Consider the following 64,352-nt stretch of genomic DNA (forward strand, 5'->3'; position numbering starts at 1 on the left):
CCTCCCTGTGCCACTCCTCAATGGCTTCCCGTTTCCTGCCGAGGTTCTCCCCTCCTCGGTGAGCAGGGCACGGGGACTGCTCCTTCCACAGACAGGCCTTGGTTTGGCCCCCACGTGCCCCGTTTGGGGGGTGTCCATCTCAGGCCCCCCCAGCCCAGGCAGCCGTTTTCTGTGAGCGCCGCAGGGTCCGGGAGAGAAGTGGGCCCCATCCCTGTGGGCTTCCACGTTCCCAGAAGCCATGGGAGAATTGCGTTTGAGCTGCCAGCCACAAGAGGTCAGTGGTGATGATGTGAACAGGGAAATCAAAGGGGGTCAGAGGGATTATTCACTTGCTTTCCTCTGGGCTTTCTGAGGCTAACCTGGGTGTTGTGGTTAAGACCAGTGGCTTCCACCCTGGCGACTCAGGTTTGATTCCCTGCTCCTCCACCGGCAGCTCATCACGACCCTGATAGAGCTGTTCTCACCAAGCAGTTCTCACAGAGTTCTCTCTGCCCCACCTCCCTCACAGTGTGCCTGTTGCAGGAAGAGGAAGGGAAGGTGATTGAAAACTGCTCTGAGGCACCGCTGGGCAGTGAACCGCAGGGCATACAATGTGGCCTGTGTTCCAGGAAGGCCGGTTCCACGTGGGGCTTGGGGCTGCCTGGTAGGTCCTACGAACAGAAGAAAAGAAGAGCCCTGCTGGGTTCAGAACGGCTGACCAATCGCCTTGAGGGAGCCAGATGAAAGCAACACCTCATGGCCTCTGATAGCCCCCTTTGAAAGCCTTCCAAGCCCATAGAATCCTAGAGTAGGAAGGGACCTCCAGGATCATCTAGTCCAACCCCCTGCACAATGCTGGAACTCACAACTGCCGGCCCACCCATGGTGAGCCCAATTTCATGCCTACGTGATCCCCCCTCCTACCAAAAATCCACTGCTGAACTAGACTCCTAGAATCAGGATCAGGATCAGCCTCAAGCATCCAGGAGAAGGATCTGTCCAGCCGCTGCTTGAAGATGGCCAGTGAGGGGGAGCTCCCCACCTCCTTAGGCAGCCCCTTCCCCTGCTGAACTAGACTCCCAGAATCCTAGAGTGTGAAGGGGCCATGGAGGCCATCCAGTCCCACCCCCTGCTCAGTGCAGGATCAGCCTCAAGCATCCAGGAGAAGGATCTGTCCAGCCGCGGCTTGAAGACCCCCAGTGAGGGGGAGCTCCCCACCTCCTTAGGCAGCCCCTTCCCCTGCTGAACTAGACTCCCAAAATCCTAGAGTGGGACGGGGCCATGGAGGCCATCCAGTCCCACCCCCTGCTCAGTGCAGGATCAGCCTCAAGCATCCAGGAGAAGGATCTGTCCAGCCGCTGCTTGAAGACCCCCAGTGAGGGGGAGCTCCCCACCTCCTTAGGCAGCCCCTTCCCCTGCTGAACTAGACTCCCAGAATCCTAGAGTGGGAAGGGGCCATGGAGGCCATCTAGTCCCACCCCCTGCTCAGGGCAGGATCAGCCTCAAGCATCCAGGAGAAGGATCTGTCCAGCCGCTGCTTGAAGACGGCCAGTGAGGGGGAGCTCCCCACCCCCTTAGGCAGCCCCTTCCACTGCTGAACTAGACTCACAGAATCCTAGAGTGGGAAGGGGCCATGCAGGCCATCTAGTCCCACCCCCTGCTCAGTGCAGGATCAGCCTCCAGCATCCAGGAGAAGGATCTGTCCAGCCGCTGCTTGAAGACCCCCAGTGAGGGGGAGCTCCCCACCTCCTTAGGCAGCCCCTTCCACTGCTGAACTAGACTCCTAGAATCCTAGAGTGGGAAGGGGCTATGCAGGCCATCTAGTCCCACCCCCTGCTCAGTGCAGGATCAGCCTCCAGCATCCAGGAGAAGGATCTGTCCAGCCGCTGCTTGAAGACGGCCAGTGAGGGGGAGCTCCCCACCTCCTTAGGCAGCCCCTTCCCCTGCTGAACTAGACTCCTAGAATCCTAGAGTGGCAAGGGGCCATGGAGGCCATCTAGTCCCACCCCCTGCTCAGTGCATGATCAGCCTCCAGCATCCAGGAGAAGGATCTGTCCAGCCGCTGCTTGAAGACGGCCAGTGAGGGGGAGCTCCCCACCTCCTTAGGCAGCCCCTTCCCCTGCTGAACTAGACTCCTAGAATCCTAGAGTGGGAAGGGGCCATACAGGCCATCTAGTCCACCCCCTGCTCAGTGCATGATCAGCCTCCAGCATCCAGGAGAAGGATCTGTCCAGCCGCTGCTTGAAGACCCCCAGTGAGGGGGAGCTCCCCACCTCCTTAGGCAGCCCCTTCCACGGCTGAACTAGACTCCTAGAATCCTAGAGGGGGAAGGGGCCATGCAGGCCATCTAGTCCCACCCCCTGCTCAGTGCAGGATCAGCCTCCAGCATCCAGGAGAAGGATCTGTCCAGCCGCTGCTTGAAGATGGCCAGTGAGGGGGAGCTCCCCACCTCCTTAGGCAGCCCCTTCCCCTGCTGAACTAGACACCTAGAATCCTAGAGTGGGAAGGGGCCATAGAGGCCATCTAGTCCCACCCCCTGCTCAGTGCATGATCAGCCTCCAGCATCCAGGAGAAGGATCTGTCCAGCCGCTGCTTGAAGACCCCCAGTGAGGGGGAGCTCCCCACCTCCTTAGGCAGCCCCTTCCACTGCTGAACTAGACTCCTAGAATCCTAGAGTGGGAAGGGGCCATGGAGGCCATCCAGTCCCACCCCCTGCTCAGTGCAGGATCAGCCTCCAGCATCCAGGAGAAGGATCTGTCCAGCCGCTGCTTGAAGATGGCCAGTGAGGGGGAGCTCCCCACCTCCTTAGGCAGCCCCTTCCACTGCTGAACTAGACTCCTAGAATCCTAGAGTGGGAAGGGGCTATGCAGGCCATCTAGTCCCACCCCCTGCTCAGTGCAGGATCAGCCTCCAGCATCCAGGAGAAGGATCTGTCCAGCCGCTGCTTGAAGACGGCCAGTGAGGGGGAGCTCCCCACCTCCTTAGGCAGCCCCTTCCCCTGCTGAACTAGACTCCTAGAATCCTAGAGTGGCAAGGGGCCATGGAGGCCATCTAGTCCCACCCCCTGCTCAGTGCATGATCAGCCTCCAGCATCCAGGAGAAGGATCTGTCCAGCCGCTGCTTGAAGACGGCCAGTGAGGGGGAGCTCCCCACCTCCTTAGGCAGCCCCTTCCCCTGCTGAACTAGACTCCTAGAATCCTAGAGTGGGAAGGGGCCATACAGGCCATCTAGTCCACCCCCTGCTCAGTGCATGATCAGCCTCCAGCATCCAGGAGAAGGATCTGTCCAGCCGCTGCTTGAAGACCCCCAGTGAGGGGGAGCTCCCCACCTCCTTAGGCAGCCCCTTCCACGGCTGAACTAGACTCCTAGAATCCTAGAGGGGGAAGGGGCCATGCAGGCCATCTAGTCCACCCCCTGCTCAGTGCAGGATCAGCCTCCAGCATCCAGGAGAAGGATCTGTCCAGCCGCTGCTTGAAGACGGCCAGTGAGGGGGAGCTCCCCACCTCCTTAGGCAGCCCCTTCCACTGCTGAACTAGACCCCAGAGTGGGAAGGGGCCATGCAGGCCATCTAGTCCCACCCCCTGCTCAGTGCAGGATCAGCCTCCAGCACCCAGGAGAAGGATCTGTCCAGCCGCTGCTTGAAGACGGCCAGTGAGGGGGAGCTCCCCACCTCCTTAGGCAGCCTCTTCCACTGCTGAACTAGACTCCTGGAATCCTAGAGTGGGAAGGGGCCATGCAGGCCATCCAGTCCCACCCCCTGCTCAGTGCAGGATCAGCCTCCAGCACCCAGGAGAAGGATCTGTCCAGCCGCTGCTTGAAGACGGCCAGTGAGGGGGAGCTCCCCACCGCCTTAGGCAGCCCCTTCCACTGCTGAACTCAGATTCACAGCTGTATTTGTTTCCTTTTCCATCACTTATTTAGAAGCCAGATAATTTAAGAAAATAGATTGGGAGTGGGGAGGGTGGGGGGTGTAAAGGTAACGCAAAGTTCCTTCCTTCTTCAATCTTCTCTTGCCCGAATCAGCCCGTGAAAGGACAGTGTGGACACCAGGGGGCGCCAGAGCTCTCTCTGGGAGCGGGGGGGGGGGGGGGCTGAGACTTGAAGAAGGGTTCCTGCTGGGAGCCAGAATGAAAGGGCAGGGGGCACTGGGATTTCAGTTGTGGATTCCCTGACATGCCTGGGGTTTTGCTCTTTGCCCCACCTCACCCCCCAGTGGGTGTGTCCCTAATCTCTTTCTCCCACCAGCCTCTGCTCCAAGGCCCAGTAGGGATGCCAACCTCCAGGTGGGGTCTGGGGATCCCCTGGCATTCCAGCTCCTCTGCAAATGACAGAGCTCAGCTCCCGCAGGGGAAATGGCTGGATGGGGGACTGTGGGGCACTGCACCCACTGAGGTCCCCATCTTCTCCAGACTGCACCCCCAAACCTCCAGTAATTTCCCACTCTGGTTCTGGTAACGCAAGCCCCTTCACCTGCCCCTGCTCAGGGGGGACGGCAATCACGGGGGAGGGGGAGGCATTCTTGCCTTCCATCTCCCCCCCCCCTCCTCCACTGAAAGTCCACACACAGCCTGGCCCCGATTGTTTCTGATCTTTACTAGAAACCCCCCTGAGGAGTGCTAGTGTCCTTTTTTCGGTGCTGTTGGGATCACTTGTGCATGAAATTGGGGTCACCGTGGGTGGGCAGGTAGTTGTGAGTGTCCTGCATTGCGCAGGGGGTTGGACTAGATGACCCTGGAGGTCCCTTCCCACTCTGGGATTCTATGAAAGCTGGAAGAGAATGTTATAATGCAAAACTATATGCTGAGTCCAGCTGTCTCGTTTGGACCATCAGTGAGACAGGACGATGAAAGGACAGGCAGGAGGAAGGTACTGCTGGATCCCCCACCCACCCACCCCCCAGAGGGGCCACCCGAACTCTTGCTTGCCGCCTTCTGGGGACCTGCTCCTGCCCCTCCCTGGCTCTCTTGGTGCGGCTGCCTGGAGCCCTTGTGCTGCCTTGCAGGGCTGGCGTGTCATGAGAGTTTCTTGTGCTTCTGATCCGTAGGGCTGGATACCTTGGACTTTGGTGGGAATTAGCCTCAGAGCCCCCCCCCCCTCTCCTCCTCCTCCTCCTCCTGCCCCAGGGTTGCCACAGGGGGTTCCCTCCCCTTTCGGCAGGACTATAGGGCCAAGTGGGAGCAGAAAGGAGGGGGACAAGGATTCTGAGGGGCTCTAGGAGGACCCTGGCAGTTTTCTCTTCCCATTTCCTTCTTTCCAGCAGAAGGTGCCCTGCCCCACTTTGCATATTTCAACTCTGCCCATTTGCAGTTGTGAATTTCCTGCGTTCTGCAGGGGGCTGGACCAGGGGACCCTAAAGCGAATCATTGTATTGATATTCACATTCATGAACCGCCACTCCTGGCCCCTGCCAGCTCGGGATGGTTTACAAGGAAAATGTTAAGAACCCACAGAATGCATGAAACAGCAATGCAGTGCTGGCAGCGGCAAGACCCCCCCCCTCTGCAGCCCTCCCCTCTCCCGCCCACCCAGGCCCCCCCCCCACAGTCTGCACACTGCACTTCCTTTGACGCAGCCCCAAATCCCGTTTGCCCTTTTAGCCCCGAGGCACACTGCTGACTCACGTTCAGCGCCCCCCCTACTAAGACCCCCAGCCCCCCCACCTCCCTTTTGGCCCTACAGCTGCCCCGGTCCTGGCCCTCCCGTGCCTCCTGGAGGGAAGAGCTCTTTTGCCAAGCCGCTGGTCATTCGTTCCGGCGAAGCAAGAGACCCTCCCCGTGAACGGAGCCCCCGGGGTGCGGGTGGTCCGCCTGCTGCTCTGCCGGCCGCGCAGTCCTTCTGCCCCCCCCCTGCCTGCTCCTAGGGCAGCTCGGGACACAGCCTGGGACCCCTCTGCCTGCCTCCGCCGTGCGCCGCTGGAGCGCGTTCTGCAGAGATGCTGGACCCTCCGGCAACACTGGGCGAGTCCCAGGCCGGAGCCCCCCCCCCCCCCCGCCCCAGGCCAGCGCTGCCACACTCTGAGCTCCACACCCAGGCCTGCAACCAGGGGCTGCACCGGGGGGAACAAAGCCCACACTCAAGGGGGCCATTCAGTACTCAAGCTCCTGGGAGTCTGGTTTGTGTGTCTTTCTTTCCTTTCCCCGCTTCTTTCTCTGGCCCCGCACAGCCTCCTCCGCCTCCTCCTGTCTTGGAAGCAGCTGGGTCATCTGCAGGCCCCCGTGGGCAGGCAGGGAGGTCCCGCTGGACCGGAGGGACCGAGGAGGTAAGCAGCCGGAAGCCTGGCTGGGTTCTCTTCTGGGCTCTCCAGGGAAACAAAACCGGAGGTCCGTCCTCTCTGCTGGGATTTCCTTCCCAGAAATGGCGAACTTTGCCTGGGGAAGAGGAAGAGAACACAGAAAGGACGGGAGGCTGAAAGGGCCCCTTCCCCCCCCCCCCCCGCCGCCCCATTTCCCCCTGGCGCTGCGTCATTATTAAACTCCTCGGCAAAATACGCCCGGTTTTTGCTTCAGATTGATTCAGGTTTGGGCCGTGTAGAGGAGAGTTTGGGAGCCGCCCGCAGACGCTTCTGGGGCCCCGGGTTGGTCTGCGGTCGGACAGACACACTGGAGACCCCGATATGTCCTCTGTACTTTTCCCTGTTTCCTGTAAACTGCCCCGAGCCTTCCTGTATATAAATATAATAATACTAAGTAGAATAAATAAATAAGAGACCCACAAGGTTTGGGGGGCCGGAGCCCTCGAGAGGCACCGCTCCTTCCCTCGGGGGCAGAGGGGCTGGCTCAGGGTCCTTCATGAAAGGCCAAAATTGCAGGGCGGAGTCACAAGAGGAGGAGGAGGACTCAGAGCCAGGCCGCCAGCCACGGTGAACCGTTTTGGGGAGCATGTGTCTTTCTGCACATGCAAATGCGATCTTTTGTATGGACTGGGTTTTTTTAAATGTGAGTCTCACGATTCTCCCAGACATCGGGCTCCTCTGCCCGTTCACAGAAACAGCAGGAGCATTTTGGTGGGGCTCATTTATTGTGTTTGTGGCCTGCCTATTTCACAGAGGCTCAGGTTGGAGTGCTAAACCCACAGAGAGAGAGAGCGATGCAGCCGGGCAAGACCAGACAACCACTCCTGAGGCAGCGGGGCCTGGATCGTGGGCATAAGGGAGGACAGAGAGCCGTCTTGTCCCCGAAAGAACGAAGAGGGTGGGCCGCTAAGGTGCCAGACCACCGGGCAGAGAAAGCAGAGAGACGCACACCCCCGTTGCTTGCACCGTCTCACCTCTGCTGCAGGGCATCCTTGGCCCCTTGCAGCCCATTGTCGGCACTGTCCCTGGTGTATCGCTGGTGAACAGGGCTTCTCTCCAGGGTTCGTGAACATTTCTTTAGGCTGGTTTGGAAACCACCGTGGAAGTCCTGGGTTCGGTTTTGGGCACCCCAGTTGAAGAGGGATGTAGACAAACTGGAGCGTGTCCAGGGGAGAGCAACAAAGATGCTGAGGGGTTGGGAGACTTAATACGTAGGGGGAAAGATTGGGGGAGCTTGGTCTGTTTAGCCTGGAGAGGAGACGACTGACAGGGGATCTGATACCATCTTGAAGTATTTAAAAGGCTGCCATATGGAGGATGGAGCAGAGTAGTTCTCTCTTGCCTCAGAGGGACGGAGCAGAATGAATGGGATGAAATTAATTCAAAAGAAATTCCGTCTACACCTCCGGAACAGGCTTTCTTGGGAGGTGGTGGGTTCTCCATCTTTGGAAAAGTTTAAGCAGAGGCTGGATTTCCATCTGATGGAGAGGCTGATTCTGAGAAGGTTCAAGGGGGTGGCAGGTGGCAGTGGAAGAGCGAGAGGGTTGTGAGTGTCCTGCACACTGCAGGGGGTTGGACTAGATGACCCAGGAGGTCCCTTCCAATTCTGTGATTCTAGGATTCTCTGACTGAGCTGGCAGGCAGAAGGGACTGCTTGGCCTTGATGATGTTCAGATGTTCCTCTATATCCTCCACCTGCCTGGGTGGCCTCTGACAAGGAGGATCTGCCTTCATAATTATCAGCGGACTGGGCCCCATGCGAGACCTGAGCTGCATTTGCTGGCTTTTGGTGGCACAGCCCAATTTCAACACAGATCAGGGGAGGGTGGTATACAAATATAAATGAAAATAAATGAAACAAAATGTACAGAATAATTTGCCTGCCGCTCTAGGAGTCCTGAGCTGTGATTTTGAATTCTGTTCTTTTTAAATGTATTTTGCTTTGCATAATTTACCTACACCATAAGCCGCTTTGTGTTCCGTAAGAAATGAAGGCAGAATTCAGGCCCCCGGCTGATGCCTCCCGCCATACACCGAACCTCGAGGCGCTCTGCTGGCGGCCCTGTTCTCCAGCCGCTTCTCCCCTTTTCCTCTACTTCTCTTCCCGGAACATGCAATTGTTTCTGCTCTGAGTTTACGTGTTCATTTCAGGAAATAGCACTTTGTTTACTGAGGATTTAGGGACGCCTGCTGTGGTTTCCCACCCCTTCTTTGTAAACGGTCTCTGCTTATGGCTGTATGTCGCTTTATGCAGTATTATGGAATCGCCTTCGATCTGTCTGTATTTACGGGGCTCCTTGGTCTTCTGCATACTCGTGTTGGTGTTTAGATCTGTACTCAGCAGCTTCTCACGGTCCCAAATCCCCTGTCTCACCTTCTTCTTCTTCTTCTTCTTCTTCTTCTTCTTCTTCTTCTTCTTCTTCTCTGAGACAGAAAAGGTGCAGAATCCGAACCACCACCACCATTTTGCCTAAAAAGAAATGCAACATTTATTTCCCCAGGCAGAAGTCAGAGGGATTTATTTTGGAATTTTTTTTCATTTTATTGATGAATTGATTCATATTGATTGATGAATTAACAGGAAAAAAAACAGCTAACAACTAAATTAACACTACAAAGAATATCGTTGCACAATACAGAAATATAGAATAATTGGTCCTCCTCACTCTTACCTATTCCATATAAGATATTTAATACACCTGACTTCCTTTCTTGAGAGAGTCCACAAAATAAAACTGCGTTGTCGTCATAGTCTTCTGATCTTGTTGATCATACGAGTGAGTCTCACCTTTCTTGCTAGTTCTGTTACTGTTCCCAGCCACTGGGCTTTAAGTCAGAGGGATTTTCAAGGAAGCCAAGAAAGGCACGGGGGGGGGGGGGGGGATAAGACAGGTTTTCTCTGTTTCCTCCTCTTTACATGTCCCTGTCAGGAATGGACCCAAGGGTCATGTGAGCCTTGCACCGGAAATACAGAACACAGATGAAAGTGACATCTTTTGGAGATTTTTTTTCTGGTTTATTTTCACTGCATTTTGTTACTTCCAAACAGGTTGCAATGCATATAATTTTGTCTACTAGAGTCTTCACTCCTGACTTCCTGTTGCCAAATGCCACCCCACCTCCAACTTGGCTCTCCTGCTCCACACCAAGGGCAATCGGGCAGCAGACCGAGGGGGGGGGGGAGGAAGCCCCTGCCCAGGCACGGCCCAGACCCGGCTGCAGGAAGCTGGCCTGGCTTGAGAGTCCCTGCAGGGGTCAGGGGTCACCTTCCCGGGCTGTGTACAGGTGCCATAATTCTAGAGAACCCCTAATGCTCTGTGGCCACAGTTTTACATGCTAAACCACATCTCCCATCCCAGTTGCATAGCAATACCTCCACCACCCCCCCCTTTGCCCCCTTGCAAATCCTGGAGTCCATGAATTTTGGACCCGGTGCAACCTCTTGCGTGTATCCGATGCAATTTATTACCCGAGCGCCTGCATGGTGTGGCAGTGAAGAGTGGCAGCTTCTCATCTGGTGAGCCGGTTTGATTCCCCCTTCCGGCTTCTCATGCAGCCAGCTGGGTGGCCCTGGCCTAGTCACAGCCCTGACCGTTCTGTTCTCATAGAGTAGCCCTGTCAGAGCTCTCTCAGCCTCCCCTCCCTCACCGGGGGTCTGTTGTGGGGAGAGGAAAGGGAAGGCGAAACGAAGCCTCTCTGAGAGACCCCCTATAGGCTATAAAAACCAGCTCTTCTTCTTCTGTGCTATTGTTGTTCTACATATATCTGGGGACTCAATGCAGCCGGCCCTTTCCTCCTGTCACTCCCCTCTGTGTAGATTGAGGCGTTTCCCCAGATATCACAGACCACGAGGTCAGTGGGCTTTGGGGGGCCTAACTCTGCCGGGGTGCTCGTGTGGGTAGGGGGGCGGCAGGAGAGAGGGGTGCGCCCAGGGGACCCCTTTCGGGGCAGCTAGCGGCCACCCAAGGGGCGAGATTTCCTGCAGGCACACCAGGCGGGGGGGGGGGGGGCGCTGCCCTCCCGTCCGTCGGGTCCGCCCGGTGGGTCGGTGTCGGGGGGGGGGGGGGGAGGGGACGCAACCGAGCGGCCTGTCGGGGCTCAGGAGGGCCGGAAAGCTTCGGCGGGGTTCGGCCTGTTCCGACGGGGCGGGGGCTGGACGGGGCTGGATGCCCATGCCGCGCCTGGGGCGCCCCTCGACGGCCGGGACGGCTCCTTCGGCAGGAGAGGGACCGGGTGCGGGCAGGGTTTCGATGGCGGCCCCCCGTGGCCGAGACAGGCGGCGGCCGCCCACCGCCGAGCCCTCGGAGCCCTGGCACTGCCCGAGGCCGTCGGAGAGCCGCTGCCACCCCTGCGCCCTAACGCGGGGCCCCGATCATAGAAACAGCCCAGACCGGCTTCGCCCCCAGGCTCAGCCTTGCCCCGAGCCAGCGAGCGCCCGCGCCCGTGCCCGGAGTCTGGACGTGGCGCCCGCGGCTGGCGGGGAGGCTCTCTTCGCCGAGCCGCGCCTACTCTGCCGGGGCGTTGTGGGTGGGCCCGCCGGGCAGGACGACTCGCCCCCGCCGCCCCCCCCCCTCACTGGTACTCAGCGCCTTCTCGGCAGAGCCGTCGGGGCGAAGCGCGATTTCCCAGGGGTCGCCCCTCGGGGAGGAGTGCCGCGGGCCGGGAAACCGGGCGATGCTCCGGGGACAGGATCCACACACACAAACACAGACACGCAACTCAGGCCGGGAGGCCATTACTATGAAAGATGTACGTGGGGCGGGTAGGACCGACAGGAGGCCACCGCCAAGTAGCCTCAGGAAATCCGCCGAGATGGGTTCAGAAATTCATTTCTGGTCGCACAAGGGTCTGTCTCAGACACGCGTCTCCGCCCCTCTGAGCGAACGAACAAGACTCGCCGCTTCTCAGAAACAAACGCCCAGGCCCGCTGTTCCCCCTGGCCCCTAATTTCTGCCCCTTCCTTCGGAGAGTACGGGGGGGGGGCATTTGTGCAGATTTTGCCCCCACAACAGCCTTGCAAGGTAGAGCACAGCACCCACTTTGTTTTCCTGTGGGCCGGCCAAGGGAGGATGCAAGGGGGTCTCCTCCTGGGCAGGGGGGGGGGGCGAGAGAGAGGCTGGCAGAGCACCCAAGAGCCCCGGGTGCAGCAGAGAGCCTCCTTTTGGTTGTAGGCCCTCATTCTATGCATTGATTGTTTAAATATTTATTTAAATAACATTTATTATTTAAATTATCTATTGATAGTATTTATATTATTTATTATTATTTAAATTGTTTGTTAAACACTCCCGAACTGGCTTGTGGAGGGTCACGATCTGTCCATATAAAAACCCAGTAAAACCCCATTAAAACAATTGCGGACCCACAGAGACATAGAGGAAAAACAGACTCCTAAGAAAACATGGTGGTCTTCAACCACACCAACCCACCCCCCCAAAAAAAATCTGTATAGGGGAGAGGAGTGGGAAGAGGGAGCGTGGATGACACGGCTAATGCTGGCCCTCTTAGCTGGGGGGGGGGCGGGGGGCATCAGATCTTCCTCTCCACGCCGGCCTCACCCATAATGAGGAACCCTTAGCCCTGACCCCTTTCAACTCCCAGCTCCCGATGTAAGGAGATGGGAATCCCATGAAAAGTGGGTGGGGAGGAGGTCTTTCTTATTTCCCCCCCCCACATGCGCAGGGGGTCTGCACAGGCGAAGGTGGACGCAGCAATGCTTCTCCAGGACCTCCCGGGTGCCGTCTGAAGGGAATGGGACCGCTGGGGGGGTGGCCAGAGGTGGCCCCGGACTCCCTGCGCACCAGAGCACCCTGAAATTCCCCGCCGGGCCCTGTGCCCCCTCCCCAGCCGAGCAGCTCTTTGGGGCCTCTCAGCCCAGAGGGTGTTGTCTCCCCTCCAAAGGGCCAGCAGCCCCATGGGCATCGTCCCTCGGGCCCCGGAAGGGGCAGGGGGATCTTGTCCGGCCCTTCCACTGTCCAATATCATTTTTTGTATTTTTAGAAAACAAAGTAGAGGGTATAAAGGGGATGCAGAAAAGAAAAGGGGATTGTGTTATTCTCTCTCTCTCTCTCAGCCCGGCCTCAACCGGTGCCTGGTGGAAGAGCTCCCCTTGACGGGCCCTGCAGAACTGTGGAGGTTCTTCCTACCAAAATCTTATTTGTGTATTTTAACCCTTTGTAATCTGCCCTGAGCCTCTGCGGAAGGGCAGGGTATAAATGTAATTAATAATTATTATTATACTATTAAACCTGTGCGGCTTGCGTTTCTGTAATAAGAACCACCACTCTGGTTTTCTGGCCCCGTTCCCTGGTAGGCCCAGGGGGGGTAAGAGCGGTCCCACAATCAAGTACATTTCCAAGGGGAAAGAGACACCCCCACCCACCCACCACCCACTGCCATACATCAGCTGGCCCTCTTAGCAGGGGGGGGTCGCCTGCCTGTCGGCCTCTTTCTCCCTCGGCCTCCCAAAGGGCTGCAGGCCTCAAAACCGAGGGCCGAGGTGGCCCTTCTGGGGTCTCCTTGGCTTCCCTTTGCTTTGGGTTCTTCTCTCCGCTGCTGAGGGGGCTGCTTGGGGCTGGCCTTGGGAGAAAGAGCCCTGTGAGCCCAGGAGACCCTGCCTCCCTCTCCCACCCTGACTCCCCTTGTCCTTCCTTCCTCCTCTGCTGGGAAAGGGATGCCCCAGCCGTATATTCTGCCCAGGGGGTTGACCAGGCGCAAAGAGGAGGCCAAGCCCCAGCAGGAGCTGCCCTTCATGGCTGCCGCCTGCCCTCCACCACGGCCCCGCCCCGCCCTGCCCCGCCCCCCTCTTTGGGCCTTTGCATCCACCATGACCCTGACCTTGAGGGCAGGGATGAGAAGGGGGTGAGGGGCTGGCAGAAGGGGGTTTCCGAGGTGGGATGGAGGAGCTGGGCCAGGAGCTGGGCAAGGAGGGCATCGCCCCCATCTGGGAGGACGGATCCTGGGGGCCTGCAATTAAGGTGACCTTTGCTAATGGGAAAGAGCTCGGCTGGAGTCTGAGGGCCTTGACTTGACTTGAGGGGAAGGGGAAAGAGATGCATGCCCCACCCCATAGCTTAGCAAAGAGCTGGCTGCCCTCGCAAGCAGAGATACCTGCAGTGATGACAGCCAGAGATGTTTCAGAGTGGTTTGGCCACGCCTGCCTCTGCCCAGCAGCCCCGGCCGAGCACAGGGCAGGACAAGAAGGTCAGAACATGGAACGACTCAAAGGAGCAGCCGTGTTGGTCTGAAGGGCACAATAAAATCGCCAGACTGTCATGTAATATTATCATGTCATGTAAGAAGATCGTAGTCTGAGGAAGGGTGCTTGCACTCGAAAGCTCACGCCTTGAATAAATCTTTGTTGGTCTTAAAGGTGCCCGACTGGACTCTGGTTTTATAGAACATGAAACGTCATGGAAGCCGCATTGGGTGAATGCTCAAACCTGGACTATAACTGAGAGGAAAAGGCTTCCAGTCTTCTGGAATGAGGGCTCCCGGTAGGGATGCCAGCCTCCAGGTGGTGCCTGGGGATTCCACAGAGGAAGAAAACAGATGCTTTTGGAAGCAGGCATCTGTGGCCCTGGACTCCACCGAGGTCCCTGCTCTCCCAGGGCTTCATCCCCAAATCTGGCTACGACCCCCAACCCATGCCAGTGACCCAGGGAACCTGGCAAACCTACCTCAGGGGTACAGTTGGCTCAAGGATTCTCCCCTCACTTCCAAATTGACTCTTAGGGGAGGTATTATCTGGCTGGCAGAAGAGCATAAGAGAAGCCATGCTGGACCTGGCCAAGGGCCCCTCCAGGCCAATGCTCCGGATCACACAGGGACCCAAACCCAGGGGCCCTCCAGAGGTCCACCAGCGGGGCCAGACCTCCAGAAGCCCTCCCTGGTGGCCCCCCAAACAACTTCTTTCTTAAATGAGAGCCAGGATCCAACAGGAGAGGAAGCATTTGAATTCGGGGTGCTGAACCGTTGGGGTTCAGACAATACCTGCCACCTCTTTTCTCCGTCTGCGGGATGGAAACCTGCTGGGGCGGGCTGGAGTCCCTCTCCCCGAGGCTAGTCATGACCCACACCTTGGGAAGGGTTAAGGGGCTAGAGAGAGAAAGGGGAACGTGAGAGGCTGGGGGGGGGCACTAGAAAAGAAATCCAAACACGGCACTTTTAATTGCGTTCCATTAAAACTCGCTTTTGGGGCCGGAGTGGGGCTGCACATTCTCATGGTAATGACGGGAGAGCTGCACAGAGGGGCCTTTCTCGTCAAAGGTGGGGCTCCCAAAGGCCCTCCTGGGAAACCCTTCACCTTTGATCCTGGGGTCGGCCCCGGCACACGGCTCTATAGTTGGCACGCCTGTAAAGCTGTCATGGCCGCTTCCCCCGCAGAACTGGACCCGGCTTCTAGGAGTAGCGGGTGCGAGTCCCCCCCCTTCTCTGTGAATGGAGCCCTGCTGGGGGGGGGAGACTGGTGTGTGGAGCAGCTGCCCAAGGAACACTCCCTTGCCAACCACCACACAGACACACACTCACACACACACACACACACACACACACACCATTTTTAAAAAACAAATGGCCCACTGGATCCCCCGCTGTCTTCTGCTAACACCAGCGTGTTCTCCGGGCACAAAAAATAAGGTTGCCAACCTCCAGGTGATAAGAGCCAAAATTGCAAAATGGGGCACACGGTGTATGGAAGAAAACTCTCCAGGCAGGGGCTGGATATCTCCCGGGATGAGGACTCACTTCCAGGCCGCAGAGAGGAGACTCCCCCAGGAGCAAAGGGCTGCTTGGGCAGGAGAACTCTGCGCCATGATCCCCCTCTGGGGTCTCTCTTCTCCCCAAGCGTTCCCTCCTCGGAGTGGGCATGGGGAAGACCTTTCTCTGCCTGAGACCCTGGAGAGCCCTGGGGAGGGGCCAGAGCTCAGGGGCAGAGCCTCTGCTGGGCAGGCAGGAGGTCCCCGGTTCAATCCCAGGCAGCATCTCCAGCTGAAAGGACCAGGCAGGAGGGGGTGGGGAAGACCTTTCTCTGCCTGAGACCCTGGAGAGCCCTGGGGAGGGGCCAGAGCTCAGGGGCAGAGCCTCTGCTGGGCAGGCAGGAGGTCCCCGGTTCAATCCCAGGCAGCATCTCCAGCTGAAAGGACCAGGCAGGAGGGGATGGGGAAGACCTTTCTCCGCCTGAGACCCTGGAGAGCCCTGGGGAGGGGCCAGAGCTCAGGGGCAGAGCCTCTGCTGGGCAGGCAGGAGGTCCCCGGTTCAATCCCAGGCAGCATCTCCAGCTGAAAGGACCAGGCAGGAGGGGGTGGGGAAGACCTTTCTCTGCCTGAGACCCTGGAGAGCCCTGGGGAGGGGCCAGAGCTCAGGGGCAGAGCCTCTGCTGGGCAGGCAGGAGGTCCCCGGTTCAATCCCAGGCAGCATCTCCAGCTGAAAGGACCAGGCAGGAGGGGATGGGGAAGACCTTTCTCTGCCTGAGACCCTGGAGAGCCCTGGGGAGGGGCCAGAGCTCAGGGGCAGAGCCTCTGCTGGGCAGGCAGGAGGTCCCCGGTTCAATCCCAGGCAGCATCTCCAGCTGAAAGGACCAGGCAGGAGGGGATGGGGAAGACCTTTCTCTGCCTGAGACCCTGGAGAGCCCTGGGGAGGGGCCAGAGCTCAGGGGCAGAGCCTCTGCTGGGCAGGCAGGAGGTCCCCGGTTCAATCCCAGGCAGCATCTCCAGCTGAAAGGACCAGGCAGGAGGGGATGGGGAAGACCTTTCTCTGCCTGAGACCCTGGAGAGCCCTGGGGAGGGGCCAGAGCTCAGGGGCAGAGCCTCTGCTGGGCAGGCAGGAGGTCCCCGGTTCGATCCCAGGCAGCATCTCCAGCTGAAAGGACCAGGCAGGAGGGGATGGGGAAGACCTTTCTCTGCCTGAGACCCTGGAGAGCCCTGGGGAGGGGCCAGAGCTCAGGGGCAGAGCCTCTGCTGGGCAGGCAGGAGGTCCCTGGTTCAATCCCAGGCAGCATCTCCAGCTGAAAGGACCAGGAGTTGTCCATCCAGAGAAAAGGGAGGGCAGGATCCTGGAGTGGGGGGGGGTGACAAGGCTGTCTCCTCAGCTGCCATTGTGATGTGGGGCAGTGAAGTCATCAGGAGGTTGGGAGGCTGGGTGGAGGGCCTTGCAGGCAGGGGAGCCCCAACCGCCCAGCTGGAGGCGAGGGTGAAGAAGCCATGGTCCCCGGAAGAGACCGGCGGCCGGCAGCCTTGAGCTAGGAGGGAGAGAGAGAGGGCCTGACCCGACTCTCATGGGCGCATTGGCATCCTCCCAGATCCCAGCTAACCCACACGGCGATCAGCGTCACCATGCCCAAGCGAAACCCCCTGGCCATCGGGATCGACCTGGGGACCACCTACTCCTGCGTGGCCGTGTGCCAGCAAGGCAAAGTGGAGATCCTGGCCAATGACCAGGGACACCGGACACTGCCCAGCTACGTGGCCTTCACCCAGACCGAGCACCTGGTGGGGGGTCCGGCCAAGAGCCAGGCCTCCCTCAACCCCCACAACACCGTCTTCGATGCCAAGCGCTTGCTGGGCAGGACGTACGAAGACGCCTCTGTGCAGGAGGACATGAGGCACTGGCCGTTCGCCGTGGTCAGCCTCGAGGGGAAGCTCAAGGTGCAGGTCAGCCACAAAGGGAAGCAGCGGGCCTTCTACCCCGAAGAGATCTCGGCCATGGTGCTGGCCAAGATGAAGCAGACCGCCGAGTCCTACCTGGGCTGCCCGGTTTCCCAAGCTGTGGTCACGGTGCCAGCCTACTTCAACGATGCCCAGCGCCAGGCCACCATCGACGCAGGGGCGATCGCCGGCCTCCAGATCCTGAAGATCCTCAATGAGCCGACGGCAGCCGCCATCGCCTACGGGCTGAACACCAAGAGCCCCGAGGAGAAGAGCCGGAACATCCTCATTTTTGACCTAGGCGGGGGCACTTTTGACGTTTCCATCCTCTCGGCCGAGGACGGCATCTTCGAGGTCAAGGCTACCGCGGGAGACACCCACCTGGGCGGGGAGGACTTCGACAAGCGGCTGGTGGATTATCTTGCCGAAGAGTTCAAGAAGAAGCACAAGGAGGACCTCCTCCAGGACAAGAAGGCCATGCAGAGGCTGAAGATGGCTTGTGAGCACGCCAAATGCACCTTGAGCTCCTGCACCAGCGCAAGCGTCTCCATCGACTCCCTCCACCGAGGGGTCGACTTCCACGCCACCGTCACCCGGGCACGGTTCGAGGACCTCTGCTCGGACCTCTTCCGCGCCACCCTGAAGCCCTTGGAGCGGGCCCTCAAAGACGCCAAGATGAAGAAGGGCGACATCAGGGACATTGTGCTCATTGGCGGCTCGACGCGCATCCCCAAGATCCAGAGGCTGCTCAAGGACTTCTTCCACGGCAAGGAGCTGTGCAAGGGCATCAACCCCGACGAGGCCGTGGCCTACGGAGCGGCCATCCAGGCAGCCATCTTGACGGGCAACCAGACCCCCTCCATGCAGAACATGTTCCTCCTGGACGTCACCCCACTCTCCTTGGGGATCAACACTCAGGGGGGAGTCATGGCGACCATAATAAAGCGCAACTCTCCTCTCCCCACCAAGGAAACCATGGAGTTCACCACGACAGAAGACGACCAGGACACCATCTTGTTCATGGTGTACGAAGGGGAAAGAGCGCTGACGAAGCACAACCACCTGCTGGGCACGTTCACCTTGAAGGGCATCCCCCCTGCCCCCTGCGGGGTCCCGGTCATCGCAGTGACGTTTGCCATTGATGAAAACAATATCCTGATGGTCTCGGCCAAGGACGTGGAGACCGGGAACACCAGCCAACTGGCCATTTCGGACACCAGGGGCCGGCTGGGCCGGGAGGAGATCGAGAGCATCGTGCAGAAGGCGGAGGAGTTCCGCGCCCACGACGTGTCCCAGCAGGGGAAGATCGAAGCCATTAATTCCCTGGAGTCCTGCACCCTGGAGCTCAAGAGAGCGGCAGAAGAAGAAGAGGTCCTGGACGTGGCGGCCAAGAGGAGAATGCTGGACCTCTGTGAGAGCACCACCTCCTGGCTGGAGGGCAACCCCCTGGCGGAGAAGGAAGAGTGCGAGCAGAGGCAGAAAGACCTGGAGGAGACCTGGGAGTCCATCTGCAGTGCCACTGTCCTCGACGAGAAGGCAGCAGCCGAAGGGACGCCCGGAGAAGACCCCGCAGAGGCAGCGGCGGAGAGGGAAGACCCCTCGGAGGGAATGGAATGAACCACCCCATGACCACAACACCTATCTCCACCTAGGGGGCATATTAAATATCTGGGTAGAAATCCACCCTGTATCTCCGTATAGACGGGAGTCCGGCTGTGTCTGCTTTGCTGTTCACCGTGTGGGTTCAGGGCGGTGTCAGTCAGGGTGAGGCAGGGGGTCCAGCCCACAGGTCCCCCAGAAAGGGGCTGTGTGGCTTTGGCTCTGGGGCCAGGGAGCCCGCCAGGCAAGAGGGGCCCGACCCACTCGTGTGACGCAGGGATGGTTGTATCGGATGCACAATGCTGATTGTCCACTTTCCTTCTCTGTCATTTTCCTTGCTGGTGGGACTCCAGGTGGCTTCCAAATTGGGTTGCCAGATCTGGGTTGGGACATACCTGGAGATTGGGGGATGGAGCCCAGGAAGGGTGGGCTTTGGGGAGGGGGGTCTTCAGTAGGGTGTTGTTGTTGTTGCTGTTGCTGTTAGGTGCAAAGTCGTGTCCGACCCATCGCGACCCCATGGACAATGATCCTCCAGGCTTTGGGTACAGTGCCATAAAGTCCCCCTTCCAAAAGGGCCATTTCCTCCAGGGGAACGATTCTCTGTCACCTGGAGCTCAGGTGGAATCCCAGGAGATCTCCAGCCCCCACCTGCACGTTGGCAACCTGGCTGGCAACGCACATGGCCACACGATTCTGCCTTCCACAGGATGTGACCCTGGGTGCATCAAAGTCCGTCTTGTCTGCTCTTCTCCAGGCTGACCCTTCCCCGCAGCCTTTCCTCTTTGGGCTTGGCCCCCCGGCGGCCCCGGATCATCCCCCCTCCCCATGTTGTACTGGACCCAGTCCCAAGGCCTGTGGCCCCCCACAGCTCCCCTCCCTCCACTCTGATAAAATACTACTGACATCCACTTGGCCATTTAGCCAGTTCCCCATCCACCTAACCAGCCGAAACTCCAGCCTGCCCCCCTCCAGTTTACCCATCAGAACATCACGGGAAACCGTGTCAAAAACCAGACAGAAATCCAGGAAAATAATATCAGCTGAGTTTTCACGATCTAGTAAGCCCCTCACTCAGTCTAGAGGGAAACCAGTTTGGTCTGGCAGGACCTGTTGGAGACACATCTGTGCTGACTTTCCTGGATTAACAAACTGTCCTTCCGGTGTTTGCAGATCGTCCCTCTAAAGTCTGCGCCATTATCTTCCCTGCGATGGAGGTCCCGGGTCATCCCTCCTCCCTTTCGTGAAGATTGGGACAGCATTCGGTCTCCCCAGTCTTCCGGCATCTCTCCAGTCCTCCCGGAGGGCCTCAAGATGATGGACCAGGGAACCAGGCAGTTCTTTGAGCACTCTCAGGGGCACCCCCTCCGGCCCAGGGGATGTGAGCTCCTCCAGTGCAGCCAGGCGCCTCTCGACCGCCTCTCTGCCCATGTCCGCCTGCCGCCCAGACACTAGACCCCCCTCCTCCCATCCCTAGATGTGCCCCTGTTCTTCTGGGGAAACTCAGGGCCCTTCTGCTTTCTCTGTCTCCTCTGTCACAGTCTCTCCATCTTCACCCAACATCGGCCCCTTGCCTCGTTTACTTGACATTTGCTCCTCACGTATCTGAAGAAGCTCTTCTTGTTATTTGGGACTTCTGGTGAGGAGGAGCTTTTAAGCTCACAGGGTCACAGCCCAGCACAGAGTGGGGCTGGCAGCCCCTTTGCTGCACCCCACCCCCAGCACACACTTCCTCAATCAGCCACAAGCAAAAACACTTAACAATACTTAACAGAAACCACTCTCTAGCAGGCTACCAAACACCCACACCCACAAATACTGTCCTCACTCACACACACACACACAGCAGCCTCAGTTAGAAGAGGCAAAAGACGAAGGCAAAATGCCTCTCACCTTATCAGCCACACTCCCCGTGCTCCTTGCCTTCTCCCCAGCTTCTCAGCTCTGTCTTTGGTGACAAGAAGCTGGGGGCTGGACCTGGGACCTTCTGCATGCAAAGCAGATGCCCGACCCCTGACCCCCCAGCCCTTCCCCCACTGGTCATGCACAGCCCTTCACACCTTCTACAGTCTGGTCCTTCTAACTGGGGATGCTGGGGACTGAAACTGGACCTAGGAGCACAGAAGCACAGAGTTGGAAGGGACCTCCAGGGGCACAATGCAGGAACTCACAACGACCTGCCCCCCCCCCGCAGGGACCCCCATTCCATGCCCAAATGTTCCCCTCCCAACTGCTGGTGCTTATTGATGGCTGCTTTAAAACATTTTGTTCACTTCTCCTGGAGGAAATGGCTGCTGGGGGTCTTGCATTCTCCCCTACCAGGGCCCTGCCCTCCCCCCCACCCCAGTGGAGACCCCAGGGGCCCAAGAGTGCTGGGCAGGCGGGCAGGCGCACGTTTGCGGACTCCTGCTGGTGGTGTTTCCCTGCCCTGTCCATAAAATGGGCACCACAGCCCCACCCACCCCCGCTTCTGGCTCCTCCCCTGGCGGTGGGTGGAGCCACGCTGGGAGCTGGCTGCAGTCAGGGGCTGCGGGATCCTGTGCAGGCAGCCCTCGCTCTCCCTTGCTGCCCAGCCTTCACGGAGCTTGTCTGCAGGCCGGACGGTCCCAGGCTCAAGGCCCAGCTGGCCCGGCCAGAAGCCCTCCAAGGAGGAACCGGACTCCACAGGCCAAGTGGGATCTGCTGGCCCCTGGAAGCCCCATTATGACATCAGCCGTGACGGAAGGTCCTCCAGGGGGAAACACCCAGGGGAGAGGGAGGCAGAGGAAAAGCCCCCCGGAGCCAAGGAGATCGGCCCACCCAGGGTGCCAATTTTCCATCTTTGGCAGGCGGGCCTGATCCTGGGGAAGACGCCCCGATGGGAGCGGATCTCAGCCATGGCAACGCCGACAACTTATGCGACGGCTCCGCCACCCTCTCTCTCCCCCGGTTCAGCAGCACACCGGCCCGCACCCGCCCAAAGGGCCCGGCGGTGGGGATTGACCTGGGCACCACCTCCTCGTGCGTGGCCGTCTGCCAGAAGGGCAGGGTGGAGGTGATAGCCAACCACTACGGCAGCCGGACCACGCCCAGCGGCGTGGCCTTCACGGACCGGGAGCGCCTCGTGGGGGAAGCCGCGGAAACGCAGAGGGGCCTCCACCCGGAGAATACGGTCTTCGGCGCCAAGCGACTGATGGGCCGTAGGTACGACGACCCTGCGGTGCAGGGCGGGATGAAGCACTGGCCTTTCCAGGTGGCCCCGTGTGGAGAGAAGGCCCAAGTGCGGGTGACGTTCAAAGGGGTGGAGAAGGCCTTCTATCCCGAGGAGATCTCTGCCGTGGTTCTGACCAGGCTGAAGCAGGCGGCCGAGGCCTTTCTGGGCCGGCCAGTCTCGCAGGCGGTCGTCACCGTCCCGGCCTACTTCAACGACGCCCAGCGCCAGGCCACCCTCGATGCCGCGGCCATTGCCGGCCTCGAGGTGCTGCGCCTCATCAACGAGCCCAGCGCGGCCGCCATCGCCTACGGCCTGAACGCCGGCCCCTGCCGGAAGGCCAAGAGGAACCTCCTCGTCTTCGACCTGGGCGGGGGGACCTTCGATGTGTCCGTGCTCTCGGTCCAAGACGGCGTCTTCGAGGTGATGGGGACCGCGGGAGACACCCAGCTGGGCGGGGAGGACTTTGACCAGCGGCTGCTGGATCATCTCGTGCTGGAATTCAAGAGGCAGCACAAGGAGGACCTCGGCCAGAGCTCCAAGGCCCTGCAGAGGCTGAGGGTGGCCTGTGAAAGGGCCAAGAGGGCCCTGAGCGCCGACCTGAGGGCCACGGTCGCCGTCGACTCCCTCTACAAGGGCCTGGATTTCTGCCAGACGGTCTCCCGGGCCTGCTTTGAAGACCTGTGTGCTGACCTCTTCCAGGCCACCGTGGAGCACGTGCAGAGGGCGCTGGAGGACGCCGGGGTGAAGAAGAGTCAGATCCACGACGTCGTGCTGGTGGGCGGCTCGACGCGCATCCCCATGATCCAGACCCTCCTGCTGAAGTTCTTCGATGGGAAGGAGCTCCGGAGGAGCATCAGCCCCGAGGAAGCCGTGGCCCACGGGGCGGCCATCCAAGCGGCCATCCTGACAGGCCACCGCTACCAGAACCTGGAGAACCTTCTCCTCTTGGACGTGACCCCCGTTTCTCTGGGGCTGGAGACCGTCGGGGGGGTGATGGACGTTGTGGTCAAGCGTAACTCTCCCATCCCGACCAAGGAGAACAGGAACTTCTCCACCACCGAGGACAACCAGACCAGCCTCTTCCTGCAGGTCTACGAAGGGGAGCGGACGCTGACCAAACACAACCGCCTCCTGGGGACGGTCTCCCTGAGCGGCCTGCAGCCCGCTCCCCGGTGCGTGCCGGTGATTGTGGTCACGTTCGAGATCGATCACAACAACATCCTCACCGTTTCCGCGGTGGAAAGGAACACGGGCAACAGCAAGCAGCTGGTCATCACGGACACCCGCGGCCGGCTGGACCGAGAGGAGATGGAGCGCATCCTGGAGGAGGAGCAGGAGCACAGAGCGCACGAGGAGGCCGCGCGGGAGAAGGCGGAAGCCCTGAATTCCCTGGAGTCCTCCACCTTCCAGCTCAAGCGGGCTGCCGAGCACGGGAAGTCCCTGGATGACCGGGCCAAGAGGCGGGTGCTGGAAATGTGTGAGGAGACGGCCCTGTGGCTGGAGGAGAACCGGCTGGCCCCCAAGAAGGAGTACGAGGAGCGGAGGAGGGAGCTGGAGGACGTCTGCTATTCCATCATCACACATTTTAGCAAGGGAGGCGATGCAGAGAGCAACTGCTAAGGCGGGTAGTGGAGCTCATTAAAGAGAACTAATGGAGAGGGGAAGTGGCGGCTTCTTCAGGGGAGGGCAGACCCCAGAGAGGGCATTCGAAGCCCCCCACCCACCCACCCACCGGCTTCCAGGGCCCCCGGTGGTGGATCCGCCCCAGTAAGGAGGAGGGTACAGAAGAAGAAGAAGAAGAGTTGGTTCTTATATGCCGCTTTTTCCTACCTGAAGGAGGCTCAAAGCGGCTTACAGTCGCCTTCCCTTTCCTCTCCCCACAACAGACACCCTGTGGGGTAGGTGAGGCTGAGAGAGCGCTGATATCACTGCCCGGTCAGAACAGCTTTATCAGTGCCGTGGTGAGCCCAAGGTCACCCAGCTGGCTGCATGTGGGGGAGCGCAGAATCGAACCCGGCCTGCCAGATTAGAAGTCTGCACTCCTGACCTCTACACCAAACTGGCTCTCCTGCAGATTTGGGGCTGGGGTCAGGAGGGCTGGGGTCGGGAGGGAGGGAGGCCAGCCAAACAAGGAGGGGCCAAACGTTTTCCTAGAACAGATTTGGGAGACCAGTCGAAGGGCTTCAGTTCCTCACCTGCCCTTTTAAAGCAGACAGCTGAGGTCCCCTCCCGGCCTGCTCAGAGCTCACTCCGATCTCGTTGGATGGGAGACCAGCAAGGGAGTCCAGCAGGGTCCCTGCGCAGGGCCAGACAGGAGCAAACCCCTTCGGAGCCTCTCTTGCCTTGAACACCCTGTGGGGTCGCTGTAAGTTAGCGGCCACCTGACAGCCCTTTCCGGCATCTGATCTTCCTGCTGGCCTGGATCTGGTGTCACCTGGGCCGTTTCAGGAAGAGTGCGTCCCTTGTCTTCCAAGCAGAGGGTGAGAAGACGGGGCCAAAATGGTCAAGGTGGCCGGGCTGTCTGGTGGACGCACTCCCCACACACCTGGGCACGCTCTCTGCAGGGCAGAAGGGGCTTGTTGGCCTGTTTATGCCTGGCTCACTTCAGCCATGGGACCCTGTGTGGCTTGCCAGCTGGGTGGGGCTGTGCTCCCCTTCCAGAGCCCTTTGGCACCTTATTGGGCACCAGAGCCCTCTGGATGCTGGGGGGACAGGTACCCCTAACCTCCGGCAGGGGGGTAGGGTTGCCACCTCCAGCCTGGGCAGCCCTGGAGGTCAGTTGGTGCCTTGTGAAGGCAGGGAACGCAGTGGGGCCCAAGACCAGAGCGTCCTGCCTCCATCTCCCAGGGGACGGAGACGAGCTGCAATTCCGGGGGATCCCCAGGTGCCACCCGGAGGCTGGCCTCCCTCCCTCCCGACCCCAGCCCCAAATCTGCAGGAACTTGCCAGCCTAACAGGAGAGGCCAGGCTGGCTGACCCGCCTATCCCTTGAGGGGCAGCAGAAGGCCGGTCTTGGCATTCCTGCCCGGTTTCCTCTCAGCAGCCCATTACTATGCGAGCCCATCCCTCCCCCCCTCGCCCCCCCCCCCCCCGTGGTAATAGACTTTAATCACAGTGAAGTCATTTGATTTCCCTGTACTGTGATTGGGCTGTAATTAATGGCCACTTACGGGAAAGGGAAGGGGGGGCGCCTGGGAGCGGGGGGGGGGGGAGGGGAGAGGGGGTTGCTTGCATTCCCCTCCCCCTCCAAGAAGATGACAAATGTCCGCAGGAGCCTGGGGCCGGCCATCACACGGAGTTCCGGTTTCTTCACTGGGCCGGCGGTGTTCAGCCCGGATACCGGAGGTTGCCCAACAGGAGATTCTCCCAACGGGGTGCAGCTCCTGGGTGTGGACGAGGCCAGCGGAGGGCAGGCCAGGCTCTGGGTGCACAAAGGCAGGGGGGAGACGGGGTCCTGGGCGCGGGAAGGAGCAGCCATGTCCCACACCCAAGGGGTCTGCCAAGAACCACTCGGAGCACAGGCAGCCAAGCAGCCCTTCCTAGGGATCTCTCTCGTTCCCGACCCTCCCCAGTTGCCTCTTTTCTCAGCCCCAAATTCCCAGACTGTCCAGCCTTTCCTTTCCTCCGAGAGAAGGGCCTCCAGCCCCCTCGTCCTCTCCGCTGTGTCCAGCTCCTTCTGAAATGCAGGGGCCAGAGCAGTAGCCCAACGGATCCGTAGACGGGCCCTAATTGTCCATTTCCAGTTCATCCCCTTTCCTAACATTCCCGTTTTTATGGATGGAGGCTTTCCTCGAGATCTCCCCCAAGCCCCCAAGATTCTTCTCCCGCTCAGTCTTGGTAACTTCCAGCAGCCCCTTCCTCCTCTCATCCGGCTTGTGACCCCCTTCCTGCCTCCGTCTGTCCCTCGCTCTCTTCCTCGGTCTTCTCTTCCTCTGTCTTCACGGCACAAACAGTCCTGAAAGTGGTTAGGCGAACAAAACCGGAATCCCGTCAGGAGGTGACCTGCTGGGGAAGGCCACAAGATCCCTGCTGAAGCCCCCCCCGGGGGAGAGCCCGGCATGGTTAGGCCAACGGGGCCCATGGCTCCTCCACAGGGCTGCCTGTGGCCCACACAATGGCCGATGAGGAAGGGCAGAGCCCCACTTTGCCTCCCAAGAGGAATTCTGAATGGAACCCCTTCCTGCACTTTTAAAAATCCTGTGGCCGGATCTCCCAGTGCCGTTTTTTGTTTTAGGGAGCCCAGAAGACCCATCTCCAGACTGCAAAGATGCTCTATGGAAAATGGTCTCATTGGCATGCCATAGAGACTCAGGAGAAATGGCAGTCCTAGAGCGGCATCGTCTCCCTCTCCCAGCCCCCTTTAAACAATGAACCCAACAGACAGAGGAAACTCACTGGCTGAGGCACATGGTTACCAGCCTCCAGGTGGGGCCTGGAGTTCTCCCAAAATTATAACTGATCTCCAAGACTCCAGAGAACATGGCAGCCTTGCAGGGTAGGCTCTGCCACCACATCCCCTCCCCAAATCCCAGGCCCAGATCTCTGAGAAGGCGTGGGGCTGGACTGGATGCCCTCTGTGGTCTCTTCCAGCTCGGAGAGATTCTGATTCCAGGAATCCCCCAACCTGGACAGCCCCAGGGCGGCTCCCAGGCAAGCCTGCATGGGGGAGCTGGGCTTCTCTAGAGGAGCCAGCCGATCAGAACGACCTGCTCTTGGGCGTGACTTGAAAATGGATCTTCTGTTCTGCCGGGAGGGTTTTGGCAGGAGCTCTCTGCGACGCGCCTGATAGCAGGAATAGAGCTCGTCCGCCAAGGGCCCGGCTGGGAGTCCATCCATCACCCATAATAGGCTGCCCCGACCCTTTTCATCTTCCCTCCAAGCAGCGGCTTCATGTCAGAACCGCCCACATCATTAGCCATTATTCAAACGGAAGAGAGAAGGTTACACGGCTTCGAGGAAGGGGCCGGGCGAGGGGCTACTTGGGAGACAGAGCAACTCTCCGGAGCCAGCATGGCCAGCTCCCCCCCCCCCCCGGCTGGGCAACCTGGGAAGAGCCCCCCCCACTCCTCCTGGGAAATAGCCCTCTGGTCCCTGGGGCCCCTGAGTCTTCCTCACAACGTGGGGAGGAGAGAAGGACTGAGAAGAGGCTCAGGAGAGCCCACCCAGCCCCAGTCCGGGGTTGTGGCTCTCAAACTGGCCAAGAGCAGGGCAGGGAGGCCTTCCCCTAAGGCCGCCTCCCACCCTTGGGAATCAGCAAATGGGGCAGAAGGGGTCAAAGTCAGCGTCCCTACATGAAACTGGCAGAAGGTAGAGAAGCAATGCTTGAAAATTGGGGGGGGGGGTGGAGCACGCTTCTCCATCACAAACGCAAAAGGAGAGGCTTTGATTCCCCCCCCCCCATTGCCACCTGTAGAGGAACTCTTAGGAAGCTTGTCTGGGGGGCGGCATCCCACTGGTCCCTTATCCTAAGCAATTAGCAGTCAGTGACCCACAGGATCCTGTGATTCCATATCCCCCACACAGAGGAGGGCCTTGCTGGGATGGGGCCTGTTCAAGCTCCCCCATGCAGGTTTAGCCTATGGGGGGAACGGCGACAGGCCCCCCAGGTGGATGGCTGAAGACAGCAATTTCATGCCTTCCTGGACTGTTATGAAAAAAATGCATTTTAATGCATGCTAAGCGGGGAAACCTGTTTCTTCTAAGGGTTTGATATTTTAAAACCCTAACAGAGGGCTCCTTTTAAAAAGCATTAATTCCTCGTTCCAGGCATCTCCTTTTTAAAAATTTTTAAAAATGTTGTTTTCAAGACTGAATTGCCACAAAGATGATTGAGAACATCAGAGAACCCATGTTGGGTCAGGCCGGTAGCCTCTCCAGGCCAACACTCGGGGTCACATATTGACCCAAACCCAGGGGCCAAAACCCATATATAGACCAGGGCTCCAGAAGCCCTCCCACGCTTATCCTCCAAGCACCCAGAAGACAGAGCATCCCTGCCCCAGAGTAGTGTGGTTAAGAAGTCACGCCAGGATCTGGGAGGCTCCAGGTTCGAAACCCCCTTCGGCCAAGGGAGGTCATTGGGCGACAGTGGGCCTATTGAATGCCTGCCTGCCTTGCGGCTGATAACGGCCAAGATGTGTCCTCGCCATGAATGGGTCCCGTTCCTCTCTGACCCGGGTCGCGCTCGCTCAGCCCCGTCCTCCGTGTGCCGTGGGCTCTGGGGCCGCTCCCTGCGGTGTGGCTGGCCTTGGGAGGGTGGCTGCAGGCCGCCTTGGGGCACAGGGACCGACATGCTCAGAGGGGCACACTCCTCGCCTCCCGGTCACTTCTGGTGCCCCTGCAAACAACAGCTGCAGAGTCCTTGCTCCGCGCGGATTCTCCACGGGGGAAATTCTCCCGAGTGTCCTTGAAGGAATTCATCCTGACCCCAGCCGCTCCAAGCTCCTTCTGAGCGTAACTCAGGAACGGTTCTGGGCATAAATTCAAGCGTTCTTTTCCCCCAGGAGGATATTTATAGTGGGGTCAAATGCAAACTTGCCCCAGCCCTTTCCTTGGAAAAGGCCATTTTTGACGGCTCTCTAATGGGCTCCTGTAAAAGAGTCGTAAACCAAACCACTCCCTGGGGAAACAGCCGTGATCAGCCCCCAATGCTCTCCCCCTCTCGCTGTCTCAGAGGCCTCTCCCCAGACGGTGCCTCTGCAGGGGGCTGGAGGGGCAGTGTGGGAATTGCAATGGGGAAGGCCCCCAAGACGGCCACAGACTGGAACAGCAGAGAAGGCGTGTTGGGTCAGGCCAGTGGCCCCTCCAGTCCAGCAGTCTGTGTCACACAGGGGCCCAACCCAGGGGCCACCAGGAGGTCCATCGGCAGGGCCAGAACCCCAGAAGCCCTCCCACTTGTACACCCCCCCCCCACCTCAGCACCAAGGAGACAGAGCAGCCCTCCCCCAGACGGAGGGTTCCTTCTAGCCCGTGTGGCTCAGAGCCTCTGCTCCAGATGTTGACCCCATGCCCTCTTGAAGCTGTCTCTGCTCCTAGCTGCCAGCACATCCCAGGGCAGGGAATGCCACACGTTGATGACTTCCTTTTCTAAGCTGGCTGGTCACTGATTCCGCAAGTGGCCCTGAGCTTCTGGGGTCCTTTTGGACAGGGGAGGGGTGAACACAAGGAAAGGAAGGGCAGACACGGCTGCTGAGGAGGGCTGTGAGCCTCTGCTTCATGGGAGGGGCCGTGGCTCAGGGGCAGAGCCTCCGCTTAACATGCAGAAGGGCCCCGGTTCAATCCCAGGCAGCATCTCCAGTTGCCAGGATGAGGGGGTCGATGTCCCCCTCCAACCTTTACTATTTCCTATGATGCAAATTTAGAAACAGACCAGAGAATATATTTTTTTCTCACAGGAGATAATGGAGGTCAGATGGGGGCAACCTCTTTACATGCCCCTATAGGTGGACCCCCTGGCCCAATCTTTTGCCTCTAGGGGGGTTCTCTTGAGGAGGTTCCTGCAGCGATGATGCACGTTTGGTGCCTCTGCCCCGACCCCCCCCACTCCCCCAAGCCCAGAAAAAGAAAACATCCCCATAGACTTTAGTGGATTCAGTCTAATCAGTGAGACTGAACCAAAAGGCCAAATTTTTTGCACATCCCCACTCAGAGGCACTGATCCTGTGGCGCTTTAAGTTCTGAAGAGCAGCCTTGCTTCCCCCCTTTGGGTGCTCCCGGACCACGTGGTCTGGACCCTCCAGAGACCAGGAGGACTCTATATCTTCCAGGGCTTGAGGGCCACGGTTGGGTGGCGGTTCGTGTCCGACTGAGGTTGGGAGACCCCCACAGGAATCCCTCCTTTGCCCTGGAAGCTTCTTGGGGGCCTGAGGGCAGGCACACCCTCTTCGCCTCACCTCCCTCACAGGGTGGTTGTTGTGAAGACCAAATGGAGGAGGAGGAGGAGGGGGGGTAAATGATCCGGGGTCCCTGTGGGAAAGAACAGTTTTGAACAGGGGACCTGGAAACCATCTTCAGTATTTAAAAGGCTGCCATGTAGAGGATGGAGCAGAGTTGTTCTCTCTTGCTCCAGAGGGACGGACCAGAACGAATGGGATGAAATTAATTCAAAAGAAATCCCATCTAAACATTTGGGGGAAGTTCCTGACCGTTCCTGACAGGAGATTGTTGGTGGGGGGGATCACTTGGGCATGAATTTGGGGTCACTGTGGGTGGGCAGGTAGTTGTGAGTTCCTGTATTGTGCAAAGGGTTGGACTTGACCCAGGAGGCCCCTTCCAACTCTATGATTCTAAATTCTGTCTCAGCCTCTGAAAGTAGTTCCTGACAGTCAGAGAGGTTCCTCAGTGGAACAGGCTTCCTCGGGAGGTGGTGGGTTCTCCGTCTTGGGAGATTTTTAAGAAGAGGCTGGAGAGTCCTCTGACGGAGAGGCTGATTCTGGGAAGGTTCAAGGGGGTGGCAGGTTAGAGTGGGTGAGTGATAGGGGTGTGAGTGTCCTGCATAGTGCAGGGGTTGGACTAGATGACCCAGGAGATCCCTTCCAACTCTAGGATTCTATGATTCTATTATTCTAGTTCCACAGGGCCTGCAAAAGGGCTCCTCCGCCAGGCATTTGGTTGAGGTCGACCCCTGCCATCACTTCCCAAGGGCCCTCCCCGTGAGCCTCCCTCCTGTGGCACCCACCATAACTCTGCCCAACCCACTGCGCTATCAGGAGGAGCCAATTCAACGTTTCCCACTTTTTCTCTTGATCCATGTTGCTGCTTGTTTCACTTCATTCATTATTGTTAATTTAAGTTATCTGTATGGATTCTGTCCTGTTTTATGTGAACCTCTCTGAGCCTTCAGGGAGGGTGGCATAGAAAGAAAGGAAGAAAGGAAGGAAGGAAGGAAGGAAGGAAGGAAGGCAGGCAAAGCGCAAATGAAATCAATCGACCCATCACCCCTCAGAAGAATGAAAGCAAGGGTTTCGTTCCCGGCACTGCCTCTGAGCATGGAGGCTCCATTGACCTGCCACGCCTAGGCTGGCTGTTGTGGGTTTGCCTGGGGCCCAGGGGGCCTCCCCACCGTCTAAGAAGCCTCTGCCATGAGCCTGTCTCTGCGGAGGAGAGTGCAGCTTTTGTGCTCCCTTGGCTGTGAGAAGGGCTCACCCCAAAACCACATCAACCCCCCCCTACACCCCCCCCCGGCCATACCCCGCTATTTCCCTGCATGGAAAGCATTGAAGAGCCACGCAGAGTTCTGCTTTCTGATGCTCCCCCCTCCCTCTCCCCCCCCCCCCCGCAAACCATCCTCCACCCACTTGGCCAGACCATCTGTCCACAAATGCTACTGACAGATACACTTTCCAAAGGCCACCCATTCTGGGGGCATTTTAGGAAGAAAGACGGGAACGGGGGGGGGGGGGGATCTGGAAGGTATTCAGCAACTGTCACTTTTAATTACCAAGCCGGCTCCTTCTTCGGGGGGGGGGGGGGATCTACTGGACGGATGCTTTTGGCTCTCTTTCTTTATGTCCCTCCTTCTCTCATCGAGAGAATTCTGTTTTTTTCTTCCTCTTACATGTGAAATCTCAGAGCGAAGCAGAGTGAAGAAGGGCAACAGAGATATAGCAGAGCTTTATTTTCCTTTATAAATAATCACGTTCTCCCCCACTGGGGCTTTTTATTATGCCCCCCCTTCTTTAGAACCACAGACCCAAAACAACACCCCCCACCACCACCACCTTCCTGGTCTCCCCCAGGAAAGGGACCCAGTGCATTCTTCCTGCCTGTGGTTCTTTTTACGGATCTCTTCTGCCCTCCGACACACACAACACCACGGATCACACACCGTAAGAGCCCCTTTCCTCCTGGGATGGGGGTCTCGCAGCCACCCCCCCCCCCCCCGCAATACCCAAGGACTGGATTGCAACAAGGAGGTTTCTCTCTTTCTCTGCTGTCCCCACGCCCCCAGACATGGGCTTGCGAAGGCAGAAACCCCCCCCCCTCCAACTTTTATGTCCTGGCTCAAGAGGGGGGGGCGGTGCGTCATTGCACAATTGAGGCGGAGCAGGGGGTTGTGCCTTTGGACAGCTGCCAAATCCGAGGAGGGTCCTTCCTGGGCCGCCGGTCTCCTTGTCGCTGGTGCTTCTCAGCCGCGGGGGGTTGACAGGCCTCCCGGAAAAGTTCACCGTTTTCGCGAAGGGTCCGCAGAAGCCGCCCACGAACCCAGGGCAGCCCCCAGGGAAGCCCAGAGGAGGAGCCTCCTGCTCTGGTGGTCCGGGGACCGCCAAAGGGCACGGCTTCAGAGGAGACCCCTGCAGCCACGATCGCCTTCCGCCAGAGGGGCATCAATGGAGCAACCTGGGTGCCCGGAGACGCCCTGACCCTCGAGATCCAGACCAATGGAGACCTCTCTGGCTCGGCCTGCTCCAGGGCCCTCCGTGGCCCCTCAGAACCGCCCCGCACTCGCCCCCGGGAGGCTCTGAGCTAGGCCCCCTGCTGTGGCCTGGGCTGCCCCCTCGCCTCTCAGGGCATGGGGAGGAAGGGCCAGTTGCAGCTGGAGCCGGACAGGAGCATGTCCCGAATGAGCGTCTCGATGGGGGTCTTGCCCACCAGGCGCACAAAGAAGAGCTGCTCGATCACCGGGGCCGAGACGAGGCGCAGGGAGGGCAGGCGCAGCAGGAGGCGGCCGAAGCGGCTGGGCCGGCTGGGGTGCTGGGTCCGGACGTGCTCCTCCAGGGCGCCCTGGGCCTTCTCCTGCACGGCCTCCACGTGGCTCCAGTCCGAGAGCCCCGCCGCGTCTGCAAGAGAGGAGCGGGCGGTGAGCTCAGCCCCCACGAGCACAAGGGCCCTGGTGGGGATCCAGGGGCTCCGCGGGGGGGGGGGGGGGCTGGAAGGAGGGGGGGCCGGGAGGCGGTGGGAAAGGAGCCCCCCCCCCACACACACACACACACACAAAGTGGGTCCGACAACACCGATTCCTTTGCTCTTAGACATATTGAGAGACTTCGGACTTGATTCAGGATATAAAATAAATAGAGTAAAAACCAAAATCATGTTACAAGGAACATTCAGACTCGGAGATACAAACTACTAAAGAAAATACTGGCTGCGGAGTCAGTCCCAAATGGGTGAAATATCTTGGCATCTGTTTAGATAAAGATTTTCAAGAACTTTTCATTGGCAATTATGAAAAAAAACTTTGGAATCCGATATCAAGAAGTGGGACCATTTGAAATTATCCTGGTCGGCAAGAATAGCCACAGTCAAGATGAAAATATTGCCAGAATTTAATTTTCTGTTTCAAATGTTACCAGAAGAAATCGCAGAGAGAATATTTAAGAAATGGCAATCTGCAATCAACAAATTGATTTGGAATGGGAAAAGGCCAAGAATTGCTTTCAAAATATTGCAAGATGGAAAAAAAAAAAAGCGGAGAAGGGCTTTCAGCTAGGAGGGCCGGGGGGGGGCGGGGGGCTCTCTTGGATGCCCCCCCCCTGGGGAGAGGAGCAATGAGTCCCTTCAGGTCTCCTTGATGCATTTTCACCTTGTCCCCCCCCCCTTGGGAAATACTTGAGAGTTTAGGGCAGGGGTAGTCAAACTGTGGCCCTCCAGATGTCCATGGACTACAATTCCCAGGAGCCCCCTGCCAGCATTCGCTGGCAGGGGCTCGTGGGAATTGTAGTCCATGGACATCTGGAGGGCCGCAGTTTGACTACCCCTGGTTTAGGGGGTGCAGCCTCAGGAGGCTCTTTTGGCACCACGTCCCACTCCAAAGCAGCCTTTTCTCCTGGGGAACGGGGCACTGACATAGTTTTATTTCTCCTATGTTTCTGTGAAGTACGACTGAATTCCAGGGGATTGACTGGATGTTCTGGCAAAGAATTATCATGTATTTGGATGTGCAACACACTTTACTAATTTAACAGAATTAATTTCTGCTATGTAATCCCACTGGACTTCATAGTCTGACAAAGGGTGCTTGCACTCGAAAGCCCACGCCTGGAATAAATCCTTGATTTTATTCTACGGCCATCATAATCTCAGGAGAACTCCAGTCCGACCTGAAGGTGGGCAGCTGTAAGTGCCCCCACTCAAAGATACAAATATATTTATTATAAAGTGCACAGATTAAAAACAACCTTAAAACATAAGAACCCAGGGCTTGCTCAATATTCCACGTATGAGTGGCTGCCCACGGCATGCCCATAGACCAAATGCATTTCAACCGAGAGGGTTTAATTCCTCTAAACCAAGATACCCTTCTGTTGCTCAAGAGAAGGAAGGAAGGGAGGGAGGGAGGGAGGGAGGGAGAAGGGAAGGGAAGGAAGGGAGGGAGGGAGGGAGGGAGGGAGGGAGGGAGGGAGGAAGGAAGGAAGGAAGGAAGGAAGGAAGGAAGGAAGGAAGGAAGGAAGGAAGGAAGGAAGGAAGGAAGGAAGGAAGGAAGGAAGGAAGGAAGGAAGGAAGGAAGGAAGGAAGGAAGGAGGAGTTGGTTCTTAGATGCCGCTTTTCTCTACTCAAAGAAGGCTCAAAGTGGCTTCCAATCGCCTTCCCTTTCCTCTCCCCACAACAGACCCCCTGTGAGGTGGGTGAGGCTGAGAGAGCCCTGAGATCACTGAAGAAGAAGAAGAGTTGGTTCTTAGATGCTGCTTTTCTCTACCTGAAGGAGTCTGAGAGAGCCCTGATATTCCTGCTTGGTCAGAACAGCTTGGTCAGAACAGCATTCCTGCTTGGTCAGAACAGCTTGGTCAGAACAGCATTCCTGCTTGGTCAGAACAGCCCAAGGTCACCCAGCTGGCTGCATGTGGGGGAGTGCAGATTCGAACCTGGCATGCCAGATTAGAAGTCCGCACTCCTAACCACTACACCAAACTGGCCCTCACAGCTACCCTGTGAGGCACGTGGGGCTGTGAGAACCTGCCTGAGAGAATCAAACCAGATTAGAGGCCACGGTTCCTAACCACGGCACCAAGGGGGCCCACCAGCCCTTGCACTCCCCAGAGACACGCTTAATGTGGGTTGGCCCCAAAACATACTGGGCACCTTGCCTCCTTCCCGTGCCCTTGCAACCCTGCCCTTTGCATGGATTCTGGGATTCTGGGATTGAGGTTGTCTGGGGGCCACATCGTAATTTTACAAGTTCAGAATCAGAATCGTACAGAGCTGGAAGTGACCACCAAGGGCCATCCACTCCGGCCCCCCACTTTCTTGGGGACTTAAGAATCACCCCCTCCTGACAGGTGCCCCTCCAATCTCCTCCTAAAAACTTCCAGCGAAGGGAACTCCAGCCCCCTCCGAGGCGGCAGGTTCCATCTACGAACAGCCCCCACCCTCCGAAAAAGCTCCCTCGTGTCTCAGAGGAGCCTCCTTCCCCGGCCTTTGAGCCCGTTGCTCCTGCTCCTTGTCTCTAAAGCTGCAGAAAAGAACGGAGCCAGCAACTGGATCCTCGGACATCATGTGGAAAAATCCCACATAATGGCTGCAGCGCTGACCGGCAAATCTGGCCACAAGGCCCCGTCCGCTGCGCTGCCTCCTCCTCCTCCCCTCTGCGCTCTCCTGGAGGCGTGGTTGGGCTTGGACGGCAGGCAGTGGTGGCGTGGCACATGGGGCTGGGCTCTGGGGCTCGCCAGCTGCCACCACTTGCTCTTCGAGGATGCCCACGCTCTCCTGATGGCGTGGGCAGCCTTGGAGGACAGGCGACCGCAGCGTGGCGAACGGGGCTCAGCTCTGAGTCTTTCCAGCTGATGCTGCCACTCCTTGTTCCTCAAGGCCACCTGCGCTTCCATCTACTGATGTGGACCCTGGGGCGGGACTCTGTCGATATTCACATCCGTCTGAGGGGCTGCACCAGTAGATGTTTGCACATGAACAAGTTGGCACCCTCTCCAATGTGTAAAGAAGGAACTTGGAAGGTGAGCCAGCTCCACTCGTATGGGCAATGTAGCCGGTGAATTCTAGAGTTCCCAATTATCAGACTCACATTTCACACCCACCCTCTTTCTCCAAAAGGGACCCCTTCCAGCTTTTGCCAGCAATTCTGGCCTGAGCCACCAGGGGGAGCCAGAGACAGAAACTCGCTCCCCCTGCTGGTAGCAATCACCATTGCCACGCTGCCCGCGATCCAAAAGGTGCAAAACAAGAATCGAGAATCTTTGTAATTACAGAGGGAAACAAGCAGATTCCAACAGGACGGCCCCAGGTCTATGGTTGAGGCTGGGGCTGCTGGGGTACATCGACTGCTCTCCCCCGGGCTTCTTCTTGAACATCGTTGGCCTCCTTCTCCTCCACCCCCCCTTTTTTAGGAAGGGGGGTAGGAAGGGGATATTATTGTGCCGCCATGCTATGACATTTTAAAGTCTTTTAATGGGAGTTTTAATGGGGTTTTAAGACACTGTAACCCGCCACAAGCCATTTGGGAGTGGCGGGAAATAAATTGAAATAATAATAATAATAATTTTGTGCAGGACTTCCAAAACCAGCTTGTGTTACAACACACATAAAAGATTTCGGCATCAAGGGTAGAACCCAACCAGGTAGGAGTCAAAGGAACTGCATACTCAAGGGAGCTTTCACCCCCAATTCTCAGCAAACTGTAAAGAATGGGCGGTATAAAAATCCAAATAAATAAAATAAAATAAATAAAACAAAGCATATCTCCCCTTCTTCCCTGTTCCCTCCGACCCCTCCTTGCATCTAACATCCTGCTAGATGGAACTTCAAGGGTCCATTAATTTCTGTTGGAGCCAACTACCAGTTTCATTGTGATTTTATAGACATTTGATTGTTTTAATTTTATGTAGAATTTTAAGTGTCTATTGACTTGTTTACTGTTCCTACCCAAACAGCAATGTCCAAGAGGGGCAGTCTAAAAATGGCAAAATAAACCCTGAACTTAAGTCCAGCTGTTGTGTCCTGTAACCCAATGGTCCCCAAACGTTTTATCAGCGGGGACCGGTCAACGCTTGACAATTTTACTGAGGCCCGGGGGGGGGGAGTCTTTTGCCGAGGGTGCTGCCAAGAGCAGCTGTGCAGTGCCAGGCCGAGGGGGAGCTGCTGGAGAGCACCAAAGGTGAGCCGGTGGCAGAGTGGCAGGGAGCAACCAAGGCAGCAGCCGGGGAGGGGGACGAGGAGGAGCCGCGGCCCGGTACTGACTGATCTACGAACCGGCCCCAGTGTCCGGCCCCGGGGTTGGGGACCACTGCTGTAACCCACTTTGAGCCAGTGAGAATTACATGGATGGGTTCTGGAAATGCTCTTGATTTTTCAGCCGTGCAATCCCCCCCCCCCGCCCCAAGAGAAGTGATGGCCTGGTGGGAAAGAAAATGACTGGAACCTTCTCACTGACCGTGCAGTTAAGTTCTGCATCCTGGTTCTGCTTAAGGTCTGCATCCTGGTCTGTCCTGGTTCAAGTCTTTGGTCCTGCCCAGGCAGAGAAAACAGCCTGTTCCTCTCTGGGAGGCAGTTTTTGATCAGTTCTCTCACAGAAGCAGACCTCTTACACGCTGCTTATGTAAACAGTCTGAGGCTTGGGGGAAGCAAGCAGGCAGCACTGTGGAGCTGTGAGCAGCTTATGGTGGGCAAGCCCGGGAGCCGCAGGGTCGTCCCGAGAGATGGCATAGTGGGGGAGGGGGCCCCAGGTTATTGGCCTGACCCGTAAGGGCATCATCTCTCCCAGCCTCCAAGGAAAGGGCATTTAACTTTGTAATCCTATTGTTCTCTGTGCAGATTTGGAAGAAGAAGAAGAGTTGGTTCTTAGATGCCGCTTTTCCCTACCCGAAGGAGGCTCAAAGCGGCTTCCAGTTGCCTTCCCTTCCTCTCCCCACAACAGACACCCTGTGGGGTGGGTGAGGCTGAGAGAGCCCTGAGATTACTGAAGAAGAAGAAGAGTTGGTTCTTAGATGCCACTTTTCCCTGCCTGAAGGAGGCTCAAAGCGGCTTCCAGTTGCCTTCCCTTCCTCTCCCCACAACAGACACCCTGTGGGGTGGGTGAGGCTGAGAGAGCCCTGAGATTACTGAAGAAGAAGAAGAGTTGGTTCTTAGATGCCGCTTTTCCCTACCCGAAGGAGTCTCAAAGTGGCTTCCAGTCGCCTTCCCATTCCTCTCCCTACAACAGACACCCTGGGAGGGAGGGGAGGCTGAGAGAGCCCTGAGATCACTGAAGAAGAAGAAGAGTTGGTTCTTAGATGCCACTTTTCTCTACCTGAAGGAGTCTCAAAGTGGCTTCCATTCGCCTTCCCTTTTCTCTCCCCACAACAGACACCCTGTGAGGGAGGGGAGGCTTAGAGAGCTCTGAGAGAACTGAAGAAGAAGAGTTGGTTCTTATATGCCACTTTTCTCTACCCGAAGGAGTCTAAAAGCGGCTTCCATTCGCCTTCCCTTTTCTCTCCCCACAACAGACACCCTGTGAGGGAGGGGAGGCTCAGAGAGCCCTGAGATCACTGAAGAAGAAGAAGAAGGTTGGTTCTTAGATGCCGCTTTTCTCTACCCGAAGGAGTTTCAAAGTGGCTTCCAATCGCCTTCCCTTTCCTCTCCCCACAACAGACACCCTGTGAGGGAGGGGAGGCTTAGAGAGCTCTGAGAGAACTGAAGAAGAAGAGTTGGTTCTTATATGCCACTTTTCTCTACCCGAAGGAGTCTAAAAGCGGCTTACAGTCGCCTTCCCTTTCCTCTCCCCACAACAGACACCCTGTGAGGGAGGGGAGGCTGAGAGAGCCCTGAGATTACTGAAGAAGAAGAAGAGTTGATTCTTATATGTTGCTTTTCTCTACCTGAAGGAGTCTAAAAGCAGCTTACACTCAGCTTCTCTTCCTCTCCCCACAACAGACACCCTGTGAGGTGGGTGAGGCTGAGAGAGCCATGAGATTACTGAAGAAGAAGAAGAGTTGGTTCTTATATGCCGCTTTTCCCTACCCGAAGGAGGCTCAAAGCGGCTTACAGTCGCCTTCCCATTCCTCTCCCCACAACAGACACCCTGTGGGGTGGGTGAGGCTGAGAGAGCCCTGAGATTCCTGCTTGGTCAGAACAGTTTTATCAGTGCCGTGGTGAGCCCAAGGTCACCCAGCTGGTTGCATGTGGGGGAGTGCAGAATCGAACTTGGCATGCCAGATTAGAAGTCTGCACTCCTAACCACTACACCAAACTGGCTCTCTGGAAATCCCTGTGTCTGTATTTCTTCTGCAGTAAAGTATATATAAATGTTTTTACTCTCAGTGTGACTAATTAGGAGTGCTATGCTAGGCAAAAGAACCCTAATTGGGCCCCTTGGCCATCAGAAGGTTCGTGCCATCGCTGCAAGACTTCAACCCTAAGCAAATGCTTTTGTCAGAAGGAGAGCCAGGCCAGAGCAGCAGTTAGATGTCAGATGAGGATCAGGGCCACTCAGGATGAAGGCCCCTCTCTCCTCTGGAAGCTTCTTCGGTGACCCTGGGCCACTCCCACAAACTTGCCTGGCCTGCCCCACAGGGTTGTTGTGTGAAGAGAACGGAGGATAAGAGAATGCCCTAAGCCACTCTGGACCCCCACTTGGAAGAAAGATACAAAGGAAATAAATAAAAATAAAATAAGGAGGATCTTCCAGCAAAATTGAAACTGGGGCAGCATTAGATACTACACCGATTCCCCTGTACTTTTAAAAGATAAAAGATAAACAATAACATCCCCTGAAGAGCTGGCCTCACCGCAAGGAGGAGAAGGAGGAATCGGAACCATAGAACCCTAAAATCATGGAAGGGACCTCCAGGGTCATCCAGTCCAACCCCCTGCACAATGCAGGAACACAACTATCTGCCCACCCACAGTGACCCCAATTTCATACCCAAGTGATTCCCACCCCCCACTAAAAATCTCCAGAATCCAGCCTGGCCTGGAGGGAATTCACCCGCCATCCCTGGAGGATGACCACCTACCAGTGGTCATCAGTAATTCCCTAGATATGCAAGGAAGGGCCCCAAGAGACAAACACTGGCAGATCCCTTCCTGCCCCCCCCCCCAATCTGCCTAAGTTCATAAAATCAGTATTTCTCTGAGATGGCTCTCCAGCCTCTGCTTAAAAACTTCCAAAGAAGGAGAACCCACCACCTTCCAAGCAAGTCTGTTCTACTGAGGAACCTCTCTAACAGTCAGGAACTTCTTCCGGATGTCTAGCGGAAAATTCTTTTGAATTAATTTCATCCCATTGGTTCTGGTCCATCGCTCTGGGGCAACAGAAAACAACTCTGCTCCATCCTCTATATGGCAGCCCTTCAAGTACTTGAAGATGGTTATCAAATCCCCTTTCAGTCGCCTTCTCTCCAGGCTCAACAGACCAAGCTCCCCCAACCTTTCCTCATCTGTCTTGGTCTCCAAACCCCTCATCATCTTCATTGCCCTCCTCTGGACACGCTCCAGTTTCTCTACATCTTTCTTCAGTTGTGGTCTAACCAGTGTGGAGTAAAGCAGTGAGAACTATCACCTCGTGTGATCTGGACACTATACTTTCAAAAATATACCCCAAAATCCCATTTGCCCTTTTAGCCACCGAGTCACACTGCTGACTCCTATTCAGTGTCTTTCACACCTGCTACTGCCAATACAAGTCACCCCCATCCTATAGCGATGCATATAATTTTTCCTATTGAAATTTGTTTCTCACTTTAGCTGCTGTAGGGATATTGTCCATATTTGCATTTTTTAAGTTTTGAGTTTATTGTCTGCTTTCACACTGAAATTTGCCTCTTTGGGTGCAGACCTGAATTACCCCCTCACTTGCCCTACAGCAAAGGAGTCCTGAGAAAACCAGTTTTCATTTATTAAAACAGGGATGCCAAACTCGGAAATGGGTGCCATTGGGTTTGTCCCCTTGCCGGCCACTCTGAGTTGTTTGAGCACATCAGGGAATCATAGAGTTGGAAGGGGCCTCCTGGGTCATCTAGTCCAACCCCCTGCACTATGCAGGACACTCCCAACCCTCTCACTCACTTTCCTCATGGCTGTCCTCCCTCCCTCCCCCCTCCCCTTCCCCTCCCGCCATCTTTTCTATCCCTTCCCCCCAAAGTGTCCAGAATGTAATTTAAAAAATAACCATGAGTTTTTTATAATTTTAAAGAAAATCACATTCAGAACACTTTGGAGGGGGGAGAAGGCGGGGAGCCGATCAACAGCATGGAACGAGGGGATCTAGGGAAGCAACACAAGCAAGCAGCACTGGCCATCTTCAAGCAGCGTCTGGACAGATAGTTCTCCTGGATGCTTCAGGCTGATCCTGCACTGAGCAGGGGGTGGACTAGATGGCCTGCATGGCCCCTTCCCACTCTAGGATTCTAGGAGTCTAGTTCAGCAGTGGGATGGGCTGCCTGAGGAGGTGGGGAGCTCCCCCTCATGGGCCGTCTTCAAGCAGCAGCTGGACAGATCCTTCACCTGGATGCTTGAGGCTGATCCTGCAATGAGCAGGGGGTGGGACTAGATGGCCTCTATGGCCCCTTCCCACTCTAAGAGTCTAGTTCAGCAGTGGGATGGGCTGCCTCAGGAGGTGGGGAGCTCCCCCCCACTGGCCATCTTCAAGCAGCGGCTGGACAGATCCTTCTCCTGGATGCTGGAGGCTGATCCTGCACTGAGCAGGGGGTGGGACTGGATGGCCTGCATGGCCCCTTCCCACTCTAGGATTCTAGGAGTCTAGTTCAGCAGTGGAAGGGGCTGCCTAAGGAGGTGGGGAGCTCCCCCTCACTGGCCGTCTTCAAACAGCGGCTGGACGGATCCTTCTCCTGGATGCTTGAGGCTGATTCTGCACTGAGCAGGGGGTTGGACTAGATGGCCTGCATGGCCCCTTCCCACTCTAGGATTCTAGGAGTCTAGTTCAGCAGTGGAAGGGGCTGCCTAAGGAGGTGGGGAGCTCCCCCTCACTGGCCGTCTTCAAACAGCGGCTGGACGGATCCTTCTCCTGGATGCTTGAGGCTGATTCTGCACTGAGCAGGGGGTTGGACTAGATGGCCTGCATGGCCCCTTCCCACTCTAGGATTCTAGGAGTCTAGTTCAGCAGTGGAAGGGGCTGCCTCAGGAGGTGGGGAGCTCCCCCCCACTGGCCATCTTCAAGCAGCGGCTGGACAGATCCTTCTCCTGGATGCTGGAGGCTGATCCTGCACTGAGCAGGGGGTGGGACTGGATGGCCTGCATGGCCCCTTCCCACTCTAGGATTCTAGGAGTCTAGTTCAGCAGTGGAAGGGGCTGCCTAAGGAGGTGGGGAGCTCCCCCTCACTGGCCATCTTGAAGCAGCGGCTGGACAGATCCTTCTCCTGGATGCTTGAGGCTGATCCTGCCCTGAGCAGGGGGAGGGACTAGATGGCCTCTATGGCCCCTTCCCACTCTAGGATTCTAGGAGTCTAGTTCAGCAGTGGAAGGGGCTGCCTAAGGAGGTGGGGAGCTCCCCCTCACTGGCCGTCTTCAAGCAGCGGCTGGACAGATCCTTCTCCTGGATGCTTCAGGCTGATCCTGCACTGAGCAGGGGGTGGGACTAGATGGCCTGCATGGCCCCTTCCCACTCTGTGATTCAAGGAGTCTAGTTCAGCAGTGGAAGGGGCTGCCTAAGGAGGTGGGGAGCTCCCCCCCACTGGCCATCTTCAAGCAGCGGCTGGACAGATCCTTCTCCTGGATGCTGGAGGCTGATCCTGCACTGAGCAGGGGGTGGGACTGGATGGCCTGCATGGCCCCTTCCCACTCTAGGATTCAAGGAGTCTAGTTCAGCAGTGGAAGGGGCTGCCTAAGGAGGTGGGGAGCTCCCCCTCACTGGCCATCTTGAAGCAGCGGCTGGACAGATCCTTCTCCTGGATGCTTGAGGCTGATCCTGCCCTGAGCAGGGGGTGGGACTAGATGGCCTGCATGGCCCCTTCCCACTCTAGGATTCTAGGAGTCTAGTTCAGCAGTGGAAGGGGCTGCCTAAGGAGGTGGGGAGCTCCCCCTCACTGGCCATCTTGAAGCAGCGGCTGGACAGATCCTTCTCCTGGATGCTTGAGGCTGATCCTGCCCTGAGCAGGGGGTGGGACTAGATGGCCTGCATGGCCCCTTCCCACTCTGGGATTCTAGGAGTCTAGTTCAGCAGTGGAAGGGGCTGCCTAAGGAGGTGGGGAGCTCCCCCTCACTGGCCATCTTGAAGCAGCGGCTGGACAGATCCTTCTCCTGGATGCTTGAGGCTGATCCTGCCCTGAGCAGGGGGTGGGACTAGATGGCCTGCATGGCCCCTTCCCACTCTGGGATTCTAGGAGTCTAGTTCAGCAGTGGAAGGGGCTGCCTAAGGAGGTGGGGAGCTCCCCCTCACTGGCCATCTTGAAGCAGCGGCTGGACAGATCCTTCTCCTGGATGCTTGAGGCTGATCCTGCCCTGAGCAGGGGGTGGGACTAGATGGCATAAAGGGTACACTTCCCATTTTAGTCTAGGTCCTACACCATGCCAAGCCTTCTCCTGAATTCCTGTAAGCGTTTCTGAAAGCAAATTATCTCCACGCATTTCCTGCACAGAATAATTCTGTTTGGGCAGAATTTGTTAGGCCCTCGATGGTGCTAAAATGCCACTTTTTTTCTGGCCTGCCCTGGGGCAGTTTCTGATTTCTGGCCTGGCTCGGGAGTGATTTTAGACCACCAGACTCTGCACCAGACAGAGAATAAAACACCATCTCTGGAGTCAGCCAGAGCTCTACCAATGTCTGCCCAGAAGCAGCTCTGAGGCCAGAGAGCCCGTTTTCTGCAGGGGAGCTTCCCTGTGGCCGGGAGTTCAGCTGTGATGGTGGGAGATCTCCAGGCTCCCAGTGGAGGGTGGCCAGCCTCATCCTTTCTGGCTTCTCTCCTCTGCCTCCCTGCTTGCCCCCTGCCCTCTGACCCGGCCCGAGGCCCCTACTCACCCGGGGTGAAGAGGGCGAGGGCCTTGAGGCAGGCGTATTCGGCCACGTCGACCTGCAGGGCCTTCAGCTTCTCCACCTGCTCCTGGAAGACGCGGATGTGGTCCATGAAAGCCACCACTCTGTCGGCAGACATGGGAGCGGCGTGGAGGCCGGCGGCGGCCAGGAGGGGGGCCACGTGGAGGGGCATGGCGCTCTGGGCGGCGTTGAGGACGAAGAGCTCGCTCCACGTCATGCGCAGCAGGCACACCTGGTCGGCCAGCGGGAAGTCCGGGAAGAAGGGGATGTTCTTGGCCCATTCGATGGCGCTGAAGAGCAGGCGGGCCGCCATCTCACAGATGCTCTCGATGCCCAGGATGCTCCCCGCCTGGAGGCACTGGGCCCCGTAGCGGGAGGAGGGGTAGGGCTCCGCCCGCAGCAGGACTGAAATGAAGCCCGTCAGGTAGGAGGGGCAGCCGTAGGGGTCTCCGTTGGCCAAGGGGTGCTGGCCAGGGCCCGGCTGAGCGTGCGCCATGCGGCCCCGCTGGACAGCTGCAGGCAGAGAGAGAAAGAGAGAGAGAGATTGAGCAGGGTCAGCTGCAGGCACCCAAGAGACTCTCACCCTGACTCCCCCACCCACCCCCCACAAGGGACGTGAGGGGAAGGAACGGGGGCCTTCCATGGGCTGGCAGGAGGGTGGTCTCCTTCCCTGGGTCCCTCTCTGCCCATCACAGCTGGAGACTGGGGGGGAGGGCGCTTGGGCACCAAGCAAACCTGCCTGGGCCTTTTCTGGCACGGAGACTGTGGGGGGGGGGGGCACAATGAGGCCAACCTGACCCCTTGAAGTGGCAGGCACTCCGGGGGGGGGGATTTTGGAACTTTGGGGTATTATTGCACATTGAACAGTAGTGGAATTTGGCACATTCATGTTTGAGAGGGGGGGAAAGAGAGAAAGAAAATGAAGGAGGGAGGGAGGGAGGGAGGAAAGGGAGGGAGAGAGGGAGGGAGGGAATTCCAGCCAGTGGCCCTGAGGACTGTATGCAAGTCCCTGTGGTCTGGCGTCCCGCACCCCTCTAAAGCTGTTTTTCTCCCCACTCTGGGCTCAAGCGTCTGCCATTTCTCCACCTTTCCACCTTGGCTTGGGAGTAAGTGGACTCTGGGCAGGTGGATCTGCCTCTGGAAAAGGCGGGCCTGCTCTCAGGGGACTGAGCCAAGGAAGGAGGGAGGGCAGAGCCCCCCCCCCATGGACACGGGCAGGGGAGGGGCATCCCAGGGCCTGGCGAAGAGAGCCGGCCGCAGAGACAGAATGCTTCCTCAGACATTTCCACTGCAAAGACTCATCTCTTTGCCTGTCAATATCACTGGGGAAATTTATAAAACACATAAAACCCATCAAGAACAGAGCTCAAAATGGTGCCAAGGAGTACCTGCTAATGGCCACGATCCCCCTTTGCAGCTGCCTCCACTTCTCAGACAGGACACAAAATGATCTGAAAACTGCCTGCTCCCAAACCTCTGGGAAGAAGCCCCCCCCACCCCCACCACCCCCACCCCGGTGCAAAGAATCCCCCTTTTGCCTTGTTCTTCCTGGCCCCCCTGTCCTCTCCGGGCAGCAGCAGCGGCAGCACAGCCTGGAGGACCCCTTAGCAGAGGGGCGAGACCCTCCTAAGCGCACCTCCGGAAAAGGACCAAGAAGGCGGGGAGGGGGGCAGATGGGGGAACCGCCGCCTTCAGCAGAAATGGGGCAGGGAGGAAGAAGCAAATTGGCTGCAGAGACCCTCCGAAAGGCAGTCCAGGAGGGAAGGGGGGGGGGCAGGAAGGGGGCAGAGCACCAGGCACAGGGGCAGCAGGGCTGAGGAGTCAGGGAGGTGGGTGGGGAGCAGGAGGGAGAAGGGGGTCACCTGGGTCAGGACCCTGGACAGTAAGCGAGGGGACCTACCCTGCAAGGCTCTCGTGCGGGCTGGGCCTGGGCCTGGGCGGGTGCGGGGGGGGGAGGGAGCGGGGGGGGGGGTCCGACCAGCCGTACCTTCGCGGCGCATGCCGACCCGGAGGCACTTGGCGAGGCGGCAGTGCTGGCACTGGTTGCGGTGGGGCTGGTCGATGGGGCACTGGCGGCCGGCGCGGCACGAGTAGCTGAGGTTGCGGCGCACGGAGCGCTTGAAGAAGCTCTTGCAGCCCTCGCACGTGACCTGCCCGTAGTGCTTCCCGCTCGCCTTGTCCCCGCACACCAGGCACGCCGCCCCCGACGGCCCCGACGGACCCCGGCCCTCCAGCCCGGCCCCGGCCCCGGCAGCAGCAGGAGGAGGCGGAGGCGGCGGCGGGAGGCCCGCGGAGGAGGCGGCGGCGGCGGCGGCGGGCAGCTCCTCCGGCCAGGGGCTCCCCGAGACCACCAGCGCCATCGCGGCCCGGGCAGCGGCAGACCAAGCTCTGGCCACACGCGAGGGACGCGGGACAGCCGCCCAGCCTGGAGGGAGGGAGGGAGGCGGGCGGGGGGTCAGGGCTAGCGGCCGGGGGTCGGCGGAGGGCTCCCGGGGGCGCGGGGGGGCCGGCCGAGGGAAAGGGGCATGCCGGCCGTCGGGGGCACAAGCGGGCGGGCGGCCGGGAGCGGAGCGGTTCCTCCTCGGGGGCTGCAGAGGGCCCACGCGACGGAGCCCCAGTCCGTCTAGGCAGAAGCGGCACGAAGAGGCGAGGGGCGGCGGGGCATCGGCACGGGGCCAGCAGGCGCTTCCTCCTCCCGCTCCGCTTGGCAGCCGCTCGGCCCCCGGGAGACTCCCGGCCGGGAAGTCCCGCCGCTGCCGCTGCCCCGAGGGAGAGAAGCCAGGCGCGCCGCCGCCATGCCGCCCCCAGGCCGGGACGCTTCAGCCGGGAGCCGCCACCCGCAGGCGCCCCTGGGATCCGGACCGTGGAGGGCAGCGCGGGGGGCCGGCCGGGCGGGAGAGTCCTGCCAGGAAGAAAGGAAGGAAGAAAGAAAGAGGGGAGAGGAGAGGAGAGGAGGGGGCTTTAGCAGCTGCTCAACAGAGGCCCCTCCCCCACCCACACCCACCCACCCACCCTGCCCAGAGAAGACACCCTACCCCCGCCCAACGGGGGGGGAAGCCGAGCTCTTTGGACCGCGGACCCCCGGAGGAGGAAAAGCCTCCCAAGCCCCCGAGCAGCGCCCCGGAGAAGGGGCTCTGGCCAAGGCCGGCCGGCGGCTCCCGAAAGTGGGCGCAGACCGCGCTGGATCCCTCCCCGAAGGAGCCCCCTCGCCACCCCCCCGTCACAGCCCCTGCCACCCCCCCCCCCCCAAACTGCAGCCCCACCGTGGCGAGACCCGCAGCGCGGAGGCCCGGGGGAGGGAGGGAGGGAGGGCGCGATGCCGGCCACGCTGGCTCCACTCCGGGGCCGGATCCTTGCAAGGGAGCCCTCCGGACTCAGGACGGGTCCGTCTGGCCATGCCTCGGGGCTGCTCCTCGCCCGGCCTTACCGCCGCTCTCCCGTTTATCCCGCCGGATCGGGCCCTGCCGCAGGCGCCGGCGGGCGGCCCCGATTCCTCCTCGGAGGGAGCCGTCGCGATCCTGAACAAAGCAAGCCACGCGGCTCCGATGACGCCGTGCAAGAAGCAGCTCCCCGTGCGACGGACGCAGCGCTTCTTCCCGAGGAGGCGCGCGCGGGCGGGCGGGCGGGGGGGGGGGGCGCGGGGCGCAGGACTTGGATGCCGCGCCACACAAGGACCCCCGACCCAGGCCCCCGACGCCGTCGAAGGAAGGGAGCGCCCACCTGGCCAGCGTCTCTCTACCGGGCGCGGCCGTCGGGCGGGCGGGCGGGCGGGCGGGGGGGGTCTTTCGGCGCGCCTTCCAATCGGGCCCCCCTGCCTAGCGGGGGCGTGGCGTGGCCGGCTCTCCCTCCGCCTCCCCGCCTCCCCCCCCCCCCCCAGCGGACCGGCCCGGACAGCCGCTGGAGCCCCGACGGGCTGGGCGCAGACGAAGCGAGCCCGAGCCAGGGGAGGGGGCTGCGCTGGGAACCCCTCGTCTGGCCAGCGGGCGGGCGGGCGGGCGGGGCAGGGAGGCCTGGGTGGGCCAGGCCGTCGAGGCAGGGGCACCTCCCGAGCGGCCGGCCCCAAACTTTGTCGGTCTGGCAGGGGCTCTTAGCTGCCCCCCTCCGGATCTGACCCCATCCGAGAGGGATGAGAGGGGGGTGCGGGGGGGGGCAACAGAGAGCACCTGGAGCCGGCTGCTCCAGGCGGTGGGGCCTGTGGGCGGCCCATGGAAGCCAAGGAGGGGTCCCGAAGGTGGGGAGGGGGCAAAGAAAGGGGGTGGGCATCCCTTGGCCCTGCATCTGAAACACTCCCTCAAGCTGTGGGGAGGAGAGAAGTTCACAGACCGAGGCCCCACTTGCAGTCCCCAGGCAGCAGGCCAACAACAGCCCTGCCAGGTGGGACAGCCGGTGGACTGGCCACCCGTCTTGTCAGGGCTCCTGTTTCCTTTCTACTTACACATTGTGATTAATTGTAAAAATTAAAATTAAAAAGATGTCCCTAGCAGTGGCCTGGAATGTGGCCAACAGCCCCAATGGGGGTCTGGAGAGGAATTTACTAGAAAGTAGAATTAAAGGTAGAACAGCCAGGGACACACACTGGGGGGGGGACAAGGCCTGCTAAGGGGGACCCCACAGCTTCTGCAAAGGGAAGTCAAAAGCTAAAAGCCCGGGATGCCTAAAAACTAATGCTCAGAGTCTGGGAAACAAGCAGGAAGAGCTACAAGTCCTAATAGAGGAAGGGGACTGTGATCTAATAGGCAGAGCAGAAACCTGGTGGGGAAACTCTCCCCACTGGAATAATGGGATTGAGGGGTACGACTTATTCAAAAGGGACAAATAAAGAGGGGGGGGGAGAGTAGCCCTAGATGCTAACAGTACATATACTTGTGAGGAAATACAGGTGTCCAAGCAGGAGATTTCAGTAGAGACTCTTTGGGTAAGAATGAGCAGGAAACAAGAGTGGTGTGGTGGTGGGGGTCTGCTATAGACCACCAGGCCAGGCAGAGGACTTGGACGAGATGCTCCTAGACCACATTACAAAGTTCTCAGAGACCATCTCTGCTACAAAGTCCAATATATTCTTGACTTGTCTTGTTGACAACTTCATTTCCCAGATAGTGGGAGGGGCAACCGGGGGGGGGGTCTGCTGTTTTAGCCTTGATTCTCACCAACAGGGAAGAACTGGTTGACGAGGTAAAAGTTGTGGGTGTGCTTGGTAGTCGTGACCATGTGATTTTGGAGTTTGTGATCTTGGAGGAGAGAAACGCTGTACATAGTCACACAAACAGCCTGGACTTCAGGAGAGCAAATTTTAACAAACTTAAAGTTATGTTGGGTGGAATCCCGTGGTCAGAAAAACTTAAGAAGATGGAAGTCCAAGAAGGTTGAAAGTTTCTCAAGAGTGAAATACTGAAGGCACAATCACAGACAATTCCCTAGAGAAGGAAAACTGGGAGGAACCTAAAGAAACCAGGATGGCTCCCGAAACAGCCTTCAAATTATTTGAAAAATAAAAAAGACTCATTTAGGAAACAGAAGGAGGACTTTATAACCAAGGAGGAATATAAACAAATAGCCAAAGCTTGTAGGGAGAGTGCTAGAAAAGCTAGAGCTCAGTATGAGCTTAGGCTAGCAAGAAATGCTAAAAACAACAAAAAAGAGTTTTTTAGTTATATTCAAAGTAGGAAAAAGAATAGGGATGTGGTGTGACCATTGTGGGGCCAAGAAAGTGACATTGTAAGAGGTGATGAAGGGAGGGCTGAACTGCTCAATTCCTCCTTCTCTGTCTTCTCTTGTGCAAAGAATCCTGCTCAACATGGCAAAATGATTTCATGTGATGCGAAATAGGAATTGTGGTCTAGGATCGCTGTTGGGGCAGTCCAGAAACACCTAGTTTCTTTAAATGAAACCAGATCCTCTGGGCCAGATGAAGAGCATCCAAGAGCATCCAAGAGCACTTGTGGGTGTTATTTCTGAGATTCTTGGAGAACAGGTGAGGTGCCAGAAGACCAGAGGCAGGCAAATGTTGAGCCTGTCTTCAAGAAGGAGGAAAGGGAAGATCCATCAACTTGACATCAATAGCTTGCAAAATTTTAGAACAGATCATCAAACAGTCAGTCATAGAATCATAGAATCATAGAATCATAGAATCATAGAGTTGGAAGGGGCCATACAGGCCATCTAGTCCAACCCCCTGCTCAGTGCAGGATTAGCCCTAAGCATCCTAAAGCATCCAAGAAAAGTCCTTGAGCAGCTAGAGCAGAGGGCTATAATTACTAAGATTCAACATGACTTTCTCAATAACAACTCATGTCAGACTAAGCTTATCTCTTTTTTTGAGAAAGTTACTACTTTGCTAGATTCGGGGAATGCTGTGGACATTGTTTACCTTGATTTCAGTAAGGCTTTTGATAAGATTCCACCTAGTTGGTAAAATGTGGAATGGATCCTCTTACTGTTAGGTGGATCGAGAATGGGTTGACAGTTTGAAACCAAAGGGTGCTTGTAAATGGTTCATCATCTTCTTGGAGAGCAGGGCCTCCGGGATCTGTCCTGGGCCCTGTGTTGTTCAACATATTCATTAATTATTTGGATTAAGGAATAGAGGGGGTCCTTATTAATTCAGATCATACTAAACTGGGAGGGGTAGCAAACACAACAGAAGACAGAATCAGGATACAGGATGATCTTGGCAGGCTAGAAAACTGGGCTAAAATTAATTTTAATAGGGAAAAATGTAAAGATCTGCTTTTAGGTAGGAAAAAGCAAATTCATCACTATAGGATGGATTAGATTTGTCTTGGCAGTAACGTGTATGAAAGGGATCTGGGGGTCTTAGTAGAACAGACACTGAACAGAGAAAAGTGGCATATAAGAACCTGATATAAGAAGCGGCATATAAAAACCTGATATAATCTCAGGGCTCTCTCAGCCTCACCCACCTCACAGGGTGTCTGTTGTGGGGAGAGGAAAGGGAAGGTGATTGGAAGCCGCTTTGAGCCTCCTTCGGGTAGAGAAAAGCGGCATATAAGAACCAACTCTTCTTCTTCTTCAGTAATCTCAGGGCTCTCTCAGCCTCACCCACCTCACAGGGTGTCTGTTGTGGGGAGAGGAAAGGGAAGGCGAATGTAAGCCACTTTGAGCCTCCTTTGGGTAGAGAAAAGCGGCATCTAAGAACCAACTCTTCTTCTTCTTCTTCTCCTTCAGTAATCTCAGGGCTCTCTCAGCCTCCCCTCCCTCACAGGGTGTGTGTTGTGGGGAGAGGAAGGGAAGGCGATTGGAAGCCCCTTTGAGGCTCCTTTGGGAAAAGTGGCATATAAGAACCAACTCCTCTTCTAAATGCACCCTTCTGCATGCACACAAATACTTCTACTCAGAGTACAGGTATAAAGGTATCCCCTGTGCAAGCACCGAGTCATGTCTGACCCTTGGGGTGACGCCCTCCAGCGTTTTCATGGCAGACTCAATACGGGGTGGTTTGCCAGTGCCTTCCCCAGTCATGACCCTTTACCCCCCAGCAAGCTGGGTACTCATTTTACCGACCTCGGAAGGATGGAAGGCTGAGTCAACCTTGAGCCGGCTGCTGGGATTGAACTCCCAGCCTTATGGGCAAAGCTTTCAGACGGCTGCCTTACCACTCTGCGCCACAAGAGGCTCATAAGAGGCACAGGTATAAAGAAGAGGTAAATTCGTGGCAAATTACTGCTCTCCTGATCCTTGCTCCATTTTGCGTGAGAAAGAAAGGCTCCTGCCTTGAATAAATCCGCTGGTCTTAAAGGGGCCTGGAGGACTTGCTCACTTTTTGTTGTGCTGCTTCAGACCAACACGGCTCCCCACTGGAATCCACCTATGCCCAGAATTAAACTGTGCTGGTTTTGAAGCCACCCCAGACTCCATCTTGGCTCTGCTACTTCAGACGACTGCTGTGACCCCCAGAACCTATTTCAGGAAGGCAGATAAGGGGGGCCGAGCATGTGAGGTTCAGTCATAGGGGGGGGGGGAGGCTTCCCTGCCCCTGGCACTGCTCCCAGGATCCCACAGTGACGTGTGCAATGCCTCCTGAGGGGACGGTAAATAAAGCCCCTGCCGGCCAGCCACTGCTCAGGAAAGCCTTTGCTCGGGGTCCCATTTGTCATTCCCAGCAGGGCCAGAGGGCCAGGACGCTGCCTATAAATCCGCCCCAGGCCTGTCTTCCTTTCTTTTTCTCCCAAGGTGAGGCCAGACCCCTCCTTGTGTGGCGGTCAGGCCTTCCAAGGGTCAAGGGGTGATTTATCAGGTCAGGCCTTGGCCTGGGGGGGGGGCTGGAGGCCCCGTCTCAAGTTTCCAAATGGCTCTTTATGGTTTGATGCCTCAGGTGAGACTTAAGAAGGGATGCAAGAGGGCCCTCCAAATAGGCAGAAGCGTCCCAACCCTTTGGCATTTCTGAAAGCCAGCCAGCCAGCACAGGATGCTGCCTGACAGGACTGGGTTGAGATTTCTGGGGGATTTCCCCTCTTTGCAGCAGGCGACAGTCAAAATTTCTACTTGCCGCCATTGTTTTCATCTCCCCAGACGTGGTCTGCCCTGCCCCGGATTGAAAGCCACTTTCTGGCTCGACCGCTGAGCTGGGTTCCCATGCAGGGCTGGATGCCAACCTGCTTACATCTCCCACATTCGGAGAAAAGGGTTAGGAAGCCGAAGGTTTTCAGCAGGCAGGCCTCAGGGCGAATTGCGGGCAGCGAATTAACCAGGAGCGAAATGACTGGGGCTCCCCTGAGACCTTGTCCGATCTCAGTGGCTTAAAAGGGTCGGGCCTGGAGAGGACTCAGATCGGAGCCACCAAAGAAGTCCAGGCAAAGAGCAACCACACCTACGGGGCTCAGAAGAAGAAGAAGAAGAAGAAGAAGAAGAAGAAGAAGAAGAAGAAGAAGAAGAAGAAGAAGAAGAGTTGGTTCTTATATTCCACTTTTCTCTACTCAAAGAAGGCTCAAAGTGGCTTCCAATCGCCTTCCCTTTCCTCTCCCCACAACAGACACCCTGTGAGGGAGGGGAGGCTGAGAGAGCCCTGAGATTACTGAAGAAGAAGAAGAGTTGGTTCTTAGATGCTGCTTTTCTCTACCCGAAGGAGGCTCAAAGCGGCTTCCAGTCACCTTCCCATTCCTCTCCCCACAACAGACACCCTGTGGGGTGGGTGAGGCTGAGAGAGCCCTGATATCACTGCTCAGTCAGAACAGTTTTATCAGTGCTGTGGCGAGCCCAAGGTCACCCGGCTGGATGCATGTGGGGGAGTGCAGAATTGAACCCGGCATGCCAGATTAGAAGTCCTCACTCCTAACCAGGACACCAAACTGGCTCTTTGGTGACATCAGGGCAGCTCAGCTAGCCCCAGCTCCAGCCGAGGCCTGCTTGGCCCTTCCCTCCCTCCCTCTCCCAAAGATGCAACCACATGGGACACCAGGGGGACCTGCCTCTCACTGAAATTCTGTCTGTGGCAGGCAAGTCACTCCACCCTCAAGGCCTGGTTGTCCATATCTATCCTGCATTCGCAGGGGGCTGGACTAGATGACCCTGGGGTACCTTCCAACTCTATGAGTATTCTATGAATCCACTTGCATGGTGCTCCTCTTCTCTTCTGCACACTTGATTGAGTGGGTGACGGGATTCTCGCTCTGTGGTGTCTGAGCAGTGAGGAAAGGCTAACTAGGGGACGACCTCCCTGAAGACCCGATTGAAGGTCTGGGACTATCACCGCACGGGGAGCTTGTGTGTGGAAAGAGCTGTCAAGCTGCAGCAGACTTCTGGGGACCCTGCAGGGCTTCCAGGGCAAAATACATATGGAGGCGTTTTGTCATTCTGGGTCTCCGCCCTGGACTCTCTCGGACTTCTTCAGGGTGTCTGTCGTGGGGAGAGGAAAGGGAAGACTGTAAGCCACTCGGAGACTCCTTCGGGGAGAGAAAAGTGGCATATAAGAACCAACTCTTCTTCTTCTTCTTCTTCTTCTTCTTCTAAGCAGAAGGTTCTCTGGCAGCAATTGGCTGAGGACCTGCAGAGGGGTGGGGCAGGTGGAAGGGGGTAGTGAAAGAGAGGGAATTGGGGAGACCCCTGGGCCAGGAAGAGGAATGAGGATCCCACCCTGAGGGAGGGGGAGTCCGGAGAGGGGGGGGAGCTCAGTGAAGCATAACGCTATGGAGACCCCCTTTCAAAATGGCCATTTTCTCCTGGGGAACGGATCCCTTTAGCCTGGGAATGAGCTCGAATTCCAGAGGATCCCCAGGTCCTGCCGGGATGCTGCATCCCGCACATTGGTGCTCTTTGGTGCCCAGCCCCAGCAGTGGGATGTGGGTCTTATGGCTAAATTTCCCCGGCAGCTGTTAACAGGATCCCCCCTGCCCCCAGTCCCACACAGACACACACACATGCCCACCGATGACCCGGAGCCAGCCTCCCTTGTCTTTCTTCAAGGCCAGGAGAGCAAGCCCAGCCGGGCCCGAGGCCACCAGAAGCCCCTCTGCTAGGCCAGGACAGAAAGGCCCCTGAGGACCCCAGGCAGGGGCATCGGAGGCAGGAACTGGCAGGAGCAGCCCACACATGCACATTCCTTGGGTTGCCAACCCCAGGGTGGGAAAGTCCTGGAGGTCTGGGGTGGCACCTCAGCAGGGCCTGATACCATACAATCCAACCTGCAACGTGGCGATATTCTCCAGGCACCAGAGATCAGTTCCCCTGGAGAAAAGGGATGGTTTGGTGGGGGACCCTAGGGCCTGGGGCCTGGTTGAGGTCCCTCCCCTCCCCAGGAGAGCAAGAGAGCCTGAGGCTGAGCATAGCAAGGGGCGGTCCCTCTGGCCCCCCAAACCTGGGACCAGCCCAATGCAGGCTGACCCTTAACTTGCCTGCCTTCCTAATTCATCAGCACCACTCAAGAGCTTGATCCAAGAACTTGACCCAAGTCCAGTTGGCCGCGAAGAGACAGTCAGCTTCCGGGCGCAACAGAAGCATCATGTCCCCAAAGCCCCACACAGTCTGAGGCCAGGGCATCTCTCTGACCACCCGAGACTCATATTAGGGATAAAGGGAAGTCTGTATAGCTTAGCCTGAAAGGAGTCCCTGGGCTCCAGACCACCATGGCCACCCACTTGAATGTCTTAAGAGCTCAGACCTTGGAAATCTCGATCTGGAGAGGGCTGCACATGGAACCCAGCACATGGACTGCAGACGAGCATGGCCCCCCTCAGGAAAGAGCCTTCAGAGGTCCCTCTGTCAAGTTTGCCGGGGCTGTCATGGCGGCAATCGGGAGCCAATGGGGTGGCCCTACAGAGCCCTTTCCCAGAATCCTCTGGGGCAGACAGGCCAAGGAAACAACCCCCTCGGTCTGGGAGCACGGAAGAGGAGGACGGCTCTCTGGGCAGCCGTCCCGGAGGCCAGGGTGGGAAAGTGGCCCGTCTTGCGACAGCTCAGTCATGGCAAACAGCAACGGGGCAGGCAGGCCCTCTGACACCCGACCCGCCTGTTTCCTCGTCCGGGAAGGAGTTAATTATTCACGCAAAATTATGGCTGAGCTTGGCGTCACAAAGCCAGATTAATCGGTTCCTGTGCTGACCTTGTGTTCTCCGGCTGGCCTGGGGCAGCTCCTGCTTCCAGCCCCCGTATTGTGCCGAGCATGGAGCTACAGCCCCTCCCGCCCCTCCTTCCACGCTCCTCTGAGAAGGGTCCCCAAAGGTTAGCCCAACTGGGACGCCAGCCCTGAGAAAACGGAGCCACCAAAGAAGCAAGGCACCAAGAACACAAGAAGAGCCCTGCTGGGTCAGACCAGGAAAGGTCCCTCCAGTCCAGCATCCTAGAATCGTAGAATCATAGAGTTCGAAGGGGCCACACAGGGCATCTAGTCCAACCCCCTGCTCAATGCAGGATCAGCGCTAAGGATCCTAAAGCATCCAAGAAAAGTGTGTATCCAACCTTTGCTTGAAGACTGCCAGTGAGGGGGAGCTCACCACCTCCTTAGGCAGCCTATTCCACTGCTGAACTACTCTGACTGTGAAAATTTTTTTCCTGATATCTAGCCTATATCGTTGTACTTGAAGTTTAAACCCATTACTGCGTGTCCTTTCCTCTGCAGCCAATGGGAACAGATTCCTGCCCTCCTCCAAGTGACAACTTTTCAAATACTTAAAGAGGGCTATCATGTCCCCTCTCAACCTCCTTTTCTCCAGGCTGAACATTCCCAAGTCCCTCAACCTATCTTCATAGGGCTTGGTCCCTTGGCCCCAGATCATCCTCATCGCTCTCCTCTGTATCCTTTCAATTTTATCTACATCCTTTTTGAAGTGAGGCCTCCAGAACTGCCTCAAACAGGGGCCAGCCAGTTCCTCTGCAAGGCCAGCCACAGGGCAGAGAGGCTGAAGCCTTCCCCTGAGAAGACCCTCAGAAGAGCCCTGCTGGGTCAGGCCAGGGAGGGTCCCTCCAGTCCAGCCTCCCGTCTCACCCAGGGGCCAGCCAGTTCCTCTGCAGGGTCAGCCACAGGGCAGAGAGGCCAAGGCCTTCCCCGGAGAAGACCCTCAGAAGAGCCCTGCTGGGTCAGGCCAGGGAGGGTCCCTCCAGTCCAGCCTCCCGTCTCACCCAGGGGCCAGCCAGTTCCTCTGCAGGGCCAGCCACAGGGCAGAGAGGCCGAGGCCTTCCCCTGAGAAGACCCTCAGGAGAGCCCTGCTGGGTCAGACCAGGGAGGGTCCCTCCAGTCCAGCCTCCCGTCTCACCCAGGGGCCAGCCAGTTCCTCTGCAGGGCCAGCCACAGGGCAAAGAGGCCGAGGCCTTCCCCTGAGAAGAGCCTCAGAAGAGCCCTGCTGGGACAGGCCAGGGAGGGTCCCTCCAGTCCAGCCTCCCGTCTCCCCCAGGGGCCAGCCAGTTCCTCTGCAGGGCCAGCCACAGGGCAGAGAGGTCGAGGCCTTCCCCTGAGAAGAGCCTCAGAAGAGCCCTGCTGGGTCAGGCCAGGGAGGGTCCCTCCAGTCCAGCCTCCCGTCTCACCCATGGGCCAGCCAGTTCCTCTGCAGGGCCAGCCACAGGGCAGAGAGGCCGAGGCCTTCCCCTGAGAAGACCCTCAGAAGAGCCCTGCTGGGTCAGGCCAGGGAGGGTCCCTCCAGTCCAGCCTCCCGTCTCACCCAGGGGCCAGCCAGTTCCTCCGCAGGGCCAGCCACAGGGCAGAGAGGCCGAGGCCTTCCCCTGAGAAGACCCTCAGAAGAGCCCTGCTGGGTCAGGCCAGGGAGGGTCCCTCCCATCCAGCCTCCCGTCTCACCCAGGGGCCAGCCAGTTCCTCTGCAGGGCCAGCCACAGGGCAGGGAGGCCGAGACATCCCCCATAGAAGAGCCTCAGAAGAGCCCTGCTGGGTCAGGCCAGGGAGGGTCCCTCCAGTCCAGCCTCCCGTCTCCCTCAGGGGCCAGCCAGTTCCTCTGCAGGGCCAGCCACAGGGCAGAGAGGCCGAGGCCTTCCCCTGAGAAGAGCCTCAGAAGAGCCCTGCTGGGTCAGGCCAGGGAGGGTCCCTCCAGTCCAGCCTCCTGTCTCACCCAGGGGCCAGCCAGTTCCTCCGCAGGGCCAGCCACAGGGCAGAGAGGCCGAGGCCGTCCCCTGAGAAGACCCTCAGAAGAGCCCTGCTGGGTCAGGCCAGGGAGGGTCCCTCCCGTCCAGCCTCCCGTCTCACCCAGGGGCTAGCCAGTTCCTCTGCAGGGCCAGCCACAGGGCAGGGAGGCCGAGGCCTCCCCCATAGAAGACCCTCAGAAGAGCCCTGCTGGGTCAGGCCAGGGAGGGTCCCTCCAGTCCAGCCTACCGTCTCCCCCAGGGGCCAGCCAGTTCCTCTGCAGGGCCAGCCACAGGGCAGAGAGGTCGAGGCCTTCCCCTGAGAAGAGCCTCAGAAGAGCCCTGCTGGGTCAGGCCAGGGAGGGTCCCTCCAGTCCAGCCTCCCGTCTCCCCCAGGGGCCAGCCAGTTCCTCCGCAGGGCCAGCCACAGGGCAGAGAGGCCGAGGCCTTCCCCTGAGAAGAGCCTCAGAAGAGCCCTGCTGGGTCAGGCCACGGAGGGACCCTCCAGTCCAGCCTCCCGTCTCCCCCAGGGGCCAGCCAGTTCCTCTGCAGGGCCAGCCACAGGGCAGAGAATCCGAGGCCTTCCCCTGAGAAGACCCTCAGAATAGCCCTGCTGGGTCAGGCCAGGGAGGGTCCCTCCAGCCCAGCCTCCCATCTCACCGAGGGGCCAGCCTGTTCCTGTGCAGGGCCAGCCACAGGGCAGAGAGGCCGAGGCCTTCCCCTGAGAAGACCCTCAGAAGAGCCCTGCTGGGTCAGGCCAGGGAGGGTCCCTCCAGTCCAGCCTCCCGTCTCCCCCAGGGGCCAGCCAGTTCCTCTGCAGGGCCAGCCACAGGGCAGAGAGGCTGAGGCCTTCCCCTGAGAAGACCCTCAGAAGAGCCCTGCTGGGTCACGCCAGGGTGGGTCCATCCAGTCCAGCCTCCCGTCTCACCCAGGGGCCAGCCAGTTCCTCTGCAGGGCCAGCCACAGGGCAGAGAGGCCGAGGCCTTCGCCTGAGAAGACCCTCAGAAGAGCCCTGCTGGGTCAGGCCAGGGAGGGCCCCTCCAGTCCAGCCTCCCGTCTCACCCAGGGGCCAGCCAGTTCCTCTGCAGGGCCAGCCACAGGGCAGAGAGGCCGAGGCCTTCCCCTGAGAAGAGCCTCAGAAGAGCCCTGCTGGGTCAGGCCAGGGAGGGTCCCTCCAGTCCAGCCTCCCGTCTCACCCAGGGGCCAGCCAGTTCCTCTGCAGGGCCAGCCACAGGGCAGAGAGGCCGAGGCCTTCCCCTGAGAAGACCCTCAGAAGAGCCCTGCTGGGTCAGGCCAGGGAGGGCCCCTCCAGTCCAGCCTCCCGTCTCACCCAGGGGCCAGCCAGTTCCTCTGCAGGGCCAGCCACAGGGCAGAGAGGCCGAGGCCTTCCCCTGAGAAGAGCCTCAGAAGAGCCCTGCTGGGTCAGGCCAGGGAGGGTCCCTCCAGTCCAGCCTCCCGTCTCACCCAGGGGCCAGCCAGTTCCTCTGCAGGGCCAGCCACAGGGCAGAGAGGCCGAGGCCTTCCCCTGAGAAGACCCTCAGAAGAGCCCTGCTGGGTCAGGCCAGGGAGGGCCCCTCCAGTCCAGCCTCCCGTCTCACCCAGGGGCCAGCCAGTTCCTCTGCAGGGCCAGCCACAGGGCAGAGAGGCCGAGGCCTTCCCTTGAGAAGACCCTCAGAAGAGCCCTGCTGGGTCAGGCCAGGGAGGGTCCCTCCAGTTCAGCCTCCCGTCTCACCCAGGGGCCAGCCAGTTCCTCTGCAGGGCCAGCCACAGGGCAGAGAGGCCGAGGCCTTCCCCTGAGAAGACCCTCAGAAGAGCCCTGCTGGGTCAGGCCAGGGAGGACCCCTCCAGTCCAGCCTCCCGTCTCACCCAGGGGCCAGCCAGTTCCTCTGCAGGGCCAGCCACAGGGCAGAGAGGCCGAGGCCTTCCCCTGAGAAGACCCTCAGAAGAGCCCTGCTGTGTCAGGCCAGGGAGGCTCCCTCCAGTCCAGCCTCCCGTCTCACCCTGGGGCCATCCAGTTCCTCTGCAGGGCCAGCCACAGGGCAGAGAGGCCGAGGCCTTCCCCTGAGAAGACCCTCAGAAGAGCCCTGCTGGGTCAGGCCAGGGAGGGCCCTCCAGTCCAGCCTCCCGTCTCCCCCAGGGGCCAGCCAGTTCCGCTGCAGGGCCAGCCACAGGGCAGAGAGGCCGAGGCCTTCCCCTGAGAAGAGCCTCAGAAGAGCCCTGCTGGGTCAGGCCAGGGAGGGTCCCTCCAGTCCAGCCTCCCGTCTCCCCCAGGGGCCAGCCAGTTCCTCTGCAGGGCCAGCCACAGGGCAGAGAGGCCGAGGCCTTCCCCTGAGAAGAGCCTCAGAAGAGCCCTGCTGGGTCATGCCAGGGAGGGTCCCTCCAGTCCAGCCTCCTGTCTCACCCAGGGGCCAGCCAGTTCCTCCGCAGGGCCAGCCACAGGGCAGAGAGGCCGAGGCCGTCCCCTGAGAAGACCCTCAGAAGAGCCCTGCTGGGTCAGGCCAGGGAGGGTCCCTCCAGTCCAGCCTACCGTCTCCCCCAGGGGCCAGCCAGTTCCTCTGCAGGGCCAGCCACAGGGCAGAGAGGCCGAGGCCTTCCCCTGAGAAGAGCCTCAGAAGAGCCCTGCTGGGTCAGGCCACGGAGGGACCCTCCAGTCCAGCCTCCCGTCTCCCCCAGGGGCCAGCCAGTTCCTCTGCAGGGCCAGCCACAGGGCAGAGAATCCGAGGCCTTCCCCTGAGAAGACCCTCAGAATAGCCCTGCTGGGTCAGGCCAGGGAGGGTCCCTCCAGCCCAGCCTCCCATCTCACCGAGGGGCCAGCCTGTTCCTGTGCAGGGCCAGCCACAGGGCAGAGAGGCCGAGGCCTTCCCCTGAGAAGACCCTCAGAAGAGCCCTGCTGGGTCAGGCCAGGGAGGGTCCCTCCAGTCCAGCCTCCCGTCTCCCCCAGGGGCCAGCCAGTTCCTCTGCAGGGCCAGCCACAGGGCAGAGAGGCTGAGGCCTTCCCCTGAGAAGACCCTCAGAAGAGCCCTGCTGGGTCAGGCCAGGGTGGGTCCCTCCAGTCCAGCCTCCCGTCTCACCCAGGGGCCAGCCAGTTCCTCTGCAGGGCCAGCCACAGGGCAGAGAGGCCGAGGCCTTCGCCTGAGAAGACCCTCAGAAGAGCCCTGCTGGGTCAGGCCAGGGAGGGCCCCTCCAGTCCAGCCTCCCGTCTCACCCAGGGGCCAGCCAGTTCCTCTGCAGGGCCAGCCACAGGGCAGAGAGGCCGAGGCCTTCCCCTGAGAAGAGCCTCAGAAGAGCCCTGCTGGGTCAGGCCAGGGAGGGTCCCTCCAGTCCAGCTTCCCGTCTCACCCAGGGGCCAGCCAGTTCCTCTGCAGGGCCAGCCACAGGGCAGAGAGGCCGAGGCCTTCCCCTGAGAAGACCCTCAGAAGAGCCCTGCTGGGTCAGGCCAGGGAGGGCCCCTCCAGTCCAGCCTCCCGTCTCACCCAGGGGCCAGCCAGTTCCTCTGCAGGGCCAGCCACAGGGCAGAGAGGCCGAGGCCTTCCCTTGAGAAGACCCTCAGAAGAGCCCTGCTGGGTCAGGCCAGGGAGGGCCCCTCCAGTCCAGCCTCCCGTCTCACCCAGGGGCCAGCCAGTTCCTCTGCAGGGCCAGCCACAGGGCAGAGAGGCTGCGGCCTTCCCCTGATCTTAAAATGCTGGACTAGATGGACCTTCACTGGCCTGATCCAGCAGGGCTCTTGTGATCTTCCTGGAGAATGTTCATAATTTTTAGTATTTTAGTATATGCCTCTGAGCATACATAAATGAATCTTCACCTAATTAATTAATTAATCCAGTTAATTCATTCATTCGTTCATTTCCCCTGAATTATTGAGTAACCACCCCCACTGGAAGGCCGCTGATGGCCAAGAACAAGCGTTTAAGGGAACCCCGCCTATCCCACCATGCCTCAGAGGCCCCTGGGCTTTGCTTGCCCCTCTGCTCTGGAGAGCCGCCGTCCTTCCTCAGCCTCCCTGTTTTTGAGGTCTCCCTTCAGCCTCAGTTAGAGGACCCCCAGCCTCAGGGACGTGCAATGGGGCACGCTGGCCAAGGCGGTGTGTTGCTTACGACTCCTCGTTCCTTGGGGGGCTCCAAGACCGCCAGAGTCCTCCTTGGGGCTGGGGGGGGGCACTGGTGCGTTCACCTCTGGAATGCAAGCAGCTGCCTGATGGGGCAGAGGCATGACCAAGGGTGTCAAGGCGAGGGCACGGGGTCACAACCTTTGCCGGGGAACAGACAGGACAAGGGAGCTTCTTGTTTGGAGGCCAAAAAACAAGGAAAAGCTGTTGGGCAGGGCAGGGGGGCCACGTCCCGTGGGAGATGTTCGGGGGGGGGGCAGAGAGCGGCCAGCCAGGCCCTTCCTCCCGGGCCTTCCCTCTCCCCCTGCCCTGCCGGGAATCACCAGCCTCCGCTTGAGCAATGCTTGTCCGGCTGCTAGTCCCAGGGAGGGAAGCTCCCAGAGGGTTCAGGGTGGGGCCTGGGGGGACGGGGACCGCAGTGGGCCACAAGGCCACAGAACAGTCCCTCTCCCAAGCATCCAGAGCCCCTGGGGGGGGGGATATTGAAAGGTGTGGCTTCGGTGAGTCTGCCAGGTACAGCGAGGAGGGTGGGGCGGACTGGGGTGGGAGGAGCCTGAGGAGGGCGGGGCTTGCGGAGAGGCGGGGCTCCCAGGGGTAGGATGCCCTCCTTTCCAGAGTGACCCTTTTCTCCCTGAAGAAAAACTGGGTGGTCGTGTTGGTCTGAGGAACACAACAAAAATGGGGTCCTTTAAGATACATTCCAGGCGTGAGCCTTCATCTGCCGGCACTTTCCTCAGTCAACATGGAACAAGGATCATGAGAGTACAGATGTACAGAAAAGGTAAATCAGTGGCCAATGAGTAAGCTGTGTCCTGATATCCAAATTAAGCCCGGGTGAAGGGGGGGTGGAGGAACCTCGTGGCCGGCAGGAAAGGGACCGGGCCCCACTGCAAGGGCTGGGCGAGGGAGGGGGGGGAGGGAGGGAGGGGGCACGCAGCCCCCACCCATGAGGAGCTCTGAAGGATTGGGCAGGACCCTGGTAAAAGGTAAAGGTATCCCCTATGCAAGCACCGAGTCATGTCTGACCCTTGGGGTGACGCCCTCCAGTGTTTTCATGGCAGACTCAATATGGGGTGGTTTGCCAGGGCCTTCCCCAGTTTACCCCCCAGCAAGCTGGGTACTCATTTTACCGACCTCGGTCAACCTTGAGCCGGCTGCTGGGATTGAACTCCCAGCCTCATGGGCAGAGCTTTCAGACAGCATGTCTGCTGCCTTACCACTCTGCGCCACAAGAGGCTCTGGGACCCTGGAGGGGTCTGGAAACTGGAAAGGGAGGGGGGATGCTGAGCCAGGCACTTCCAGCCAGTTGGCTTGCCTCTGGAAGGCTGCTGGCCGTGGGCTGGCCCTTGTGCACTGGCCCACCTCATGGGTCACACTCTTCGCCCCTTCTAGCAGAGCAGACACTGGCCTCTTTCAAAGCTCCCCCCCCCCTTTGGCTTCCAGCCCCTGGCTCTCGAGGTCAAGGGTGGGCCCTGCCACTCTGATCCGTTTTGGCAGCCGCTCGAATTCTGGGGGAGCCTGCCGGGGGTGGCCTGACCTCCCACGACCCCCTTCTGCTGGCAGCTGGGGGGGGGGGAAGCCTTGCCATCAGGGTCAGGCCCTGGTCAGAAGAGGAGGCCGAAAACAGACGGAAGCGCCCGCTGGACTCTTGCCAGGCCGGGGAAACAGCCCTCTGCCACTGGGCAGGCGAAAACAACCTCCTTCCATCCCCTGCTGAGCAGCCCCAGCAATGGGAATAGAGGGGGAAGGGGGGGGGGACGGCTCAGCCTCCTCGCATCAGGACCCACCAGGCTGGTCTGTCTTCTGGCCGGGAGAACCACCCCCAAGCATCGGAGGAACTCCTGGGTTGGGGGGCAGAAATGGGGGGGGGGGTTTGGAGAGGTTGCAGTCCCAAGAGAGCCCCTGCCCCACCTGTAGTACTTGGAAACATGTTATTAACCGGTCCCCATTTTGGCCAAATATTATTTGGGAAGAAGCATTGAGGGCTTCTTCTGCTTCTCTGCTGGTTGCAACAAACAACATAGAATCCTAGAATCCTAGAGTTGGAAGGGACCTCCTGGGTCATCTAGACAGGACGGCTTTTCCGTCACCACCTGGAGGGTGCCCACCCAACGTGTGCCAGGCACCCTGGGGCACCCCCCCCCCACAGGCTTCCCCGTGTCCCTTGCAGCCAGCAATGCCCACCAGGCCCCAGAAGGACTCCAGGGGGGGCAGTCTGTCTCCAGGCCCCAGAACGAAAGGGCCAGGATCCCTGCCCTGGCCACCAGCCCCACAGGGTGCCCCCCGGGCACTGCAGCAGCTCAAGGAACCCATCTGAGGGGGTCCTTCCAGCGGCACCTCCCCAATTGTGACACAACCTCCTCATGGAGGGGAGCCCCCCCCCCCCCCCCCCGTTCAAGCTCAGAAGGCAGCTGGAGAGAGTTTGACTTAGGACTGCGTTTGGAATGGAGGGCTGAGCCTGCTGGGCGAGGGTCTGGGTTCGAATCCCTCTGCCCACTCCCCACCCTGGAAACTCGCTGGTGACCTTGGGCTGGTCAAACACTCTTGGCTGAGCCTACCTCACAGGGTTGTTGGCATGATCAAAAGGAGGAGAACGATGTCAGCCGCTTTGGGGGATGGGTGGGATATTAATAGAGCTTTTCAAAAACTATTGGCATTCCTCACTGAGATTTTGCATTGCAGTCTCTTATGCGTTTTTTAGGTTTTTTATAATTGCAGCGCTGAGTTCCACAAGGTAGAAATCCAACTGATAAATTTTTTGAATAAATAAAACAAACCCACCACTAAGAGGGGAGCGACCGTGGCTGAGCCCTTGTTTGGTGTTCATGTGGGCACTCTCCAAAGAGGGCACTCGCCATGGACCCTCGGGGGACCTCCTGGTGGCCCCTGTGTGGCACAGAGTGTGGGACGGGGGGGGGGGGACTTGGCCTGACCCAGCAGGGCTTCTCTGATGTCTGGAGCAGGGTTGCTCTGTCTTCTGGGGGGGGGAAGAGTGGGAGGGCTTCTGGAGCCCTGGCCCTGCTGGGGGACCTCCTGGTGGACCCTGGGTTTGGGCCACTAAGTGAGAAAGAGTGTTGGACTGGAGGGGCCACTGGCCTGATCTGACAGTTTCTCTGATGTTCTTCTGTCTGGGGCTGAGGTGCCCTGTAATCTTGATGCTTGGGGGGCCA

General features: G+C 58.6%; 3 protein-coding genes across 4 annotated transcripts; 2 read left to right on the top strand and 1 right to left on the bottom strand.

Annotated features, from left to right (window-relative positions):
- The first annotated feature begins 16,386 nt into the window (after positions 1–16,386).
- On the top strand, positions 16,387–18,612 carry LOC143828983 (heat shock 70 kDa protein 1-like). The gene has a single exon (XM_077319179.1). The coding sequence runs from the start codon at positions 16,603–16,605 to the stop codon at positions 18,529–18,531; it is 1,929 nt and encodes a 642-aa protein (XP_077175294.1). The 5' UTR covers positions 16,387–16,602; the 3' UTR covers positions 18,532–18,612.
- A 2,599-nt stretch (positions 18,613–21,211) lies between these two features.
- Positions 21,212–23,361, top strand: LOC143828990 (heat shock 70 kDa protein 1-like). The gene has a single exon (XM_077319192.1). It carries the CDS (start codon positions 21,368–21,370, stop codon positions 23,321–23,323), a length of 1,956 nt encoding a protein of 651 aa, XP_077175307.1. The 5' UTR covers positions 21,212–21,367; the 3' UTR covers positions 23,324–23,361.
- Positions 23,362–31,326: 7,965 nt separating this feature from the next.
- On the bottom strand, positions 31,327–47,312 carry LOC143828994 (nuclear receptor subfamily 2 group F member 5-like). 2 transcript variants are annotated; one of them, XM_077319206.1, is made up of 4 exons: positions 46,987–47,125; positions 45,547–46,461; positions 43,545–44,072; positions 31,327–32,481 (listed from the first exon to the last, which is right to left on the bottom strand). In XM_077319206.1, the coding sequence occupies exons 2-4, from the start codon at positions 45,917–45,919 to the stop codon at positions 32,207–32,209; spliced, it is 1,176 nt and encodes a 391-aa protein (XP_077175321.1). In that variant the 5' UTR covers positions 45,920–46,461; positions 46,987–47,125; the 3' UTR covers positions 31,327–32,206. The 2 variants fall into 2 exon arrangements, with proteins under 2 accessions (XP_077175321.1, XP_077175328.1); XM_077319213.1 differs by lacking the exon at positions 45,547–46,461 and having other exon boundaries at positions 46,987–47,312.
- Positions 47,313–64,352: the final 17,040 nt, after the last annotated feature.

The sequence above is a fragment of the Paroedura picta genome, chromosome 1 (assembly GCF_049243985.1).
Source record: "Paroedura picta isolate Pp20150507F chromosome 1, Ppicta_v3.0, whole genome shotgun sequence".
Classification (NCBI taxonomy): domain Eukaryota; kingdom Metazoa; phylum Chordata; class Lepidosauria; order Squamata; family Gekkonidae; genus Paroedura; species Paroedura picta.

What these genes read in the sequence shown, in the direction of transcription:
- LOC143828983 (XM_077319179.1), top strand. Translation starts at nt 16,603, where the DNA reads ATGCCCAAGCGAAACCCCCTGGCCATCGGGATCGACCTGGGGACCACC.
- LOC143828990 (XM_077319192.1), top strand. Translation starts at nt 21,368, where the DNA reads ATGGGAGCGGATCTCAGCCATGGCAACGCCGACAACTTATGCGACGGC.
- LOC143828994 (XM_077319206.1), bottom strand. Translation starts at nt 45,919, where the DNA reads ATGGCGCTGGTGGTCTCGGGGAGCCCCTGGCCGGAGGAGCTGCCCGCC. An exon ending in GGTCGGCATGCGCCGCGAAG is followed by an intron (nt 44,073 to 45,546) that starts GTACGGCTGGTC and finishes CTCTGCCTGCAG; the next exon opens with CTGTCCAGCGGGGCCGCATG. An exon ending in CCTCGCCCTCTTCACCCCGG is followed by an intron (nt 32,482 to 43,544) that starts GTGAGTAGGGGC and finishes CCTCTCTTGCAG; the next exon opens with ACGCGGCGGGGCTCTCGGAC.